General features: G+C 46.3%; 3 protein-coding genes and 2 long non-coding RNA genes across 8 annotated transcripts; 3 read left to right on the top strand and 2 right to left on the bottom strand.

Moving 5' to 3' along the window:
• Positions 1–1,272: 1,272 nt before the first annotated feature.
• LOC123578619 (V-set and transmembrane domain-containing protein 1-like) lies at positions 1,273–18,893 on the bottom strand. 3 transcript variants are annotated; one of them, XM_045441612.1, is made up of 9 exons: positions 17,854–18,870; positions 12,968–13,003; positions 12,557–12,841; positions 9,572–9,610; positions 4,851–4,943; positions 4,689–4,716; positions 4,467–4,516; positions 4,342–4,373; positions 1,273–1,516 (listed from the first exon to the last, which is right to left on the bottom strand). In XM_045441612.1, exons 1-7 carry the CDS (start codon positions 17,885–17,887, stop codon positions 4,471–4,473), a joined length of 561 nt encoding a protein of 186 aa, XP_045297568.1. In that variant the 5' UTR covers positions 17,888–18,870; the 3' UTR covers positions 1,273–1,516; positions 4,342–4,373; positions 4,467–4,470. The 3 variants fall into 3 exon arrangements, with proteins under 3 accessions (XP_045297568.1, XP_045297566.1, XP_045297567.1); XM_045441610.1 differs by having other exon boundaries at positions 12,557–13,003; positions 17,854–18,884; XM_045441611.1 differs by lacking the exon at positions 4,342–4,373 and having other exon boundaries at positions 4,479–4,516; positions 12,557–13,003; positions 17,854–18,893.
• LOC123578621 lies at positions 3,251–5,356 on the top strand. 2 transcript variants are annotated; one of them, XR_006702437.1, is made up of 3 exons: positions 3,251–3,301; positions 4,033–4,157; positions 4,821–5,356. It is a non-coding gene; the product is annotated as an uncharacterized LOC123578621 (long non-coding RNA). The 2 variants fall into 2 exon arrangements; XR_006702438.1 differs by having other exon boundaries at positions 4,030–4,157.
• A 7,602-nt stretch (positions 18,894–26,495) lies between the features above and the next one.
• LOC123578369 (T-cell-interacting, activating receptor on myeloid cells protein 1-like) lies at positions 26,496–28,435 on the top strand. Its single transcript, XM_045441303.1, has 3 exons — positions 26,496–26,795; positions 26,927–27,217; positions 27,473–28,435. The coding sequence occupies exons 1-3, from the start codon at positions 26,669–26,671 to the stop codon at positions 27,907–27,909; spliced, it is 855 nt and encodes a 284-aa protein (XP_045297259.1). The 5' UTR covers positions 26,496–26,668; the 3' UTR covers positions 27,910–28,435.
• Positions 28,436–31,120: 2,685 nt separating this feature from the next.
• LOC123578618 lies at positions 31,121–62,909 on the top strand. The gene is made up of 3 exons (XR_006702436.1): positions 31,121–31,215; positions 45,379–45,439; positions 62,802–62,909. It is a non-coding gene; the product is annotated as an uncharacterized LOC123578618 (long non-coding RNA).
• Positions 53,986–62,928, bottom strand: LOC123578617 (T-cell-interacting, activating receptor on myeloid cells protein 1-like). Its single transcript, XM_045441609.1, has 6 exons — positions 62,822–62,928; positions 57,067–57,102; positions 56,645–56,935; positions 56,093–56,389; positions 54,706–54,876; positions 53,986–54,369 (listed from the first exon to the last, which is right to left on the bottom strand). The coding sequence occupies exons 1-5, from the start codon at positions 62,853–62,855 to the stop codon at positions 54,734–54,736; spliced, it is 801 nt and encodes a 266-aa protein (XP_045297565.1). The 5' UTR covers positions 62,856–62,928; the 3' UTR covers positions 53,986–54,369; positions 54,706–54,733.
• Positions 62,929–69,898: the final 6,970 nt, after the last annotated feature.

Raw genomic sequence — 69,898 nt, 5'->3', positions numbered from 1 at the left:
TCTGACCCTCCCCCATTCATGCTCTGTCTCTCTCTGTCTCAAAAATAAATAAACATTAAAGAAAAAAATTAAAAAATAAATAACATATAGCAGCTTGGATAATGTTCACCTCTGGGGAGAGAGGAAGGACAAGAGATTGGATGTGGTAGTGGTGAAACACAGCAAAATGTTAATGTCTAGGAAGTAAGGTCAGTGTGCCTGTTTCCATTTATACTATTTGGTGTTTTCCATTATGGTTGAATCACTTCATAATTAAAAACCTAACCTAGAAAGAGAAGAGTTACCCTGTATATGCTTGTGAGCTAAGAATATTTACATGTGCATCCTGAATGCTTACACTTTGGTTCATTCACATATTAAACAGTGACTTCCAAACCTGATTGGCTGACATAACTTTGGAATCAGAGCTCGTGTATTTGTGTTGATACGTAACTGGCCATTCGGTGTCATTGTCACACAAAAGAGCCCACCCTCAGAAAAATCCTTACAACGACATAATACGTAAATTAATGAAGTGACGGGTGCCAAATAACAACACCAACATATACTTGGCAAGTCTAGCTTCGTCGTATCCTTCGATTTCAAAGAAATAATGTAGGTAGAAGCACGACGGCACTGAGAAAACTCTCCCATTCGCATCAGAAAGGAAACTGGTCTTTTTTTTTTTTTAATTTTTTTTAACGTTTATTTATTTTTGAGATAGAGAGACAGAGCATGAATGAGGGAGGGTCAGAGAGAGGGAGACACAGAATCCAAAACAGGCTCCAGGCTCTGAGCTGTCAGCACAGAGCCCGACGCGGGGCTCGAACTCACGGACCGCGAGATCGTGACCTGAGCCGAAGTCGGCCGCCCAACCGACTGAGCCACCCAGGCGCCCCAGGAAACTGGTCTTAACGTTAAGACTGGATGGCTCTGCCCAGCACAGCTTGGAAGGATCATGAACCAAATACGTTTAGTGACTTACCCTGGTGCATGCGACTTAGGGTTGTGTTTGATAGGTCGTAGTTGGGTGTCTACATTTGTGGCTTGTATCTTGTGCTCCTTTTCAAAATCACTTGGTTTATGGGATGCCTCACCCAACAGCAATCAATGGAGTTTTCTGGGGGAACAGTTTTCTATGTATGGGGTGCCATCTAGAATTCCCTAAGTGGCTATCCTGGTACTATCAGCCCATACACATGGTATGTGTTCTTAGCCTATGTTTTAAGCCAAACCGTACTAAAGTCACACTCCAAATTTTGGGGAAATCCAGCCAGTAATTCTTGAGAGGTGTGGAAGCAAAAAAGCAGAAACTTCATTTTATTACTGTGGATTATGAGCCAAGGACACACAGTGACCTGGTTTCCATGTGTTCAGTCACCTCCACCATCTTAAATGGTGTTCTCCTCCTTCCAGGGATCCTACAGCACTGTACGTTCACAGGATCCTGGGGGCTCCTCGGCGGGGGACAGAAGCTGCCGCAGGTGGTGCCTTGGGGTTTCGATCAGCATAGCTCACTCCCTGGGGGTCTTTCAGCCTTTGGGGAAAAGAGATGGGCATTTAGAGCTTAGCTGTCTCATATGGTACCTACAAGCCACATATGGCTATTTACATTTAAGTGAATTAAAGTTAAATCGAACTCAAAACTCAGGTCCTCAGTCACACCAGATGCATCTCAAATGTGCACAAGCCACATGCAGCCAGTGGCTGTTGTATGAGCACAGCTTTGGGACACTTCCATCATGGCGGGAAGTCCTACTGGACAGAGCCATTCTAGGAATGGCCATGTTTCACGGACGATGAGGGTTTTGACTCTGATGCTAATGAGTATAACTGGTACTAATAACAGTCATTGCAAACGCATGGTTTTGAGAATAAGAACTACTATCCTTCAAGAATTCCTACTGGTTATGTAATATTACACTGTTTTTTTTTTTTTGTTTGTTTGTTTAATTTTTTTTTTCAACGTTTATTTATTTTTGGGACAGAGAGAGACAGAGCATGAACGGGGGAGGGTCAGAGAGAGAGGGAGACACAGAATCGGAAACAGGCTCCAGGCTCCGAGCCATCAGCCCAGAGCCCGACGCGGGGCTCGAACTCACGGACCGCGAGATCGTGACCTGGCTGAAGTCGGACACTTAACTGACTGCGCCACCCAGGCGCCCCTATATTACATTGTTTTTAAAACAGTATTATTGGGGCGCCTGGGTGGCTCAGTCGGTTAAGTGTCCGACTTTGGCTCAGGTCCGACATGAGCTCACGGTCCATGAGTTCGAGCCCCGCGTCAGGCTCTGTGCTGACAGCTCAGAGCCTGGGGCCTGTTTCGGATTCTGTGTGTCCCTCTCTCTCTGACCCTCCCCCGTTCATGCTTTGTCTCTCTCTGTCTCAAAAATAAATAAACGTTAAAAAAAATTAAAACAGTGTTATTAAGATATAATTTATGTACCATGTGTGCAATTTGATGACATTTAGTGAATCGGTAGAATGATGTGGCTGGCCATCGCCACAATAAGTTTTAGAACATTCGTCACCCAAAAAAGTTCCCTCGTGCCTATGTGCAGTTACACCTGCTCTCCCCACCCCAGCCATAGGCCACCACTGATGTGCTTGTTCTGGAGATGTTACACAATGGAACACCACCATGGACAGTCTTCTGTATCTGGCTTTTTTTCCACTTAGCAAAATGGTTTTTGCAATACATCCTTGTACCAAAGGTACCTATCACTAGTTTCTTTCTTTTTTATTGCTGAATAGAATTTCACTGTATGGAGGTAGCACATCGTAATATTATATTATTTTAATATTATGATCAACAATTTGCTAATCAATGTCATTAATCCAACGCTTAAAATAGGCCAGATTTGTTCATTGAGGCTTCATTTGTGAATCTGTGAACTGTTTTTCCATACCTTAAAAAATTATATGCATATCTAAGTGAATGCCATGTGCATAAATATTTTTTAAACACAACATTGAACCATTTGTACTTTTTGCTAATGCCTCTTTTTACTTGCTTTGACATAAAGAATAAACCAGTGGACCTCTGTGTCCTATGGAAAAAATGTATAAACGTTATCTGTTATTGCTCTTAGAGGTAATGCTAATTAAAAAAAATTTTTTTAATGTTTATTCATTTCTGACAGAGACAGGACGTGAGTGGGGGAGGGGCAGAGAGAGAGGGAGACACAGAATCCGAAGCTGGCTCCAGACTCCGAGCTGTCATCACAGAGCCGGATGCGGGGCTTGAACTCACAGACCCACGAGATCATGACCTGAGCTGAAGTCAGACACTTAACGAACTGAGCCACCCAGGCGCCCCAAGGTAATTCTAATTCATGTTGAATCACAAGTAAACAGTATTTTATTTCAACGTTTATTTATTTTTGGGACAGAGAGAGACAGAGCATGAACGGGGGAGGGGCAGAGAGAGAGGGAGACACAGAATCGGAAACAGGCTCCAGGCCCTGAGCCATCAGCCCAAAGCCTGACGCGGGGCTCGAACTCACGGACCGCGAGATCGTGACCTGGCTGAAGTCGGACGCTTAACCGACTGCGCCACCCAGGCGCCCCAACAGTATTTTAAATAGAAAGAAATGATGTACATTGGTTAACATTTGTTAATTGATGCTTTTATGCCATCTGACGTTTAAAATTTGCTGGAAACTCCAGCAAACCCTTTATGATTAGCACATCAGCGGATTCACACAGGCCTTCTCATGGGGGATTTTGATTCCCACTCGATATGGGAGGCAATGAAGGGTCCAGATCACAGGGGTTTCATGATTTGTCTCAGACCATATTGGTAATAAATAGTAGCCATGGGCAGTTGGAGTCTAGCTACTCGGGAACAAAAAGCTCATGTATCTTTGTTGATTGAGATATAACTGACATATAACATTGTACAGGTTTTACCACTATGGTGGTAATCGTGTTGCAATATATAAATGTACCAAGTGTTTATTTGATACATTTATATATTGCAACACGATTACCACCATAGTGCTAGCTAACACATGAATCCCATCACATAATTATCCTGTCTTTTCCAAGCAGTGAGAACAATTAAGATGTAATCTCTTAGCAACTCTGAAGTTCGAATACATCGTTATGGACCATGATCACAATGCTGTGCATTTCATTTCCAGAACTTACTTATCTACCAACTTTCTCACCTCCTGGTAACCACCATTCTGCCCTCAGTTTATATGAGTTTGGCCGAAGCATATGTTTTTAAACACAATGTTCATTGTCCTCCGGTCAATTGTGTGAGCTGGGGGCAGTCATATAACCAGAGTGTGGGTTAAACCAGGGGGTGAACAGGGTTGGCCTATGGAGATAAGTGAGCTCTTGGGGAGAACTCACCGAGACAGATGGCCTTTCCAGGTCGGATGAATCTGCATGTGAGAGAAAGGGAAAAGAAATCAATCCTCAGATTGCAGGAGTCAGACTTACCCTTCCTATCCCACCATGCCCATGTGGTTTCTTCCCTTATCACTCACCCATAGCCTCCTGCTGGGGAAGTTTGGAATGGCTGGTTCTGAGAGACAGAAACACATTAAAGTGTGGGATCTGGAGACTCGGGGAGAGGATAGGGTTTTGGAGAGAAGAAGAGAGTCACAGCACGGGTTGGACGGGAGTGGGAATCACAGCCACGCAAACAGGGTCTGTGAAAGGTGGGAGGGGGCACGAGATACGTTGAGTTTATCTACCTCTCGGTGGATTCTTCATGTGACAAATCTACAAAAAAACACAATAATAATAATAATAATAATAATAATAATAATAATATAGGGAGGAATTTATCTAATGAGAAAATCGTTCACTTCACTCCCCTTCCCCAGTGTTTTCAATCGGTGCATCCCTGAACTCACCATGCTGGGTGCATCTGTTGATGAGGAAGACGGAGAGGAAGAGGAGCAAAATGGAGAGACAGCTGCAGGTGGCAGCAATGGTGGAGATGGTGACTGGTGGGAGACGAGCAGGTCAGACAATCAGTTTGGCTGCCCAGACACCCTGATCTGCATGCGGCAGGGCAGTCGTCAGCAGCTAGACAAGCCGGCTTCTAAAGCCTCCAGCTGCTGCTTCCGAGCTGGAACTTCCGATGTCTTAGGGGAGTGAATCTGACTTTCCCTTTCCCCATTCAAAGCGAGGATGGGAATAGTAGCTACTGACTGCACTGCATGGTGGGGGGCTGGGGGGGGGTGGTAACCAGGTGGGCACTCCCAGAGAGGGCCTCGCCCAAGGGAAATTCCCAATCAGTGTGTCAGCCATATCAATAATAATGAAGATTTATGGGGCGCCCGGGTGGCTCAATTGGTTGAGCATCCGACTTCGGCGCAGGTCATGATCTCACAGTTCGTGGGTTCAAGCCCCGCGTCAGGCTCTGTGCTGACATCTCACCGCCTGGATCCTGCTTCAGATTCTGTGTCTCCCCCTCTCTCTGCCCCTCCTCTGCTCATGCTCTGTCTCTTTCTGTCTCTCAAAAATAAATACATGTTTAAAAAAAATAAAAAATTAAAAAGTCACACAGCCGGGTTGGGCTTCAAGTCCTGGGATGTCTAACCCTTCAGGCCAGGCGGCCCCGGGTCCGGGCAGCTCTGTGCTGGCCACTGGGTGTGGAAACCCCAGAGAAGTGAGCTCACAGTCTGGGCAGATACGCGTTTCCCCACATAACGGCGATGCTGGCAGAGGCAAGTCCCATCAGACATGAATGGAAGTCCCAACTCTCTCCCAGTTCAAGGGTTGTTTAAATGTTATACACCCCTGGGATATTATGCAGAAAATCCTACCATCTGCAACAAAGCCTATGAACCTGGAGGGCATTATGCTAAGGGGCATGAACCAAAGGCAAACACTACATGATTGGATTCCACTTACACTTGGAATCTAAAAAATTAAAAAAAAAAAATTTTTTTTTTAATTGAACTCATAGAAGCAGAGAGTAGATGGTTGCCAGGGGCTGAGGGCGGGGTAAGTGAGGAGAAGCTTCCAGTTAAAAGATGAATAAGGGTGCCTGGGTGGCTCAGTCAGTTAAGCATCTGACTTCAGCTTAGGTCATGGGTTCGAACCCCGTGTCGGGCTCTCTGCTGACAGCTCGGAGCCTGGAGCCTGCTTCGGATTCTGTGTCTCCTTCTCTCTCTGCCCCTCCCCCGCTCATACTTTGTCTCTCTCTCTCTCTTTCTCAAAAATGAATAAACTTAAAAAAAAAAACTTTAAAAAAAAAAAAGGAGAAAGAGTACAACAAGTTTTGAGAGAAATCCAGAGGTGATCCAGGATGTGTATAGTGATTATTCAAGTTCATAAAATACATTACTTTCCTTGGTATTCACTTTTTGGGGCAACGGGAACGCCAATCAGGAGAAATATGTTCATGCAAATTCATAACTGTTTAAATCTAATATCTAACATATACCCGTTTTAAGTTAAAATGGCACATAATAAGCAATTTTATTGCCAATCACATGAAGTTTTCCCTTTACGTGAGATCTTGAATTTACAATCAACATTTCCTGGCTACCAGGAACATTATTTTTGAATTATCTAGATATGTCTTATTTCTAAACAGAACCACACCAGTTAGTGAGTATTTTCACAGGAGGGTTCTCTTGCTGACTGAGGCTTACTAGAACCATCTTTCGTGTGGAATTTTTCTTCCAAAATGCCTACTATACAGAAGACCATAAGAACTGAATTTTTTTGTTTGATAGTACTTTTTTTCAGTCTTTTAAATTTGGACAGAATTTGAACACATCGACTCTGTTTGCATTCAAAAGAAGCGAATAAAAAGTACTTATAAAAGACAACATGGGGTGCCTGGGTGGCGCAGTTGGTTGGGCGTCTGCCTTCGGCTCAGGTCATGATCTCACAGTCCGTGAGTTCGAGCCCCACATCGGGCTCTGTGCTGACCGCTCAGAGCCTGGAGCCTGCTTCGGATTCTGTGTCTCCCTCTCTCTCTGCCCCTCCCTGTCTCACACTCTGTCTCTCGCTCTCACAAAAATAAATAAATATTAAAATTTTTTAAAAAGGTGAATAAATTCTGCACATGTAATGTATCGTATGGTGAAAGCAGTTGATACTCTATTGTATAATTGAAATTTGCTTAAAGAGATCTTAAGCATTCTTACTAAAAAAAAAAAGTGAGTACGTGAGGGGCAGGTTCATTCATTCACTTGATGGGGGGATTCCTTTCACGGCGTACTTGTACTCCCAGCCATCACGGAGCACACTTTAAATACCTTATTTTATTTCCCGATTACAGCTCCATAAAGATGGGGCCGGAAGGAGAGGGGTGGGGTGAGAATACCTGACTCACAGAGCTGGATAATGATGGAAGGTGCGAGTACTGGCTTTACAACGCTCAGTCTAGAATCTGACTCACCATGTAGGATAATGAGATCGCAGTGATAATGATTATTTTCTCCCCCGATATCCCGCCCACACCTGTCTCCCTCTGTAGCAGATGATGCTGATACTCCTCCTTCCCTGCTCCCCCAGATCCCTTTGCCGTTTTTATGCACTCTGGATCGTGGTTTCCTGCCTTAAGCCCTGGCTGCCCGTGTGTGCCACCTTCTCTATCTCCTGCACTTTCCCGTGGCATTGAGCAAGACACTCGTGTTCTTGTCCTTTTCTTCTCATGCCTTCTTCCCCTGTGCCCTCTACAATATCGTTTCCACGCTCATACTTATGTGAGAGGCTGCTTCTAGCAGCCCTGAATCCAACACACCCTCAAACACAGCAATCTATCAGCGCATCACCAGGGATGTGAGACACAGGGCAGGAGCAGCTCTTCCCGGACTAGCGAGGCCCCGAATGGACGCAGAGAAGCTTCAACCTTCCTCTAGCCTAGATTTCTCTCCCACAGCAGCTCACTAGAAATGAGAAGTAAACTATTACAAGACTTTCCTCTTCCTATGGCCCCACACCCATCGATCTGAGCTCACCCTGAGATGTCCACATATCCTGGCCAAATTTCACATCCCTGTTTACGAGTTGCCAGAATAAACTACAAAGCGTCTCTGGTGTTGGTGTGAAGGAATCAGACGAGCAAAGGGATACAGCTTGACATGGGGCGTAAATAAAGTCACAGGCACAGAAGAGAAGACTGGCCTCGTGTGCGGGCTGGGGACATCCTGTCCGAGCTTAAAGGCTTTATTCTGTTTAGAATCGCGGCGGTATAAATTTGAACTCAGAAAGCACATCTTAAGAAGACACCCACTAAGGTGTCTATAATAAAAGGAAAATAAGGGTTGGCAAGGATATGGAGATATTGGAACCCACATGCATTACTGGTGGGAATGTAAAATGGGGCGGCCACGTTAGGAAATAACTTGGCCGTTCCTCAAAAAGTTAAATGTAGAGTTAACATATGCCCTTCCAATTCTACCCATGGGTAGATACCGAAGAAAAATTGGGAGCGGGGACTCAAACAGGTACGTGCACACCAATGCTCAGGGTAGAATTATTGCGATACCCAAAAGGTATGAACAACCCAAATGTCCACCATGGGGATGGGGAGAGACCGCTTAACAGGCTGGCGATTTCATTTGGGGGTGATGAGAATGTTCTGGAATTGTACAGTGGCTGTGGCTGCACAGCCTTGCGAACATACTAAAATGCCACTGAGTCATATACTTCAAAAGGGTGAATTTAGGGAGTGTGAGTTATGTACCAACCAAAAAGAAAGAAAACTCAAGAGCCGAAATCACCGTTTCTCTTCCTCTTTCCCCTCTGACACCATCCCTGGCACTTCCTGCTCTATTTCTGACCCTTTCACGCTCCTGGATGCTATCAGATTTCAGATCTCTCCAAGAAAACATTCCTGGCATGCATTACGGTCTTAAAGCTGGAGTAGAAATCATTTCCCAAGTCTGCTAATCCTGAATAAACACATTTTCAAAGACTATTACTTATTTTGCGAGGACATTTTGGGAGATACCTTAAAAAAAAAAAAAAAAAGCTGGTTATGTCAATGTCAACTCTAATGACAGCCCTGAACAATTTTGGCTCTTTGGAGTAGCTTATAGGGAGGTTACAAGTTGCAGAAATTAAAGACGAGTAAGCACCTAGTTGCCAATTTACATTATATATTTGGCCATTAAAATCTGGATGAGCTCCCTTTTCATCCAAAGATGTCAAAAGCCCTTTTACGGGCATCTCTGAGGATAGAATCTTAGCCAATTCTTCATGGCAAAGCAGCATCAGGGAAAAGTAACTGAATGTTCAGCTGTGTTTGAGAATTTAGAAGTTTTAGCAAGTCCTTTGGTCAAACATATTCCCAAAGCACGTGGACTCCACAGCATAGGGATCGTGCTGCCCAAACCAGACACACAAGCTCATCCCCATTCTTCCCAAAACTTCACCATAGTGTTTTCATTATGTAAAATGACAAACGATGCACCTTGTGCTGCCCTACTCATCAGATTTTTATGAACCCAGGAGGAGCTCAGGAGTCATTGCCCAAGAGAGGCAATCATCCTCCCAATCGCATTGAGAAATCATGCATCGAGATGCTTCTTGTGCCTTTTACTCAAAAAGGATCCCCTGTCTCATGAGGTGGGTATAATTTGGAAAAGCATTCTTCAATTTATCTTACCTTTTCCCCCTGGAGGGGCTCTGCGTTTATTGCGGTCATCTAGAAAACAGGAGGTAAGAAAAAAAATCACAATGATTGTGTGGGAATCTTGGGGTCCTATGTCCTCATGTCCCACTTATGGACTCTATGCCTTCTTTGGGAAGCAGAGAATGTCTTCCCCACTCTTGGGATGCTCACTGGGTTCGCAAACCAGGGTCAGAATATGAGATTGCTCTTTCTAGTATTCTTGGAGTTTTGATATTATTTCTAATAACAAAAATATTTACATGACCCCACTAATTCCCCCCTCCCCTTCCAATCCTATTCCTTGCCAGTCTTCCCTATCTCAGGCAAGAGCACGGCCATTTTGCAAATATTCTCTCCCGTTTGGTTAAGTTGTCTTCTCGTCTTGTTGACTGTTTCTTCAGCCACGCAGAAGCTTTTTAGCTTGATGCCTTCCCACTTGTTTATTTTTGCCTTTTTAATGCTTTTTGTGTCATATCCGAAAACCTCATTGCCAAGATTAAGCAAAGGAGTTTTCCCCTGTTTTCTTCGAGGAGTTTTATGGTGCGGGGTCTTATGTTTAAGTCTCTCCTACGTTTTGAATTGATTTTTGTGAGTGGTGTGAGATAGGGGTCCAATTTCATTCTTCTGCATATGGGTATCCAGTTTTCCCAACACCATTTATTGAAGAGACTACCCTCTCCCCACTGCGTATTTTTGGCTCCCCTACCAAATGTTAGTTGATTGTATACGTGAGGCTTGAATTCTGGGCTCTTGGTTTTGTTTTGCTGGTCTATGTGTCTATTTTTATGCCAGTACCATACCGTTTGGATTACTATAGCTTTCTAGTATAGTTTGAAATTAGGATGTGTGATACCCCCAACTTTGTTCTTTCTCCGTATTGCTTTGACCATTCAGGATCCAGCATTTTTTTGGTTGAGTCGTTAGGATTTTCCATATGTAAGATTACATCACCTGCAAACAAAGACAGTTGTACTTCATCCTTTCCAGTTTGGATGCCTCTTACTTCTTTGTCTTGCTTGATTGCTCTATTGCTACGTTGAATGGAAGTGGTGAGAGCGGACATCCTTGCCTTGTTTCTGATGTTAGAGGAAAAGCTTTCGACCTTTCCCCTTCGAGTACGATGCCAACTGTGGACTTGCGTATGTCCTTTGTTATGTTGAGATGTATGCCTTCTATACCCCATTTGTGGATAGTTTTTAATTTTGAAGGTATGTTGTATTTTGTCAAACACCTTTTCTGCATCTACTGAGATGATCGTATGACTTCTGTCCTTCATTCACTAATGTGGTCTATCGCATTTATTGATTGTATATGTTGAACCATCCTTATGCCACAGGGACAAATCCCACTTGACCATGACGTGTAGCCTTCATGTGCTGTTGAACTTGGTTGCTAATGTTTTGTTGGGAATGTCTGCATCTATGTCCATCAGGGATATTATATTGCTCCGTAGTTTTCTTTTAGTGTTGCTGTCTGGCTTTGGTATTGGTGATGCCGGCCTCATGAAATGAGAGTAGGAGTGTTCTCTCCTCTTCCATCTTTGGGAAGACTCTGAGAAGGATTTGCACTATTTTTTCTTTAAATGTCTGGTGGAATTCATAAGTGAAACCTTCTGGTTGGTCCTGGGCTCTTCTTCATTGGGAGGTTTTTGATTTTTGAGGCACTCTCCTTATCTGTTATTGATCTGTTCAGATTTTCCATTTCTTCATGATTCAGTCTTGGTTTGTAGATGTCCACACAGGTTCCCTTGTCCATAAGTTATTGATCACACCTCCAGGTGCTTCCAGACCATGGCCAATAGGACCTGGAAATAATTTACAGTCTCCTGCAGGTTCCACAGCTGGTACTGAGGTCTGTCTGCCTACTACTCAACTCACGGGTGGGTGAGACTCCTCTTGGGTCCCTTGGTGTGTGGTGCCAGATCCCACAACTCCCACAAAAGCACTTTTGTTTGTGCATGGATGCCACATTTCTGTTGTTGGCATGGAAGGTTGGTACAAAAATGAGGGATGTCTTATGCTGCCATGATGCTCAGTTTGGATTTTCTTATTTTCTCAACTTGTAGTGGCTCTGCCATCACCGTTTTCAGCAGAACAATATCCATACATTTGGTTCTGCTGTATGGAATCAGAGTCTCACACTGTGACCTGGAATTGTCTCAGGATCTATGCTGAGTAAGAGGGAAGGTTTTAGGATTGATCCTGAAGAGTACAAAGCAACGGGGGTAAAGGGGAGGACCGGGGTTTCCCTGGGGACATTCTTACCCATCTCTGTATTAACCATGTCTTTTATTTTCTGTATTTGATTCTTTGACATTTTGGGACCTTGCTGACCCTGGAGATATTCTCCTCCCAGGGTATCTACTTCCTAGAGATAGGAGACAGCTCCCCCTCAAGCACGCCTCTCAAATGCAACCCAAGCAATCCAGAACTCACACTCTCGACCACCTCCTCTATGGCTCCCACACTCTGGACCACTATTCCCCTGCCCTAATGACTCCAGGGTCAGATACGAGACACTCAGGGACAGCCTCTATACCCCAGAGCCAATCCTAAGCCTGTTCCTTCCCACAGAAACCACAGTAAAGGTTTCTGCCCCATCTTCTCCCTCCCTCTGCTTCCTGACTAGCCCTGGTGCTTCTCTGTGTGGTCCTGCATGGCATCCCCCTCTTGGAAACTCTAACAAACACTTTTTTTTTTTCCCCAGTGACAATCACATCTCCATCTTTGGTCATACTTCAAATTTTCTGTTAATACCTATATTCTAAAACACCCTCCACACCCACCTCATTGATACCCATTCGGAATCTCTGATGAGAACTGGTCACCAAATTCAGTTCCCATTCCCGCCTTCCCCTAATTCTCTACACTCAAGCGGTCACAGCTGTCTTTTTGTTTCCTGGACTCTTCTCTCCGCCATGTTCCATCACAGGAAAAGGAATATGTGCCTCAAGGGCAAACCTGAAGCTGCCTTTCTCACCTGTGACCTCCAGCTGCAGGTGTTCACTCTCCTCTGACCACTCCTGGGAGTCCATTGTCTTGTAGGCACAAAAGTACGTCCCAGCATCCTTTGGCTCCAGGTGAGTGAGGAGGAATTCAGCCTCATATCCTGCAGATCTCTGCTCCTGTCTGTACCCAGAGTCCTGCAGCTTCCCCAGCATGAATGTCACATTGTGGCGGTGACCCAGGCACCTCAAGGTCACGTTATGTCCCTGTTCAACCACTGGGCTGGGCAAGGCACTGAGGTAGGGTTTGGTAAGTGTCTCTGGAAAGAATTCAGAGTTAGTCTGAATCTTCCAAGTGATGACTGCCAATGCCCTCCCAGAATTCAGAGGATCAGACAGAAAACTTGGGATGCAGGAACAGATCAAGTGTATGCAAGAAAACTCACCATTCTTTTTCTCATCTTCAAAGCCCAGGGAAAGCCCTGGAAGAGAAATCCTCATTAGACATGAGTTTATATACTCATCTTGGAGTACAAATCAGGCAGATGATGCGTGACTAATTTGTTAAAGATCCATCCCATTTCTTGAAGGTACTTCCTTGGGTTGATTTAAAAAAAATTTTTTTAAATGTTTATTTATCTTTGAGAGAGAGATAGTGACAGAACACGAGCGGGGGAGGGGCTGAGAGAGAGAGGGAGACACAGAATCCGAAGCAGGCTCCAGGCTCTGAGCTGTCAGCACAGAGCCCGATGCGGGGCTCAAACTCACAGACTGCAAGATCATGACCCGAGCCAAAGTCAGACGCTTAACCAACTGAGCCACCCAGGTGCCCCTCCTTGGGTTTATTTTTTACCTTTTGCTTATGTCCCATTGTTTCTCATTCAGGAGTTATGTTTATGTACAAAATTCCAGTAACCTTTCCTGATTTATTGTGTTGCTTTCCCAATTAGTCTTTTCTTTCACCATCTAGAAATCATTGCACACCTACCTATATTTTCCTCTCCTGTCTTGTATGACGGCAGTTTTCACCCTTACCACTTAAATGATGCAATGGTTATTTTATTGTGGAGTATGAGTGGAGGGTTTCCTCTCTGATTCAAATGGAGAGAAGTTGCTCTCTCTAACAAAGTTCTTCTTTTCACAAAGAATTCAAGACATTCGTGGTCCTAAATGCTTTCTTCACTCTTGGCTTTGATCTTGACAAACATCAGCCCCTCCCTCTCCTGTGTTCTGTTCTATTTATTTCATTCTGGGACAGGAACATCATCCCATGGATGAAAATATGGGAAACCAGTCTTGGGGTCTGCCAAGAGTTGAAGCTAGAATTTCTCAATGCAAGAGTATCTCAAGACATCTGGCCTTTGTTTAAACTCAGAGGTCAGCTCACAACAGGGACCCACAAGCTTCACCTAGAAGGAAGCAGGTGGAGTCTAGACAGTGTGCTGAGAGGGCACTTGCAGTGACAATGTCTGGGATTAGTAGGTAGGAAATCATCCTCTGGGTGGTCAGGGAGTCCTAGGTCTCATGGTCCCTTTTTAGTGCCCCGCCCCCACCAATCCTGCTTTCAGACTCATGTTATCTCAGCTCTGATATCAGCCAATATTCTGCTCAGTGATTCCCTTAAACACACACACGCACACACACACACACACAAACATACAGTTGCCTTTAGTTCATTTTACATTGTGAAACCCTACCAGAGAATAGAAAGTGAGGGAGGGGTCCTCTTTCTTTGTCAAATAAAATTGTGTATATTTAAGTTCTACAATATGATGATTTTATATCTATCTATCATCTATCTATCAATCAACGATTACCACTTTCAAGCTAGTTAACACCTCCATCACCTCAGATAGTTACCCTTTGTGAGTGTGTGTGTGTGTGTGTGTGTGTGTGTGTGGTGAGAATACAGAATCATTAACTTAAGTCCCCATACTGCGCACTGGATTCCTCAGAACTTGTCCATCTCTCCTAACAAGGGACGACAGCTGACTTAGACAAGGAAGACTGAAATGGAGAACGCTGTCATTAAGGGGAAGAAACCCACTGGCGTTCAGGATAACCTGAAAAAGCACATTTCCCAGGAAATAATTACAATAGAGAAACTACCAATGATCAAGTATCTGTCATTTGGCTGACGCTTTACAGACACTGACCATTTACATACTCGTACGACTTGGCAGGTCCTTTGCAGATGACTGTCACTTGCCATACAGCTACCGTATTTGCCCACCTCTACCACGTATCCTACATCTAACATTTAGAATGGCCTTTACATACATCAAATGGAGAGCTGTACAATGTCCAGCCTAGTTAGGGGCTATTACCTTTACTGAGATAGGAAGGAGTGGGGGCCCTAGAAACCACAGTTCCCTAAAAACTAATGTGATACTGTGATTTATGGTAAGAAACATACATTTGGTTTCTGTCCTGGTTCCTGGCACAGAGGTCCTGAAACCCTTGGAATTTTCTAAGTGTTGAAAGCGATAAACATTCTTTCATTATGTAAATGAAGGGACCTTTGGACCACACCTAAGGATGGGGACTGGTTGCCAAGGGAATCAACCCTAGGAGGACAAGGCTGGAACTTTCAGTCCCACCTCACTGACCTCTGGGGAGGGGAGAGGGGCTGGAGATGGAATCAATCACCAATGGCCAATGATTTCATCAACCATGCCTATGGAATGAAACCTCTATAAAAGCTCTAAAGGACGAGTTCAGAGAGCTCCCAGGTTGGTGAACATATGGAGGTGAAGGGGAGAATGGTGCACCTGGAGAAGACATGGAAACTCTGTGCTCTTTCCCCATACCTGGCCCTCCACACCTCTTCCATCTGGCTGTTCCAGAGCCATATATATTTATATTTTTATATTTATAATATTCTAGTAATATAGTAAGTAAAATATTTCTGTGAATTCTATGAGCTTCTCTAGCAAACTAATTGGACCAAAAGAGGGGGTCATGGGAACTCCTGATATATAGACAGTTGATCAGAAGCCCAGGTGACCACCTGAACTTGTGACTGGCATCTGAAATGGAGAGGAGGCGTTCTTGTAGAACTGACACCTTACCTATAGGATCTGATGCTACCTCCAGCTAGATAGTATCACAATTGAGTGAAATTATAGTATACCCAACTGGTGTTCAAGACTTGCTTGGTAGTGTCAGGGTCCCACCCTCACACATTAGAACTGGGTGCCAAACTTGGGTCTCCCAGTTATCGTTAAATTACAACTTAACAGATCCTTTGAACTCATCATCTGGAAAGCTTGAAAATTTTTATGTAAAAGATTATTCAGATTATAGTATATTATATAAAATATTATCTTATTCCATTATAGAAATAAATGTCACAGAGATACATGCTGCACCATGGGTGGACCTTACAAATATACCAAGAAAAAGAAGCCAGACATGAAAGGTCACATGTCATATGATTCCATTTACATGATATGTCCAGAATAGCTAAATCTAGAGAGACAGAGAGTAGATTGGTGACTGTCAGGGTCTAGGGGAAGGATTAGGGTTAGGGTTAGGGTTAGGGTTAGGGTTAGGATGATGAGTGACTGCCTTGTAGGTATAGTATTTCCTTTAAGGGTGATGAAGTCATTTTGTGATGGTTACATAACATTGTGAATGTCTACCATGCCACTAAATTGAATACTTTAAAATGGTTACTCTTCTGTGAACTGTACCTCAATACATTTAAACATTTTTATGTAAGTTGGGTACTTTTGCCCTAAAGATGCACAAAGATTCAGGTATCAAAAGTCCACCTGAAATAAGATTAAGTGTAAATGCCTAGTTGTATCGCAAGCAACCTCCATCAAGTGCAATGGTGGATCTGGCTGGCCTCTAGAGCCATCTGATCCAGGGATTCAGTGCTGTTAGGGCCTTTTCTCTTCACTGGCATGCATCACTCCCTCTGAATATGGTCAGGATAGGACCAAGAGCCTGGGAGCGGGGCTGAGGGCAACTACAGTCTGGCATCTTTGGAAGGTCACTTCATAGAGGACCAAAATTTATCTGTGTCCTGATGCCAGTTTGAGAAACTTCCCGACAGAACTGGACTGGCTTGCTTTGCATCATCCCTGGAATAATGATTATGGTCAAAGAGAAGGACAGTCTTATGGGTTGATTTGTGTCCCCCTCAAAAGATATGTTCAAGTCCTAATATGTTATTTGGAAATAGTGTTATTGGGGAGTAGGATGGCCCCCTTATCCAGTATGACTGGTGTCTGCATAAGAAGAGGTGGAGAGACATGGAGACAGGCACAGAGGGAAGACGGCCATTTGAAGATATGAGAGATCCCAGCAAAGTATCTACAGACAAGGAGCCCAAGGACTGCCTGCCATCCCCAGAAGCGAGGAGAGCTGGGAACAGATTCTCCCTTCGAGCCTCAGAGCCCTCACAAGGAACCAGCTCTGCACCTTGATCTTGGACTTCTGGCCTCCAGAACTGTGAGAGAATACATTTTTATGGTTTTAAGCCACTTGGCTTGTGGCACTTTGTGACAGTAGCCCCAGGAAATGAATATGGGCAGGAAAAGGTCACTCTCTTGACTTCCCAGATTATTCTGCCCTACAGCGGGAGGTTTGGGATACAGTGACTGACAGCCACCCCAGAAGCTCAAATGTGTGTGTGGGAGGAACAATCCCCCAAAGGGAAGGTCTATACCCCAGAAGAAGGAGGAAGGAACTGGGGCAGATGAGAAGTCCTGCTGTCCTCCACACACACCCTTCACCTCCCACTCACGAAAGAGGGAGGAAGTGGGGGCTTGGTCAGTGGAGCTGCTGGTTCAAAGTCTAGAGCTCCTGTGTGACCAAGCCACAGTTATAATCAAGGCGTTCCTTTCTACAGGCTCAGATCCATCTGATTACATCACGTTCAAGTTGAGGACAGTTAAAATCAGGCTGAGGATAGGACTGGCCAGAAAATTTTCATGTCATCCATTATCTGCAGCATAACTTTTCACCGAATTCCTGATTTGTACCCAAACTCACCACTCCACACTGTGCATACCCCACCCTCCTATATGCCTACAAGCATTCATGGCAAGACTGGTATTTAGACAAAACAGGTTTGGGGACCCCATGGGAGCTCTGCATTTCACAGCTGAGTAAACCAGGGTGTCACTACACATCTCTGGACCTTGGTTCCTCATTCCTTATGTGCAAGCACCAGTACAGAGGCATGTTGTACCACAGCCCACCAAAGTCTGACAGGTGGCATGTGTCTAAGACACAGAAGCCATCAATTCACATCAACCTCCACTTCATGGTAAATTTTCTCACCCACCCAAACCCATCCATCCCAGTCCTGGAGACTCACCGAGGCAAAGCAAGGACAGGAATTCTGTGATCATAGTGTCCCTTCCACCCAGACCAAGATCCTGTCTTCAGTTTTATAGTTCAAAGGAAGAAGGGGGACTGGGCCATCATGGCTCCCTCCTGCCACTTTGTGCCCAGGCTGTGTGGGTAGAGGTTTCACCCTGACACTTTGGTTCTCCACCACCTGGTGTAGAGTTTCCTTCTCACAACCAAGCCAGGAAATGATCAATGACAACATCTCCTTCATAAATCCGGTGTGTGTGGCTCCAGCTCCACCCACCCCGAGATCTGTCTTATCTCATCTAAAGTCCTGACCAAGATATTTTCTTTTACAAAAAAATAATAATTGTCTTGGAAAACGTTTTAGAGTTGCAAAAAAACAAACAAACAAACAAAAAAAAAAAAACAGGGTTCCCATGTGCCCATCAACCAGCTTTCCCTAATGGTAATAGAAGTACAGTACATTATCAAAACCAGAAATTTAGCATCAGCACAATACAGTGGCTGGGCAAGCACATGGTAATGTCTAAAATGCAGGAGTCTCTGGTAAAAGCTGGGCACCCGCTGCCCATGAGAGCAGGTTGGTCAACAAGAAAGCAGAAATGGATGTCTGCCTTTGAAGCTGAGTAAACTTGTCTCTTAGTAAACCTTGACAAATGGGTCACACATTGGATTTTTAGTGTGCTTTCTTTTACAGAAGAGAAAGTAATCAAGGGAAATTGGAAAGCTTCCATTCAATTTTTTTCCCCTCATGGGGAGAGTGTAATTCCATTTTCCAGGAACAAAGGAGGAAATATTGATGAATTAAGGGAGAAAATTCCTCTCTAGAAGTACAACACACATCTTTCTTTCCCAGCTACTCATTGCTTCCCAAGTTAGTTAAGACTCTTGTTAATTAATGATTGCCTCACATAACTGAAAACACTAGGGTTGTAATGGGTTCAAGCATGGGTAGATCCAAATGCTCAAATAATAGAACTCTGTCTTTCTCCATGTCTGGGCACCACTTCCCACTGTGTAGACTTCACTCTCAGGTTGTTTCTCATTATGTTCTGGGAAGATATCCACCAGCATATCCAGACAGAAATAATGTACTTGAAAAAAAAAATAGTATGCTTGCACTAACACTTGCAACAAAACTCATAAGGCAGACTCAACATTGCTTGATCTTGGTTTACATGTCTGTTCCTAAATTGATCAATGTAGCCAGTGTGATAGATTATGCTGATTGGCCTTTCTGGGGCAATGAGCACACCTGCAGCTAGAAAGTTGGATCAATCTCATTTAACCACAGAGAGTAAGTGATAGTTGACCAATGTCCCAGTCAAGATAGTCTTACCAGGCAGGATATACAGGATATGAGTAGTTAGGCATGCAAAAAGTCAATACTGTCCACTATGTGCCTTCGTCTGCCCATGTAAGGCTGTGCCCATGCAAGATTTTGCCTCCTTCCCAGAACTAATCTATGATTCTTCTCTCCCTTAACCATGAATATTTAACCATGAGATTGCTGAAATTGTGTGCAGGTGCCATAATGTTATAACAGCTATACTTAGCTTTCTAGAATTATTAGGTCCCTTGCCTGGAGGTAAGGAGAGTTGGGAGGAAACATGGTTGTTTGCAGATACACAAGGGTTGAAAAATCGTACACTACACCTCGAAGCAGATGCCAGCACTTCATTTTTTTAAATTTTCTAATATTTATTTATTTTTGAGAGAGAGAGAGAGCAGGGGAGGGGTAGAGAGATAGGGAGACACAGAATCTGAAGCAGACTCCAGGCTCTGAGCTGTCAGCACAGAGCCCGACATGGGGCTCAATCCCACAAATCCCACTTGGATTGAAAGTATTGGAGGAATTAAGATTGGAAGGGAAGACTTCGGAAATGGAGAAAAGCCCCAACCCTGGACCACTCCATGTCTACTAAAAACAGCTTGTTTGATACTTATATGCCCTCTGATTCAACCTCAACCTTGTCCTGCAACTATTTTTTAAGTACAATTTTTCAGAGGTTAAGTTTCCAACAAAACACCAGTGGAAAGTGAGTTCTGATTTTCATTAAGATTTGAAATCACCCAGGTTCAACCCCAACTAGTAATAAGAATGTGTGTGTGAATGCACATGTGCACACATGCTCTCCATATTTCCCAGATCTACTTATTTCTGTCCAGCCCTTTCTGCATTCAGATGGGGTGACTTGGCTCTGTCATCTTCCTGCTGAGAACAATGTGCTAGCCCTCACACATTCTTCTGGTGGAAATGGAAGATGTACTAGGGGCCGAATCAAAATATGCCATGCCCCTGAGGACCTGGGCTGGAGCTAAAATATTGCCACTTGCGCTTTATCCTCTTGACCAAAGCAAATAACATGGTGAACCCATAGTCAAAGGGCTTTAATAAAATCTGCACTATGACTTCTTGGCCACAGTTATTCATATCCATCCCATGTACAAAATATGCTCATCTCCATCCCAGGACCTGCTTCCCTAAATCTTCATCCAATAATGGCATTAGTCTTCAAATCTAGGATCTACTGATCATTATCAAGTCTATATGTGGCTCCTTTTGATCCAGGATACATGCACTAAAAAGACAAATTAGGGGCGCCTGGGTGGCTCAGTCGGTTGGGCATCCGACTTCGGCTCAGGTCACGATCTCACGGTCCGTGAGTTCGAGCCCCGCGTCAGGCTCTGGGCTGATGGCTCAGAGCCTGGAGCCTGCTTCTGATTCTGTGTCTCCCTCTCTCTCTGCCCCTCCCCCATTCATGCTTTGTCTCTCTCTGTCCAAAAAATAAATAAATGTTAAAAAAAAAATTAAAAAAAAAAAAGAAAGACAAATTAGCTGTCCCATACATCTTCCATATAATAGCAAAACAGAAGTGGGATAACCACAGCACTCCCATGTGAAAAGGCTTCTTCCCTGTGGGAAACACCAGCAGTCACTGGTTCATAGCAATTGCAAAATCACTCTGGGCAAACGCTGCAAGATGCCACAATTCTGGGGATGGAAATGTTCCTTCATAAAGTTTCAGTTCTATTCTCTGAGAAGGGCTTCTCAGCCCACTGTTCTTCACAGCTCTTGGTTCCTCCCTCTGAGTTATCTTTATTTTATCAACCCTCCTCTCCACTTCTGAAGAGGACCCTGGAGAATATGACCCTCTTGATGGATGGTACGATTTCTCAGCTCGCTTTCTGCCCAAAGAAAATTGAGCCTTTAAGTCTTTGTGTAGTTTCCTTTTTCTTTTTCTTTTTAATGTTTATTTATTTTTGAAAGAGAGAGAGAGAGTGCAAGCAAGGGAGGGCCAGAGAGAGAGGGAAACACAGAATCTGAAGCAGGCTCTAGGCTCTGAGCTGTCAGCACAGAGCTCAACATAGGGATCAAACTCACAAACCGTGAGATCCTGACTTTAGCCAAAGTTGGACGCTTAACCGACTGAGCCACCCAGGCGCCCCTTTGTGTAATTTCTTTAAGTAGTGCTGGGAGCAATTTTGCCAGCGTAGCTCTCAAAAATGTTGTGGCTTTCTATCCATCTGACACCAGCCCATCCCATATGGTAGAACATACAGCCACCATTCTTTTTGAGACACAATTCTCTCTGTACATTTAACGATAGTGTTTTGGGCAAACCAGGATCCTGCGGGTACACTTTGTTAAGCTTTCTCCAAGAAATCTTCTGTCCAACTAGACAATGTACTCGATATCACCTTAGTCTTCCTAAAGGCCTTAACAAAAAAAGTTTCAAGCCAACTTCTTCATTTTCCTGAAAGATTTCATGTACACAGAAATCATGAGTGGTCCGTGGAGATTTGTGTCTGCTATGTCACAGAGGAGCTAGAGAAGGAGTTTTATATCACACTCCCCACTGTTGATTTTCTCCCATTTTTTCCCCACTGCACACGTCCCTGGTTTCTATGATGTCATTCATCTAGATTCCATCTTTAGCCCCACTCTGAATTTGTTAACTCATTTTTATACAGAACAGTTCAGGTCATCTACCAATTGACCCCTTGCACCTTCATACCCAAACCCACCACTGCACTCAGCAAAGGTGTTAATTTTATTTATTTTTAAAACAATTTGTAGTGTTTATTTATTTTTGAGAGAGAGAGAGAGCTAGAGACAGAGAGACACAGCATGAGTGGGGTAGGGGCAGAGAGAGAGGCAGACACAGAATCTGAAACGGGCTCCAGGCTCCGAGCTGTTAGCACAGAGCCCAACACAGGGCTCGAACCCACGAACCATGAGATCATGACCTAGGCCAAAGTCAGATGCTTAACCGACTGAGCCACCCAGGTGCCCCGAAGATCTTCATTTTAAAAGGCTCACGTACTTTAGAAATGTTTGGGGGTAATATATATTTACGTGTGTGTACACACACACACACACACACACACACACGTGTATGTATATCGTATACTGTTATCTTGTTTTGTCACAAACCAATACATTTTAAAGAGTGTTCCATGCCAATGAGTACTTTCTCACAACATGACCATAAATCGCTTCCACAGTGTGATTTATTTATAGAAATTTTTTAGAATTTTGAGTCTTTTATTTGCTTATACATATTTGTATACATTATCATATCTTCCTGGAAAATTGAAATTTTATTTGTATACTCAACAATGTGACTCAAATTGATGCATAGTGTTCCCCTCTATGGAAGTAAGTACTTATTTGTACCTAACCAGTCTCCTACTTTTGCACATTTATATTGCTTCCAATTCACTTGCTAATATAAACATAGTTAAAATGAGCAACGTGTAAATCTTTTGGACAACTTTAATTATTCCTCAGGGCAAACTACTGGGATTTAAACTCCCAGGTGAAAGACTATAAGTGTTTTGTGTAGTGGTGGGGGAAGGCAGATAAGCTTCATAAGCTAGTTGCCATTTAGTAAAGAATATTGATTTATCATCCTAAAAACTGATTATGCACATGTATATTTTCCTAAGTTCTATTCAACATTACATGTTAGCATTAAAAACCTTTGGGGGCACCTGGGTGGCTCAGTTGGTTAAACGTCCAACTTCGGCTCAGGTCATGATCTCACAGTTTGTGAGTTCTAGCCCCGCATCGGGCTCTGTGCTGACAGCTCAGAGTCTGGAGCCTGCTTGGGATTCTGTCTCCTCCTCTCTCTGCCCCTCCCCCACTTGGGCCCTGTCTCTCAAAAAGAAATAAATGTAAAAAAATTTTTTTAAATATTTGTCAAAAAGATAGAGTGAAATGGCATCTTATTTACCTTCTCCTGGTTTGATTGCTTGGAATAGCAAATGGCTTTCTTTTCTTTCTTTCTTTGGGCTTGTGTGGGTTTTGTTTGTTTTGGTTTGTTTTTTTTTTTTTTTTCCATGTGGAATGCAGTTACTGAGAGAGATGTGTTACAAGATAAAGTGATTATATGTTTATTTCTTTATGGTATCCACAATTCTTTTATGGACTTTTGTGTCTATGTTAGTAGGTGCATACAAAGTTAGAATTATTATGTATTTCCCTTGAATTGACTATTTTATCATTAGGAAATATTCCTCTTCATATCTAATACTATTTCTTGCCAAAAAAAATCTACCAGTAGAGCCATTTCATCTTTCTTTTTCTGGTTATATGTTATATATTTCTGTGGGGGGTTTTTTGGGCTTTCAACTCATCTTTGCATATACTTAAAGTGTTTGTCTTTAAAAAACAGCATATATTTAGGTTTTTAAAAAACACCCAGTCTAATAGTCTTTCAATTGAATTTTTGGGCCCATTTACATTTAATGTAATTACTTATTCACAGAATATAAATTCATCATCTTGCTAGTCCTTCTATTTGTGCATCTCTTTTATGTTTCCTCATTTCTAAAGCCTTTGTTTTAAAAACAATTATGGTTATTTTTTAAAGTTTATTTATTTATTTTTGAGAGAGAGAGAGAGAGAGCACAAATAGGGGAGGGGCAGAGAGAGAAGGAGAGAGAGAATTGCAAGCAGGCTCTGTGCTCAGTGTGGAGCCCGACTTGGGACTTGATCTCATGAACCATGAGATCACGACCTGAGCCGAAATCAAGAGTCAGATGCTTAGCCAAGTGAGCCACCCAGACACCCCTATTGTTATTTTTTTCTTATTGTTATTTTTAATAGGCCATTTTTAACTCCCCCCACCTTATTTTTTTTTACCTCTATTTGTTTTTTATTCATTTCTTTTAGTGATTACCCTATGGCTGGCAACATGTATATTTGACTTACTAATAGCTATGTCATATTTTTCCACGTAAGACAAAAAAAAAATCTTTACACAGTATAACTCTCCAGACTAAATTTGTTTTCAAATGCACGAATCATGGTCTTTTTTGTTTTTTGTTTTTTGTTTTTATTTTTAAAAAAAAATTTTTTTTTTCAACGTTTATTTATTTTTGGGACAGAGAGAGACAGCATGAACGGGGAGGGGCAGAGAGAGAGGGAGACACAGAATCGGAAACAGGCTCCAGGCTCTGAGCCATCAGCCCAGAGCCTGACGCGGGGCTCGAACTCCCGGACCGCGAGATCGTGACCTGGCTGAAGTTGGACGCTTAACCAACTGCGCCACCCAGGCGCCCCGGTCTTTTTTGTTTTTTAAAGTAAGCTCTACACCCAATATGAGGCTCAAATTCACAACCTTGAGATCAAGAGTTGCAATGACCCACCACCTGAGCCAGCCAGACAGACACCCCCATGAACCATCGGTCTTGCTCCATTTCTGCACATTGACCTCAGAGAAACACCTCATCTGTTAACAGTCATTCAGAAATAGTCACTAACACCAATTCCTTCATTCACTTCCAAAGTCCAGTATCTTTCCTATAGGCCAGAGAAGCTCCAGTGGTCTCCGCACCAGCCTGTTTCCATCTCCTCAGGGGAATTGTTTGGGTCCTGGTTTCCAGCACCTCTTGCTCTGGTAAGTGGGTTTGAATTTGTGTACTGAATTCACCATGTTCACGTAAAGAGTTTGTGTGAATTATGATCTCATGGAGCATTTTATTCCGTCTTGTTTCCTGAATGTGGGTGGGACACAAAATGTGTAGGTCACATGAGGGGAAGGAAAGGAAGGGTTGGCCAAAGATGTCACCACCCACATGCAGCTTACCTCCCTGTCGTGGTTGAGACAGAAGAAGGGCCCTTAGAGCAGACTGCAGGGCCACTATGATCTCTGAATTCTTTTGCCTCCTCTGCCTTGGTAAGTTTCTTGGGCTTGTATACTGGGATTAGAGGTGGGGGCGGCTGGAAAGAAATGTGACCACCTGCTTGCCTTTATTGATTGCTTCATATGTGTTAGGTACCTTGCAGAGGCTTTAGGTACATCAAATGTTTTCCAGTATGCAAATCCTTGCATTCCACTTCCATGGTCTATCCTGTAGGCCTACCTCATCCCTATTTATTTAAAATCTTACTGGCTCAATATCTTTATTTTAAACAAGTACATTCATTTGAAGACAGAAACTTTATCCCAACTGCTTAAATAAAAAAATTTGAGGGGCGCCTGGGTGGCTCAGTCGGTTGGGCAGCCAACTTCGGCTCAGGTCATGATCTCGCGGTCCGTGAGTTCGAGCCCCGCGTCGGGCTCTGTGCTGACAGCTCAGAGCCTGGAGCCTGTTTCGGATTCTGTGTCTCCCTCTCTCTGACCCTCCCCTGTTCATGCTCTGTCTCTCTCTGTGTCAAAAATAAATTAAAACGTTAAAAAAAAATTAAAAAAAAATTTGAGGGTGCCTGGTGGCTCAGTCGGTTAAGCCTCTGACTTCGGCTCAGGTCATGATCTTGCGGTTCGTGGGTTCAAGCCCCATGTCGGGCTCTGTGCTAACAGCTCAGAGCCTGGAGCCTGCTTGGGATTCTGTGTTTCTTCCTCTCTCTGCCCCTCCCCTGCTCATGCTCTGTCTCTCTCTCTCTCTCTCTCAAAATTAAACAAGCATTAAACGTTTTTTTAAATAAATAAAATTTAAGAGAAAAACCAGGGTCACTACCAAAAATAGGTCAATGTAAACATATACACATTGCAAACAAGATGATCGGACATTCTAGCCATGCATTGTTGCCCATCACATTTCTGAACCCATGGCCAGCTCTTCCTTATTACAAAGGGCAACAAGGCAGGAAAGGTTGATCTCTAGCTTGAAAAATTCTTTGTTGTGATCAAAGCAGTGGAAGTGATTTAAAAGGGTAATGCCTTTCCTTTTCAATGCCTTTCCCAGGTATTCAATGCTATAGAATACCATGTCACTGCATTCCCTAAAGTCAGCTCCTAGAGCATCTGTGGTTCGTAATCCACCTTGTGGGAAATACCGTTTCGACCCTCACAAGCAGTCCTGCGTGGTGGGAATTAGGCCCACATTGAGAAATGAGGACTCTGAGATTGACAGCTCCAGGTTCCTGCTCAGGGCCATGCAGAGAATTAGCAGAAAGGTCAACATTCAAACCCAGGCCTGTCCGCCTCCAAAGTCACTGGTTTTTCCACCTGAAAAATCTCTCTGAGCCATGCTTCCATGGGGGCATCTCTTCAGTTGATCAACATGCATTTGTTGAGTCTCAGTACAGTACAGAATGTGTACAGACACTGGGGACGCTGAGGTGAACAGCCCAGAGCAGCTACCTTCCAGGTGTCCACAGAACAGTGACACTTTGTGTCTCCTGTGGCATGAAGTACATAAACTCTACAGTATTGAGGGTTTTGCGGATGTTTGTGGAACCAGCAGAAGTCCTGGGGCCATGGCAGGTGAGATTCACACAGGACACCTTCTGGGGGAAATGGGACAGGAGCTGAGGGCAGAGCGAAAGCCAGGGGCCAGTGTGGGGAAATGAGGACCCCAGATGCATGACCTCCAGGGTCCAGTCTCAGCAGCAACCCCCTGGGGAGGCCCCTCAGGATGGGGCTCAGTTTCCACGGACAGACGGTTCTCTTGCAGGGCTGTGCGCTGGCCAAGGAAGCAGGGGGACTGACGGTGAGTGTTCCTTCAGTTAAACCCTCCCTCTCCTTCGCTCCAAATTCCCCGCATCCCTTCTCTTTCCTTCAAGGGGTTTCCTGACAGCAGGCGAGGGCACCAAATCCTGTCCCCAATCTGCTTCCTTCCAGAGCCCCTTCCCAAGCCCACCCTCAGGGCCTGGCCCAGCTGGGTGGTGCCGCCCAGAAGCAGTGTAAGGCTGCAGTGCCAGACCCCGACCAAGGATGTCGACTTTGTTCTCAAAAAGGGTATTGTTGTTTTGGACTTTTCACGATCACCGGCTTCCAAGGAGGGCCTGGCTGAATTTCACCTCACTGACCTAAGAACCAGCGATGCTGGAGACTACACCTGTGAGTGCTACAGACCAGGGGCCCCGGACATCAGATCACCGCCCAGTGAGGTCATCCTGCTGCTGGTGACAGGTGAGGAGCAGGACGGGCCTGGGGGAGGGACCAGAGGACGGGACAGAGAAGGTGGAGACACACAGCAACAGAGTGACTTGGTCGGCCTCATCCAGGGCTCGTGGGAGCGGGGGGACCTCCTTCCCGCAGAGTCGAAAGAGGGTGACACCAGGGATCTGTGTCCCACCTTCAGCAGGAACACCCCGTGGGAGAACAAGGGTGAGTGGGGGACACCGGGCTTCTCCCCGTGACCTCGGAGCCCCCCTTCTCTTACAGGAGGTCTCCCTAAACCTTCCCTGCAAGCCCACCGAAGGGGTGTGGTGGCCGCAGGAGACGACGTGACCCTGCAGTGCCAGAGGCCAGACAATACTTTCGGGCCCATGAGGTTCGCCCTGCTGAAGGCGGGAGCGGCAGAGCCCATCCGGCTCCGGACCCCAGCCGGCCAGGAGGCGGACTTCCCCCTGCGGACTGTGACGGTCGGTGACGCCGGGAACTACAGCTGTGTCTACTTGCAGACCGGGACTCCTTTCTGGGCCTCACAGCCTAGCGATCGTCTTGAGATTCGGGTGAGAGGTGAGGTTTTGCACGATTTTTCAGAAGTTGGAGAAAGTCAATTCATTTCTTCATCAGCTTGTTTTTATTTTGGCTGTTCTGCTTGCTTTCCCAGTTGGGTGGACCCATCACTGACTTACAACACTATCAGTTTAAGGTGAACGACGTGCTCTTTTTTCTACCTGGAGAGCGTTGCTTCTGTTCCTTTCTGATTCTTCTCTCTCTTCTGACTTTACCGTCATCTCCTTCTCACACCTGCCCTTTCCTAACCTCTAGTCTTTGGCCTTTGTTGTTCTGTATTCCTGGAGAATTTCTCAAGTTGTTCTTGCAAACGATCCGTCCCGCCAACCGTCAGCGTCCCTTCCCCTACCCTTTGCGTCTCTTAGACTTGTGGGTCGTCCCGGTGATGGCAGCCTCATGGCTTGCGGTCTCGTTCTTAGTGCGCGCTGCTGCCCCGGCCGCCGGCTTCCGGGTCACCCGTGGAGGATCTTTCACAACCATCTTGTGTGTCTGGCCAGAACTTGGCTTCCTCGGATGCCACACCCCGTGCTTCTGTGGCACCGTAGACGTGTGCATGTGAGCCGTGGTGGCCCATCGCCCTCTGGTTGGAAAGCAGGGACCGTGCAGCCAGCGCAGACAGGTGCAGAGGGCGCCCTGGGCTCCGCGACGTCACCACGGGTTCCTCCCACGGACTCTGGGCACTGAGCCCAGGTCCTCATTAGCCGCCAGGGCCAACACTGAGCCCTAGCTCTTCTTGGGTGCGGTGGGAATGAAATGCACAGTGTTCTCGGTGCTTAGCTACTGGCCTTGAATTTTCTTGAGCTCACGGCTGCCTGAAGTCTTTGCCGTGAGGAGGGGGTGCACAGACACCCACCGAATCATTTCTGAGCTCGGGGCAGCATCTTTGGGTTTCGGTCTTGCTCCTAAGCCTGATTCCTAATATCAGGAGGGAGAGGGGAAAAGGGACACGTGGGAGGGTCAAATGATATGAAGAGCCAATAAATGAAGGAAGAGAGACCGAGCAGAGAGAAGACAAAGGACAGAAGACCAAGGAAGACCCACTAGAACCCTCACGAAATCCCACGTTGGGTTTTCAGTGATTACAACTTCAGGGCGGCCACAGCTGACCACTGGCCAGGGCACACAAGTGGGTGCAGGAGCGTCCCGTTGGGCAGATCCACGTGGGAAGGACGGACGCTCCTCTACTGGCTGGTGCTGACCCTCCCCTCTCTCCCAGTCCCCCCAGGTGCCATATCGAGGGACTACACCACGGGCAACCTCATCCGCCTGGGTCTGGCTGCCCTAGTTGTGGTTATTGTGGGCGCTCTCCTGCTGGAAGCCTGGTGCAGCCAGAAGGAGTCTCCACCTGGATCCATGTAGAACTGAGCACTTGTCTTGTTCACGGCTGGTATAGTGACGCGGGGTTCTCTGAACACCAAACTCCACCATGGGGACATGCTGTGTTTCTCACCATGGGCACAATTGATACTTTGGGTGGGGTATTTCTTCAGCACGTGGGACTGTCCTGTTCCTTGTGGGAACATTCAGCACCATTTCTTTTTCTCATTAAAGAGCAGCTGAAGCCCCAGTCATTGTGGGACAAGATAACGAGTGCTATCAGGACCTTTCCCAACATTCCTAGATACGGAGGATGGGAGGTGGGGTGGTGTTCCCCTGGTGGAGAACCTGTGTTAGGAGGCCAGGAGAAATATTTCCTCTCTTCCTTACTCCCTGTCCTCAGGTCTGTCCTTGCATGCATTGGCTCCACAGTTACCATGGGGAATGAGGAGTCCTTGATCAAGTTACCGGCTTGTGTGAGATTTTACTGGTTCTCTTCCCTCCTGGGACAGAAGGCACACCATGGGGGGAGGTCTGGGAAGTTTGCAGATGAGATGAGATCTCACTCATCTCCTGACAATATCAAAGACACAAAGTGGCCCCTATGTCTCCTAAGAGTGACACCTGGGATAAAGTGACCAGGAACTGTCCCCAATATTAAAGGCTTCTTGGTGCTTAGGATGAGATAAATTTAGAATCATTTGGTTGTAATTTTTTTATGTCAAAATCAAAATTAATAAAATGTATGGCACCAGCTGTCTTTCACTAGTACTAGGATATGGAAAAGGTAGACTTTAACCAAAAAAAATTCTACAATTAGTTAACTCTGATACAGCATTCAGCAACGTTCTAGTAAAAGCATCATGACTTCTAGGTGTTCATTAGCTGACAAACTGGAGAATAAATATCCTTTCCTTAACTGTGATCTTGTTTTCTGAAATCAAAAGCTAAGAGCAAGTGGTCTGGCAAGGGATTTTTTTTATGTTCATTTATTTTGGGGGGCGGGGTGGGGAAGGGCCGAGAGAGAGGGAGACACAGAATATGAAGAAGGGTCCAGGCTCTGAGCTGTAGCACAGAGCCTGAAACGGGGCTTGAACTCACGAACGGTGAAATCATGACCTGTGCCGAAGTCAGACACTTAGCCAACTGAGCCACCCAGGTGCCCCAAAGGATTTTCTGATGTGTGAGTTTATGTATAAGTCATTGAAAGACATCAAAACTGCTCTCAGAAATCATCCATTGCTCTCAGGACCAAGTCCTAAAGCATCAACGTGCTCCTTTAAGTCAAGAAAGATTTGGGTCCACTTCCCTTGGGATTTGGGGGGCATTAAAAATGCGATAAATGCCGAAACAGTTTACAAACACAGGCCACAAGGTCGAGAACCTGGAAACAAACGGGGAGATGCCGTCTTTTATTTAAGCCTCAAGACGCATCTCCCTGCCTGTACTGATAGTCTCCCCTGGAGGGAAACTCAAAGGAGGAGTGCAACCTTCAAACAGCACTTTTTTTTTTTTTTTTGGTCATTTTTTTTCCCCTTCCCTCCTACCTTCCAAGTTCATCTTCCTGCTTAAGCTCGAGTGGGCACGAGCTCACCTACCAATCCCAGCAAGGAGCTGAGCACAGAGCAAGCACTCAATGGTGCAGGTGAAGCAAACGGACTGGTCTCCTACCCTACAGATTCCCAGAGAGGATGACCGATCCGTAGGCCCCGCCCTGGGGACTACAAGTCCCCGCGGCCCCTGCGGGCCTGGCCCCGTGCCCGGGGTGGGGGTCAGGGGGCGCGCAGGGTTTTTCCTCCGAGCGGGCTCCAGCCGGACAACATGCCGGAGCCTCTCGCGGCGCAGGGTCGGGGCCCCACGTTGCCCGGGACGCACCGCGCACTGTTGCTAAGCGTGGGCGGGCCGGCGAGCAGGGCGCCGAGGGCACCTGCGGCCCGTCCGCTCCGCACCTGCGCTCCCTCCGCCGGGACGCCCGAGCGTGCGCGCCGCGTGCGCCTTCGGGAAGCTTCGGTGCGCGCCGTCCGCGCCCTGGCGCCGCCCGCGTCTGTGCTGGAGAGGCGTGGGAGCGGCGTGGGAGCGGCGTGGGTGCGCCCCTCGCGTCCTGGTGTGAAGGAGCGGTGGCCCCACGGGTGAGTAGCGGCCGCGAGCTCCCCGGCGCCGCCCGAGGAGCGCGCTTTCCCGAGGCCGGCCCTGGAGAGCGCTGCTCGCGGCCTAGGGGGCGCCCCGTAGCCCCAGGCGGGAGGGCCGGGGGCACCCGCGGAACCCTCCTCCGCCCCTGCCTCGCAGGGGAAGGGGGGTTCCGGGACTTCAGGCGCTCAGGGGGTGCATCCCAAAGAGCGCCCTAAGTATGTAAGTCGGACGCCCAACCCACTGAGCCACCCAGGCGCGCCCCTTAACACTTTAGATTCTTAAAGTGGGGCATGCCAGACCTTTTATTACTATTATTGGATAAATTTGACTTGTAGGGGTACCCGGGTGGCTCAGGCAGTTAAGCCTCCGACCTGACCTGGGCTCAGGTCATGATCTCACGGTTCGTGGGTTCGAGCCCTGCATGGGGCTCTGTGCTGACAGCTCAGAGCCTGGAGCCTGCTTTGTCCAGATTCTGTCTCCCTCTCTCTCTTGATCTCCCCTGCTCACGTCCTCTCTCTCTCTCTCTCTCTCTCTCTCTCTCTCTCTCTCTCTCTCTCCCCCCTCAAAAATAAACATTAAAAAAAATGACCTGTAGCATTGTGTAAAATTATAGTGTATAGCTATCATTTTGACATTTATATGTTGTTAACATGATTGTAGCGATATTTATCACATTGTGTAATTATAGTACAGTATTATCGTCTATATTCATTATGCCGAACATTAGATCTTTGGTTTATTCCCTGCTCGTTACAAGTTTGTACTCTGAACCAGCCTCGTCTAATCCCTGAATCCCCTGCTAATCACCATTTACTCTCTGGGTTTTTTTTTTTTTTATGGGTTTGACTTTTTTAAGATTCCCCATATGAGTGATAGCACAGTACCTGTCTTTCTGTCTGACTTATCTCACTTAGCGTGATGTGCTCAGTGTCTATCCACGTTGTTGTAAATGGCAAGGATATCTTCCCTTAATATTCCGTTGTGTATGCATACTCCACCTTTTTTTAAAAAAGATTTTATTTTCAATTAATCTCTATACCCAATGTGGGGCTAGAATTCACAACTCTGAGATCAACAGTCGCACACTTCACCAACTGAGCCAGCCAAGTGCCCGTATACTATATCTTTTTATCCGTCCATCCATTGATAGGCATTGGTTGTTTCCGTATCTTGGCTCTTGTGAATAATGCTTCGGTAAGCATGGGTGTGCAGAGGTCTCCTTGAAATCCTGTTTCATTTCATTTGGGGATCTTCCCAGAAGTGAAATTGCTGGGTCATACAGAGTTCTATTTTTAATTTTTTGAGGAATCTCCATATTATTTTCCATAGTGGTTGGACCAATTTACATCTCCACTGCAGTGAACAAGGGTTTGTTTTTGGTTTTACTTTTCACCACATCCTCACCAACACTTTTTGTCTCGTCTTTTTTTTTTTTAAGTTTATTTATTTTGAGAGAGAGAAAGAGCACGTGTGTGTGTGTGCATGCCCCAATAGGAGAGAGGCAGAGAGAGAATCCCAAGCAGGGTACGCACTGTCAGTGCAGAGCCTGATGCAGGACTTGATCCCACAAACGGGGAGATCATGACCTGAGCTGAAATTAAGAGTAGGACACGTAACCAACTGAGACACCCAGGCACCCCTCTTCTTCATGAGAGCCATTCTGACAGGTGTGAGGTGATATCTCATTGTGGTCTTAGTTTGCATTTTCCTGATGATTAGTGACATGGAACATCTTCTCATGTACCTGTTGGCCAAATGGATGTCCTCTTTGGAGAAATGTCAATTACTTTTTCGGCCCATGTTTTAATTGGATGGTTTTTGTTATTGTTGTTACTAGGTTGTGTGAATTCTTTATATATTTTGCGTATTAACCCCTTATCTGATATATGGCTTGCAAAAATTGTCTTCCATTTTGTAGGTTGTCCTTTCATTTTGTTGTTTCTTTTGCTCCGCAGAAGCTTTTGAGTTTGATATAGTCCCATTTATTGATTTTTGCTGAGAATTTTTGCATCTATATTCATCAGGGATATTGGTTTGTACTTTTCTTGTGGTGGTGTTCTTTTTCTAGTTCTTGAAGTGTAAAGTTAACTTGATTATTTGAGATCTTTCTAACGTCTTAATATATCCACTATTGCTATAACTTTTCTCTCAGAACTGGTTTTGCTGGGTCCCACAAGATTTGATAAATTGTATTTCCATTTTTGTGTGTTTCAAGATAATTTTTTTTTTAATTTTTTTTTTCAACGTTTTATTTATTTTTGGGACAGAGAGAGACAGAGCATGAATGGGGGAGGGGCAGAGAGAGAGGGAGACACAGAATCGGAAACAGGCTCCAGGCTCGGAGCCATCAGCCCAGAGCCCGACGCGGGGCTCGAACTCACGGACCGCGAGATCGTGACCTGGCTGAAGTCGGACGCTTAACCGACTGCGCCACCCAGGCGCCCCTCAAGATAATTTTTAATTTCCCTTTGATTTCTTCTTTGAGCCATTGTTTAGAAGTGGGTTAGTTTCCACATGTTTGTAGACCTTCTTTCTCATTTTCTTGTTGTTGTTGATTTACGTTTCACTGGTCATTCTGACCATTGTCGTCAGAAAAGATAGTTGGTGTGGTTTCAGTCTTCTTAAATTTGCCAAGATTTATTTCGTGGCCTGTCTCGATCTGTCCTGGAGAATGCTCCATGTGCACTCGAGAAGAATGTGGATTCTGTAAATGTCGATAGCATGTTCTGTATTAGTTCTCTTGTTCCAAAGTGTGGTTCAGTTCCAACATTTCCTTGTTGATTTTCTGCCTGGATGATCTATATGTTGCTGATATTGAAGTCCCTTATTATCATTGTATCATGGTCTGTTTCTCCCTTAAGATCTGTTAGTATTTGTTTCATATACTTTGTCGTTCAGGTGTTAGGAACATATATATTTATGATTGTTACTGTCTTCTTGATGTATTGACCCGTTCATCATTATATAATAACCTTCTTTGTCCCTTGTTACGCTTTTTGGCTGGAAGTGGGTTTTGTCTGATAGAAGTATGGTTTTGCCTGCCTTCTTTTGGTTTATGTTTGCTTGCGATTCCATCCTTTCAGCTCAGGCCTCTCTGTGTCTTGAGAGCAGAAATGAGTCTCCTGCAAGCAGCATAGAGTTGAGTGGGTTTTTTTTTTAATCCAGCCAGCCAGTCTGTGCCTTTTGATTGGCAAGTTCAACCACTTTACAGTTAGGGTGATTGTTGATATGTAAGGACTCACTACTCCCTTTTATCTTTTTACCTTCCGGTTATTTTGTCTCTCTGTTGTTTCTTTTTTCCTCTGTTTCTGTCTTTGTAAGTTGGTGGTTTTCCATTGTGATTTGCTCTGTCTGTCCTTTCTTTATGTTTCATGTCTTTGCTGTAGTTTTTTGCCCTGTGATTACCATGAGGTTTACACCAAACATCTGATAGATGAAATAGTGCCCTTGCTGCCGATAGTAGTTTATCTTCATTCACCTGTAAAGGCCCCATCCTTTTACTCCTCCTTCTTCTGTATATTTTTGATGTCATAAATTACCTCTTTGGATGCTGTGATTTCATCACCAAATTGCAGTGGCTATGGTTATGTTTAATGCTCTTTTTTTTTTAACCTTCATGCTGTATTTCAGTGTTTAATATACTATTCTTAAAAAGAGTTACACTTTTCTAATGCTATTTATCACCTTTATCAGATTTTTTTTGTATTTGTGTCCTGTTTCTGCTTGAAGAACTCCATTTGGCATTTCTTGTTAGGCAGGTTGAGTGGCAATGGGCTTCTTCAGCTTTTGTCTGAGAAAGTCTTTCCTCTCCTTATATCTGGAGAGTATTCTTGGCTGGCAGTTGCTGTCTTCTAGTATTTTGAAGAGGTCACGTTAGTCTCTCCTGACCTCTAGAATTTCTGCTGAGAAATCTGCTTATACCCTGAGGGAGGTTCCTTTATAGGTTACTACCTTCCCTTCCCCACCTCGGCTGCCTTTAAAATTGTTGTGATGTGTCTTAGAGAAGGTCTTTTTGCCTTGAGATTATAAGGTGTTCCGTTAGCTTCATGGACTTTCCACTTTCTTCCCTAGGTTTGGGGAGTTCCTAGCTATTGTTTCTTTAAATACAGTCTCTATTCCCCTCACCCTCTCTTCTCCATCTGGTATACCTGTTAATCTTGTGTTGTTTCCTCTGATGGAGTCTGATTGTTCTTGGAGGGTTTTTTTTTTTTTTTTTTGAGATTTTATTTATTTATTTTTTAAGTTTATTTATTTATTTTGAGAGAGAGAGAGAGAGCACGCACACATGAGCAGGGGAGGGGCAGAGAGATAAAGAAAGAGAGAGAATCACAAGCAGGCTCCTCACTGCCAGCACAAAGCCTGACATGGGGCTGGAACTCACAAACCATGAGATCATGACCTGAGCCAAAATCAACTCAGATCCTTAAAACTAACTGAGCCACCCAGGCTCCCCAGATATTTTATTTTTTTTAAGTAATCCCTACACTCAACATGGGCCTCAAACCCACAACCCCAAGATCAAGAGTTGTGCGCTCTACCCACTGAACCAGCTGGGCACCCCAGCTCTTTTGAATTCTTTGTTAGTCAGTTCACAGTATTGTGTCTTTGGGTTTGGTTGGTTGCTGGAAAATTGTCATTTGCTTTTTGTGAGGCCATGTGGCCGTGATTTTTCATGGTGTTTGATGAGAAGTATCCCTGACCCCACACTTGAAGTAGGGGACCCTCTTTTGGGTAAGGTTCTGTTTACTTTGAGTCTAATCTAATGGTTCAACCGATGGGCCCCATAGGAGCCTTTCTTTTGTTTTCCAGAAGGTGGTGCTAGGGCATAAGTCTTGGTTTCTCTTGCCAGTGCTGTCTTCCAGCTCAGGTTGGGAGCATGTGAAAAAGCAGGTTGAGGAAAAAGGTGGGGGTGGCACAAAGTGGGGAGAAGTATGTGCTTAGCGCTGTGGCTCTGGGTACGTCCCCACCTTGGAGAGGGGGTGTCCCAGAGCTCCTCCTGGGCAGACAGCACAGGCAGCAGGAGCCAGTTCCCTCAGTTTTGTGTGCACCCTCCCCCTGCCCAGCCTCACCCCAGCCTTCCCACTGGTCTTGGCACTCTCTCCTCCGAAATAGGGGTGTTGCTGAAGAGCGGGGGACCGTCCAGCCACAGCCGGGCATGCAGACTTCCACTGACCCCTTCGCTGCCCACCTCCTCCACTGCCAAAGCCACCACTACTGTCATGTTACAGCTACCTCCAGGCCCTGGCCACCTACCTTCCTTGCACAGAAGGATGAACCTCTGGTGTCCTAGTGGGCTGTGCAGAGGTGCTGTCGTTCAGTTACAGATGTGGATTCATTGTGCCCAAAAATGAGAGAGGAAAGGACCGACTCCTGTCACCATGATGCTAACATCGCTCTGGTTGTAAACTCTTTTTTTTTAACGTTTATTTATTTATTTATTTATTTTTGAGGCAGAGAGAGACAGAGCATGAACGGGGGAGGGGCAGAGAGAGAGGGAGACACAGAATCAGAAGCAGGCTCCAGGCTCTGAGCCATCAGCCCAGAGCCCGACGCGGGGCTCGAACTCACGGACCGTGAGATCGTGACCTGAGCTGAAGTCGGACACTTAACCGACTGAGCCACCCAGGCGCCCCTCTGGTTGTAAACTCTTGCGTGCGTTTATACAAGTGTATGTGCTTCACGCCATGGGAGGTACAAGATGTCACTCACCCAGAAAGCCCGGACTCTGTGCTATCCACCTTGGCATCCCTATGTCTGCATAGGTCCCGGCATGTAGTAGGACCTCAACAAATGCACAGTGGCAGACTGACAGGGTGCCCAGTGTAAGCACGACTCACAAAGATTTTTTCTAGGATGTGAAAAGATGCACACTCGCCATAACTCACCATCTTCCTCCCACCCGGTGAACCCCACTTCCAACAGCACGCCGTTGTCACCCACATCCAGTTGATGGGATGAAGGGCTGGCTCAGAGATGGAGAAAGCCCCATCATCGCAGGGAACAAGTGACAGCCTTAGCTCTGGCATCAGCAGGTTTTTGGACCAATCTTTTCCATCGTCGTTTTTCATTCCTTGATAAGTCCAGACGGGACGAGGCTCATTGCTCGGTGCCCTAAAACAAACCTCAGAATCCAAGTGGATATTCAAAAAGGAAAAAGGTCCATCCACCTCTGTCCCCCACCCAGGTGGATTTGTTGCGTCTTTGTCAGCTCCCGCTGCTCTAACAGAAGACCCTAGCCTGGGGGGGTCTTGGCTCTAGAGACTAAATTCTGAGACCAGGGTACGAGCGTGTTTGGATCCTTGTGAAGACATTCTTCCCGCTTTACAGACCGCTGCCTTTTCCTCTGTATCTTCCTGCAGTGAAGACAGATCATCTCTCTAGGGTCTCTCACAAGAAGAGACTAATCCCATGCACGAAGACTCCCCTTACAACCTGGTTAGCGCCCAAAGGCCCCGCCTCCCAACATCATCACCTCGGGGGTTATGGCTTCCATATGGGGACTTTCAGGAAACAAAGACATTCAGTCCATAGAAGTAGGATACTCCAACCCAGTTGTTCTTATTCCTGGCTACTTCTTGGCTCCCTTGGAATTAAAAATAATTAAGAAGGGGGCCCGGGTGGCCCAGTCATGATCTCCCGGTTCATGAGTTCGAGCCTCATGTTGGGCTCAGGGCTGACAGCTGAGAGCCTGGAGCCTGCTTCCAAATTCTGGGTCTCCCTCTCTCTCTCTGCCCCTCCCCTGCTCATGCTCTGTCTTTCTCTCTCTCTCTCTCTCCCTCCATTTCTCTCTCAAAAATAAATAAACATCAAAGAAAATTTTTTTTAACGTTTATTTATTTTTGAGACAGGGAGAGACAGAGCATGAACGGGGGAGGGTCAGAGAGAGAGGGAGACACAGAATCGGAAACAGGCTCCAGACTCTGAGCTGTCAGCACAGAGCCTGACGCGGGGCTTGAACTCACGAACCCGGAGATCATGACCTGAGACGAAGTCGGACACTTAACCGACTGAGCCACCCAGGCGCCCCAAAAAAATTTTTTTAAGAGGAAGAATATTGAAAGTGTCCATCCCCGAGTAACTACATTTAAATAAAAAATACTGAGTTGCTAGAAATAAATAAAGTGGAAGCCACGTAGGCATAGAGCACAGTCATGGATATGAAACGTAAGTTTTAAATATTGCCATCACTTTATAGGAAGCATGTCTAAAGCCGCCCATGAAGGCATACTGACGGTATTCCTTTCCAGCTTCATTACCTTAACGGCGTCTCTTACTCAGTCCACCCCTGTCCTGAATCCCAGTACAAGCGGTCCAAGGAACTTACCAAAGCGGAGGAGGCAAAGGAATTCAGAGATCACCCTGGCCCTGCAGACTGCCCGAAGGCCTTGCTTCAGTTTTGTAACCACGGGAAGGAGCGAGGTCCCCCGCGGCGGTATCTTTGGCCAGCCCTGCTCTTCCTTCCTCTCTCTTGACCCGTGAGTTTCATGACACACCCATGCTCCCACGGTGAGAACCAGGTGGCGTGCACAAACAGCCCCACAAGCAAGTACTTCTGGTGTCGCAGTCCTGCTCGGATTGCGTGCGAGCTCAGGTCTCAGTTCTGACTCCTCTTAGCCCCGAGCGCTGGGACCAAAGGATTCTGTTTCAGGATACGGAAACCGGTTGATGTGGAGAATATTGCTAATTCCCTGGCTAATGGAAAAGACGCTGGAGACTGGTATGAAATGAGGCCATCCACATTGCTGAGTGTTTGAACGGCTATAGCGAGACCCTTCATTAAGGTCGTTAAAAAGTGCGTGACACACCCCCACCCCTCCATCCAGGCACACGAGGGTTCTTCCATCATGGGAAAAAAACACATTTTTTTAAGTTGATTTATTTTGTGAGAGCAAGAACACAAGTGGGGGAGGAACAGAGAGAGAGGGAGAGAGAGGATCCCAAGCAGGCTCTGTGCCATCAGCACAGAGCCCGATGGGGGGCTTGAACCCATGAAGCTGTGAGATCGTGACCTTGAGATGAAATTAAGAGTCTGACACATAACCAGCTGAGCCACCCAGGCACACCTTTCATGGCAAAACTTTTTTAAAAAAGATTTCCCTGTTTTTTAATTAAGACTTTATTTCTTTATTTTTAGGGTTTTTCTTTTGTTTCTTGAGAGAGAGAGAGAGGAGAGGCAGCCTGAAATGGGGAGGGACAGATAGAGGGAGAGAGAGAATCATAGGCAGGTTCCACACTTCATGTGCAGCCCGACTCAGGGCTTGATCCCATGACTGAGATCATGACCTGAGCCAAAATCGAGAGTTGGACGCTTAACCAACTGAGCCACCCAGGCATCCCTTAAGATTTTATTTTTAAGCAATCCCTACACCCAACATGCACTTGAACTTACAACCTTGAGATCAAGGGTTGTGTGCTCCCCCGACTAAATCAGCCAGGTGCCACCCCCCCCCCCCCATCATGGAAAACTTTTATCTGCACACAGTTATTGATGAAACAAGCAAAAATATCAGGCTAAAGAAGATTAGAACAACAGGATTAACCAACTTGACCTAGTTAACGTTTTCAGAGCACCACTACCCCCAGCAGTTACAAAATGTACATTATTTTCAAGTACGCATGAAGCATTAACCAAAATAGGCCACATGCACTGTTAAAAACAAAAAAGGTGGGGCGCCTGGGTGGCTCAATCAATTAAGCATCTGACTCAGGTCATGATGTCTTGGTTCATGGGCTCAAGCCCTGAGTTAGGCTCTGTGCTGACAGTGCAGAGCCTGCTTGGGATTCTCTCTCTCCGCCTCTCTCTCTCTCAAAAATAATAATAATAGTTAATTCGCTTTTAAAAATAAAAATTAAAAGCAGGGCACCTGGATGGCTCAGTCGGCTAAGCGTCCAACTCTTGGTTTCAGCTCTCATGATCTCACAGTCTGTGTGAGACTGAGCCCAGTGTTAGGCTTTGTGCTAACAGCAAGGAGCCTGCTTGGGATATATTCATTCTCTCTCTCTCTCTCTCTCTCTCTCTCTCTCTCTCTCTCTGCCCCTCCCCTGCTTGCTCGTGCTCCCTCTCTCTTAAAAATTAATAAACTTAAAAATAAAAAGCAAGAAGGAAAAAAAGAAAAAGAAGAGAAGGTTTGTGTCTCTGGGAGTGAGGGCTCTAACTCCTAGTTTAATATGTATTTAGGAGATTGGAGCCTGCGGTGGTTACTTTGGACTTACGACGGTTTAAACCTGCCTATATATTCTTTTCTGTTCATCACACCAAAAGTTAGAGTCGAATTCTCCTCTTCTGGAACAGGGGCCATTTGTAGCGGCTTGCTTCTAACAACCAGAATACAGGCAAGTGTGCAGGGAAGGGTTAAGTCAGCAAGCCCGCCTTGCTCAGAACCTATGTGTTACTAAGAAAATCCTGTCTTCCCCTCAGGGCTCACCTTTGGCACCTCCTGAGGGATGGGCTCTGAGCCCTTGGAATGTTCTCCCTGGTCAGCCTAGCAGAGTGTGGTAGCCCCTCTGTAACCCTGCACCAAATCTCTGTAGAGAATTACATGCTCGGGGAGAAGTGGATTGTCTAGGAAATCTTTAGGGAAAGTAAAGAGATGTCAAACATCCATCAAACAAGACAAGTCAAAATGGTATACCACTTGCTGGGAGGCAAGATCATGTTTCTGAAGGTTCTGTTGACCTACAGATAACCTGAATCTGAATGTGAGTGGATACGAGACTAATCCAACTGAGGTCGTTCTGCAAAGTAACTAGCCTGTAATCTCAGCTCACGAAAATCAAGGGAAAACCATTCGAGAGGGAAGAAGATGAAGGAAGTGTGGCCGCTGAGTGCCACACATGACCCCGAACTGGATTCTCTCCTTGGGAAAGGAGGTCCTGGGACCATTGGCACAACTTGAATGATCTCTTGAGTACGAGAATGCAGCCGTGTATCCGTGTTGAGTTCTGACTCTAAGGGGTGTCCTGTGGTTGTAGAAAAGAACACCTATATCTGCAGGGATCACACACTGGAGTGTGCAGGTGATGAGTCACTGTGTCACGCTCTGGAATGGTTTGCAAGCCAGAAGGCTTTCCTCCTGTACTTGGACACCACGTAGTCTGGAAGTTGCTACAGATGAGATACCTGCAGATTGCACCTTTCTTGAAAAAGATGTTAATTTGTGGGGCGCCTGGGTGGCGCAGTCGGTTGAGCGTCCGACTTCAGCCAGGTCACGATCTCGCGGTCCGGGAGTTCGAGCCCCGCGTCGGGCTCTGGGCTGATGGCTCAGAGCCTGGAGCCTGTTTCCGATTCTGTGTCTCCCTCTCTCTCTGCCCCTCCCCCGTTCATGCTCTGTCTCTCTCTGTCCCAAAAAAAAAAAAAAAAAAGATGTTAATTTGTATGTTGTGAGATTATTTTCATCTTAATTTTCTGTGTTTCTAATTTAGTATGCGCTCCTTTTCACTGCAGTTTATAGATGCTATTTAGGTGTCCTTAATTGGACACTCCATTGGGTGGAAACATTCCCATTACTAATAGATTTCATGAAAGGTAAATATCAGAGAAGACTCAGTGCATTTTATATCTTTTGTAATGCTTGGTAATGGAGAATTGTTGTTCCATATTCATTTTTTTAATGTTTATTTTTGAGAGAGAGAGAGGGTGTGGGGGGTAGGGAGAGAGAAAGGGGGACAGAGGATCTGAAGCGAGCCCCATGTGGGGCTCAAACTCACAAACTGCGAGATCATGACCTGAGCCAAAGTCAGACGCTCAAGTGACCTAGCCACCCAGGCGCCCCTCCATAATGATTCTTTTTTTTTTTTTTTTTAATTTTTTTTTTTCAACGTTTATTTATTTTTGGGACAGAGAGAGACAGAGCATGAACGGGGGAGGGGCAGAGAGAGAGGGAGACACAGAATCGGAAACAGGCTCCAGGCTCTGAGCCATCAGCCCAGAGCCCGACGTGGGGCTCGAACTCACGGACCGCGAGATCGTGACCTGGCTGAAGTCGGACGCTTAACCGACTGCGCCACCCAGGCGCCCCCCATAATGATTCTTAATTCAAAAACTCACTAAAAGAAAATTCACTAATAAAGGTTAGGTAAAATTCACGCCGTAGTGTTTGGTCCTCTGACAACAAGAAAGAATAAGAGCCTTATTAAATGACCAGAAATCTCTCCCTTCTGCAGTATACGCTCCATATGCTGTGTTTTTAGGTATTTTTTCCAAAATCTGATAAATAGAGTCAAGTGGAGAAGTAGTTCTAACAATTCCAACCAAAGATACACAAACACTTAAATAATGGGGTAGACAGGCCATCAGCCATCTTTCAAATGGGTTGATTTGTGTCCCTCCAGAAGATGTTGAATTCCTAACCTCCAAGACCTATGAATGTGGCTTCATTTGGATAATCTATTTTTATTTCATTTTTATTTTAGAGAGAGCACGAGCAGGGGAGGGGGACAGAGGGAGAGGGAAACAGAACTTTAAGCAGGCTTCTTGCCCAGCATGGATCCCGACATGGGCTTGATCCCACAACCCTGGGATCATGACCTGAACCAAAACGAAGAGTCAGATGCTCGACTGACCGAGCCACCCAGGCGCCCCTGATTTCATTTTTATAAGGTGTGAGGTTTCAGCAAATCAGGACGCAGAAGGGAACGTCCTTATACTTATAAAGGGCTTCTGTGAAAAACCTACAAGTAATAGCATATTTAAAAAAATTTTTTTAACATTTATTCATTTTTGAGAGACAGAGTGTGAGCGGGGAATGCGCAAAGAGAGAGGGAGACACAGAATCCGAAGCAGGCTCCAGGCTCCGAGCTGTCAGCACAGAGCCCAACGTGGGGCTAGAACTCATGAACCACGAGATCATGACCTGAGCCAAAGTCAGACGCTTAACCGAATGAGCCATCCAGGCGCCCCAAGAAATTAGGCAATTTAAAGAAAGGCATGCAGAATAGAAATGGAACAAGTAACACTGTCTTTAGTCACAGAGAATATGATAAACTATGTAGAAGTTTCTAAGGAATCTACAAAAAGTTGTAAGAAATAATGTCTGAACTAGGAAGGTAGCAGCATTTGTCAGTAACAAAAACAATAATTGTATTCATATGCCCACTCAGGGAACCACTGCAAGCGATAATTCAGAAAGCAGCAACATTTATGTCACATCAATGAACATGAAAAACTTAAGGATAAAATTAAAGTGGACATATGTCAGAGCTGAACAGTGAAAAAGGCAAAACACTGATGAGAGAAAATCAAAATAGATAAACCATGCCCCTGGATCAGAACACTCAATATTATTAAGGTTCACATTCTCTCCAAGTTGATGTGTGGTGTAAACGCAAGCCCATTCAGTATCCCAGTAGCCTTTGGGAGAAATTGACAATTTGATTCTAAAATGCATTTGATGGGGCACCTAGGTAGCTCAGTCCGTTAAGCGTCCAACTTGATTTTCTCTCAGGACATGTTATCGAGGTTCATGAGATCAGACCCCTCACTGGGCTCTGTGCCGACGCCGTGGAGTCTGTTTGGGATTCTCTCTCTCCCTCTCTCTCTGCCCCTCCCCTGCTCACACGCACATTTTCTTTCTCTCTATAAATAAATAAACTTAAAAATATAATTAAAGGGGTGCCTGGGTGGCTCAGTCAGTTGAGCGTCGGAGTCTTGATCTTGGCTCAGGTCGCGATCTCACAGTTTGTCAATTTGAGCCCCGTGTAGGACTCCGCTGACATGTGGAGTCTACTTGGGATTCTGTCTCTGCCTCTCCCCCACTTGTGCTCACTTACTCTCTCCCTCTCTCTCTCTCTCTTTGTCAAAATAAATAAACTTAAAAGTTTTTTAAATATATATACTTAAAACATTTTTGTACACGTACATGAAAATTAAAAAGATCTAGAATAGCCAGGATCATTTAAAAATCTGATAAACCAATAGCCTCTGTTTTCAAGACTTTTAAAAAGCTACAGTAATCGATATAGTGTGGTATAAGCCAAAGTATAGAAAAATGGATTATGGGAACAAGAGTTCAGAAATCAACTCATGAATCTATGACAAACTGGTTTGACATAGATTGACAAACATGCCAAGGTAATTGAGTGGAAAAAGAAGAATCCTTTCAAGAAATGGTGCAGGAACAACTGAGTTAATCTATATGTGAAAAGAATGAACACTGAGTCTTAGCTGATACCATCTATAAGGGTGCATAGTATATGTGTGGCAAGACTTCCTGGTTAGAATACAAAAGTTTTAGCTGTAAAAGAACTTTCGTCAAAACTCCGACTTTTAAGAAGATGCCAAGTTTCATTTAAAAATGCAAAGAGGGGCGCCTGGGTGGCGCAGTTGGTTAAGCGTCCGACTTCAGCCAGGTCACGATCTCGCGGTCCGGGAGTTCGAGCCCCGCGTCGGGCTCTGGGCTGATGGCTCAGAGCCTGGAGCCTGTTTCCGATTCTGTGTCTCTCTCTCTCTCTGCCCCTCCCCCATTCATGCTCTGTCTCTCTCTGTCCCAAAAATAAATAAACGTTGAAAAAAAAATTAAAAATAAAAAAAAATTAAAAAATAAATAAAAATGCAAAGAGAAGTAACAGACTGAGGTAAATATTTGCAAGATGTGTCTGTTAATAATGGACATATGCCCAGATTATATATATTCTTACCACACAGTATCGGGAAGATTAACAACCAAATTAAAAAATGGACAAAGTAGGGGCACCTGGGTGGCTCAGTCGGTTGAGCGTCCGACTTCAGCTCAGGTCATGATCTCACGGTTTGTGAATTTGAGCCCTGCGTCAGGCTCTGTGCTGACAGCTCGGAGCCTGGAGCCTGCCTCAGATTCCGTGTCGCCCTCTCTGCCTCTCCCCTGCTCGTTCTCTGTCTCTCTCTCAAAAATAAACATTAAAGTTTTTTTTAAGAAAGGGCAAAGTATTTAATCATATACTTCATGAGGAATATATACGTATTTCCAGTAGTACCTGAGAAAGTGTTCACAACATAGGAGGTCAGGAAAAGGCACAGTACAAGCCACACTGACCAAATAAATAATGATCCCAGAAACAGACCCACACACGTATGGAACTATGGTTCATGACAGAAATGGTAGATCAGTAGGAGAAAGATTAATTGTTATGTGTTGCATAAATTCATATTTTGTGGGATTAACCTTTATGCCTGTCCTCTGCCCCAGGTGAATAGTACAGAAGAGGAAGCTGCCATCTTGTCCTGGAGCGGCAACATTCTCAACAGAGGTGAGAATGCGCGTTCCATGAGAAACTGTTCAGGGTCAGTGGGTCTGATTTGATCAACACCCATCATTCCCCTGGGCAGCTGTGGGGTCTGTGGGGAGAAGGACAGAAAGAGATCACAGTGGGGGGGCGGAAGGAAAAGGAAGAATATGATTTCTCCTGGCCTCTAAACACAGGTTCTCCACCAGAGGAATACCACCCCATTCCCCAACATCTGTATCCAGGGATGTTTGAAAAAGTACTGTAGTATGTGCTTTTTTTCTTCTCCCGTGCTTATTGGGGGCTTTAACTGGTATTGAACGGGGAAAGCAGATGCTAAGTGTTTCTGTAATCAATAGGACAGTCACACATAGTAAAGAAATATCTCACCTAAAAGGCCATTGGCCCTCCTACTGAGAAACAGGAAGTGTTAATGATAGGGTTTGGGGTTTAAGGAACCGTATATCGCTACAAAAGTCCAGCTGCTTTATGTGGTTCCTTGTGGAGACTCCTTCTGGCTATGCCAGGCTTCAGTCCTGGTGATAATCAGAAACATGACAGGAAGACCCAGTCGGATGAGGCTAACTTTGGTGTAATCCCCCAGTGTGGTACCTGAGAAAACTGAAAGAGAGAATGAGATCATGACTGGTATCCCTTCTGCTCAAATGGATCTACCAAATGTGACTCTCACACACCCGCTTGTGTTTCCTGGCCAGTGGTCTTGTACCTTCACTCAAGTTTTATTGAAAACATAATGTAGGGGGCGCCTGGGTGGCGCAGTCGGTTGAGCGTCCGACTTCAGCCGGGTCACGATCTCGCGGTCCGTGAGTTCGAGCCCCGCGTCGGGCTCTGGGCTGATGGCTCAGAGCCTGGAGCCTGTTTCCGATTCTGTGTCTCCCTCTCTCTCTGCCCCTCCCCCGTTCATGCTCTGTCTCTCCCTGTCCTAAAAATAAATAAACGTTGGAAAAAAAAAAAAAAGAAAACGTAATGTAGAATTTCATGAGGTCTATAATGGCCCTTCTTTTTGTCTTCTTTCTTTTATATTCTCTGTGCCCTCTCTCTCTTCCTTCGTTTATTTGGTCTTTATCTCATTTCCACTTTCCCACATTTCCTTTCTCCTTTCTCCCTCCAGGGATTAGGGATTAGGAGCAACACAAAAGACTCAGAGCACTTTTATTGCCTTCTTCAGGCTGTCATAACAAAGTGCCACAAACTGGGTGACATAAAGCAACAGAAATGTATTCTCTCACAGTCTGAAGGTTCGAAGTCTGTTGCGACCGGCGCAACAAACACCGAGATCAGGGTCCTGAGGGTAGGGGAATGTAAGAAAAAAAAGAGAGAAGAGAAGCCAGTTTGGGAACAGGAGGGTCCCCTGGGCTGATGGCCCGAGTGACGGCTTTATTGTTGCTCTACACAATCTTTTCTATCCAGACTCTTATGGGTCAGGCCATTCTAAGAATAAACAGGTTTCACATAATCGCTGCCAACCAAAACATTTAGTTCTGTGTTTCTTGTGCATTTTCTAGACGGGTCACAACAAGACCTTGTTGATAAGATTGCTAGCAAAACACAATTCCCATGTTTGTTTCTATCCGACTCGGGGTACAAAAAGGGAGGTAGCATTACTGCCAACACCTGCAGACCACAGGCTTCAGGAATTAACTTTCTCAGCCTTGACAAGGCTTTCGTATGCCCTTGAAAGTGGGGGAATGGGAGGGGGAACCATCGGGTTGGCTGAGTCAACAGGGAACCGTTGCTCGACCCAGTCTCAGCCTGGCACCGGGGCCCGGCCTCCCACAGAAGTCTGAAGTCAAGGTGTTGACAGAGCAATACTTTCTCCAAAGATTCTAGGCAAAGATCCTTCCCTCTTTCCTCTTCTAGCTCCTGGAAGCTCCAAGCACTCTTTGGCCTGTGGCCACATCCCTCCAATCTCAGCCTCTGTTTTCACATGGCCGTCTTCCTTCAGTATGTCTCAGTGTCATTACTTACTCCTCATCTTTTAAGGACACCAGTCACATTGAGTAAGAGTATTCCCTAATCCAGTGTAATCTCATGGGAAGTTAACAAACGATTATCTGCAAAGACCAGATAATGCTATTTCCAAATAAGGTTGCATTCACAGGTACTGGGAGTTAGGACTCAAACATACCTTTTGGGGGACAAAAATCAACCCATTACGGCTCCAGCAGAGTGCCAAAATCTCGTAGCTGGCCCAGTATCCTCATAGCACAAAACTTAAACTTCATATAGGCAGTGAGCCCAGGAATTTTGGAATTCAGAAGCTAAGCATCTGGGTCATGGTGCATATCAGCTGCAACCAAGTAGGGCTTGGGGTTGGCTGTGGACCTGGTTCCTAAGGAGGAGCCTGTATGTGCATCATCCCTCTCAGAACTGGGAATAGCTATGGCCTATAAACAGGGAATTTCTCAACGTCACACATCCCAATTACTGCCGAGTCTATCTGTAAACTCAGCGGTAAACACGTTCCCTGAGGTGAGGTCCATGGAGAGTAATTTCTAATGATGCCACCATATTTTTAAAAATGTTTTATTGTTTATTGTTGAGAGAGAGGGAGAGAATGGGAAGGGGAGGGGCAGACAGAGAAGGAGACAGAATCTGAAGCAGGCTCCAAGTTCTGGGCTGTCAGCACAGAGCCCGACGCGGGGCTCAAACTCAGAAGCCGTGAGATCGTGACCTGAGCCGAAGTCAGATGCTTAACTGACTGAGCCACCCAGGCCCCGATGATGCCACCATATTTAGAAAGTCCCCTCCCCCTCTCATTACTGACCATACAGGCCTTCATTTCTAATTATAAAACGTTTATTGCCTGTGGGAAGAATCAGGAAGACACAAAATTATAAACCAAGAAATTCATTTGTAGCATCCAGTGAAGTAGAATTATAGTAGAAACAAAGGTAATTTTCAACGATGTAGTACGGGCCTGGTGACCCAAGTGGATACCACAAACATGACACAAAAGCAGAGTGCTGTGGAAACCCTGCATCTGGAGAACAAGACAGAGTCATCGAAAATTAAATTGTTAACGCCAAGATAAACCAAAATGGTAACAGCTGCAGACAGTAGTAGAAGGAATTCTGCTGGTGACCAGCTTAATGATTTTAAAGACTGACAGGAGAGATCATCCAAGAACACAAAATAAAAAAGGTGAAACAAATGGAAACGATGAAAGACTTCAAAGGAACATAATGGACGCAATGGAGAAATGAGAAAGACAAACAGAACAGTCTTTGGTTAAAAATAATATATTTCTGGGGCGCCTGGGTGGCTCAGCCGGTTGAGCGTCTGACTTCGGCTCAGGTCATGATCTCGCGGTCTGCGGGTTCGAGCCTCACGTCGGGCTCTGTGCTGACAGCTCGGAGCCTGGAGCCTGCTTCATATTCTGTGTCTCCCTCTCTCTGACCCTCCCCTGTTCATGCTCTGTCTCTCCCTGTCTCAAAAATAAATAAAACGTTAAAAAAAAGAAAAAAAGAAAAGAAGAAAATGTATCAGGGGCTGTAGAAGAAATGGCTAGATTAAGTGCAGTTTGGGATAGAGAACGGTCATAGTGTGATTTGTGGAGTGTCTGTGTGGGTACGTACTTTTGCCTGAGTGCTAAGAGCTCCTGGAAATTGACATCATGCCGGTACATGAATATTACTGTAATGAAGATTTTACGTTCACAAGGAGTTTAGTTAGACATGCATTTGTAAGAAGAGAAATTTCCTTCTCCCGTATGGAAAAACGGTTTGGTGTTTCTGGGGGAAAGTGAGAAGTTGATAGGACTTTTAGGTGCAAACACATGCACGCATCAAGAAAAGCAGGGGTGCCTGGGTGGCTCAGTCGGTTAAGCCGACTTGGGCTCAGGTCATGAGTTTGAGTTTGAACTCGCAGTTTGTGAGTTCAAGCCCCGCGTCAGGCACTGTGCTGACAGCTCAGGGCCTGGAGTGTGCTTCAGATTCTGTCTCTCTCTCTCTCTCTTTCTCTGCCCCTCCCTCCCCCGCTTGCGCCTTCTCTCTCTCTCTCTCTCCCTCAAAAATAAACATTAAAAACGTTTTTTTATTAAAGAAAGAAGAGAAAAGTCTGAGAAAGTGGAAGATAGTGGGCGTATGCCAAGGCACGCTGAGGACTGCTGTTGCAAAGTCAGAGGAACACAAAAAATGGAGGAAAGAAGCAGGTAGAGAGAGCAGAGACCTGTGGACGCCTCAGAAGTTGCACATGGGAAGCAGCATGACCCCCACGTCTAGACAGAGCCTGGTCCCTGTGCATCAAAGCGCCAGGGGGCCTGGATCCTTGTCCCTCCTGCCCAGTCCCTGCAGAGAGGGCAGAGCCCCAGAACAGATCCGTCCCCATTGGGATGGGCCGTACTGTGGCAGGAGGGCATGTGCCACTTCTGATGTTGCTGAAACTGGGCAGAAGGCAGAAGACCATGGTCAGACCGCACACAGTGTGAGCGGATTTAGTGGTGAAGATGAGATTTCCCATGGGAGCGAGTGGGATGTCTGGAGTCACAGAATGTGAAAGGCCCTTAAGCTGCCCATAGCTGTTGGAAGATCAGAGTAGAGGGAGGCACTCGAGTGGGAGAGTCCAGCTTACCCTGTGAATTAAACTTAGTTAAGAAAAAATATTAGCAGGCATTGTGTAGTCACTTCAAGTGAATTCCTGCTAGAACTCAGTGCCCTCCACCTGCCGTCTCTGGACTGAGGACCACGCAGGTTCTGAAACCTTCAGAGCTCTTCAGTTCCTGCCTCCCCAACGCCTGCCCTCACTCACTGCCCCGGATGCTGCTGGTAGGGACGGGGACCCTCTCCCTGCTTCCCGACTGGGGTATATCTCTCTCTCAGACTCCAGGGTTTCACCCAGTATGATTAGGAGGAACATGTTGGTTGGACACAGGCTTGACCACCTGGCTTCTCATCACACTGGCCCAGGCCACAGAACTCGGGTGCACTCTGCACAGCACCTCCACGGTGATCAGAGGGGACCGTTGTAGAAGTCTTTTGTAGACTTTTGTAGTCTTTTGTAGACCATTGTAGAATCTCACTGGGGCTGCCTCGAAGCCTGATCACAGGGGCACACGTTCTCTCAAGGACAGAAGACAGGAGGGACATGCTTTCTTCGCTGACAGACGACGGGCAGTCCTATGTGATGGGTTTCCAGTAGAAATAGCTCCTGAGCCAGGGGGAGGGGACGATAGGATTCATTCCCCCATGGAAATGGCAGTAATCTTCCTATGAGCACGCAGTCTCTAATCACTGTGACAGCCCTGCAGACGGGCATAACTGTCCTCGTTGTATGGATAAGGAAACCGGGCCCAGGCACCACAACCCGCGTGCGCAGGAGAGGAGGCTCCAAAACATGAGTTGAATTCACTTCTTTCCTGGAAACACAATTAGAAGGCCTAAGAAGGACATTCTTTTCATTTTCCCACGGTGAGGGTCTGATGTAAAGAGAGCGCATAGACTATCCTAGAATCTAGGGATCAGAGAGATGTGGTAAGAACTTGGATCCAGTCAGGGTGCCCAAAACCAAGCCGAGAACCACATGCCATCCTTGCCCGATGAAACCAGGGTTTTGGCACCTGTAGACACACATCCTGAGCTGTACCCTGTTCCACACCCAGGAAGCTTTAAAACAACTTTATCGAGATGTAATTCACATGCCATACAGTTTACCCATGTAATACGTGCAGTCCAGCGGCTTTCCTTTATTCACAGATGCGTGCAAATACCACACAAATTCAAAATGACCCCCCATTACTCTAAAGCTTTTGCTGTATTTCCCTACCCCCACCACCTGCAGCCCTAAACACTACCCTGCTTTCTCTGTGGGTTTCCCTACTCTGGACTTTCCTATGAGTGGAATCGTGTATTATATGGTCTTTGTGACTAGACTTTCACTTAGCATCATGAGCTCCTCCCTTTTGTGTCTTTGGAATGTCCCCCCCCCCCAGCATCTGGTCAGGTACCCCAAGGACATTTCTGTTTTGAAGAGACCCCATACTTGTATCTGTCTTAATTTCCCATTGTAACCCAGTGGAAACAGAAATGCCTTTAGAAGCAGACGGACTTGGGCTTTGACTTCTCTGCTCATTCTCCCTGGGGCCCTGAGCAGGAACCCTCAGCCGTCGTTCCCAAGGTCCTCATTTATCCAAGTGGGCCTAATTCCCACCACACAGGAGTGTTTGCAAGGGTCAGAGTGACATGTCCCACAGAATGCTCTAGGAGATGATTTTGGACAATGCAGTGACGTGGTATTCTATAGCTTTGATCATGGCGTTAGAAAGTTATTACCCTTTCAATCACGTTATGCCCTTCTGATCACATCAAGGAGAGAAGATGCATTTCAAGCCGACTTTAGAACACCTTTATCTCTGGCTCGTCACTCTTTGTAACTAGGGAGTGGTTGGCCGTGGGCTCAGAAGCCTGACCATCAACAGTGTCAGGCTAGCACGTCCTAACATTTTTTGCCTTTCCATCGTATTCTATATTTATATTTACCCTCCTTTACCAGGTAGGTGACACTGCATTTTTAAATTATTGCTGTTTCCATTTTCAAATAAAAACGTGTATTTAAAGAACAAACGTAGGGGCGCCTGGGTGGCGCAGTCGGTTAAGCGTCCGACTTCAGCCAGGTCACGATCTCGCGGTCCGGGAGTTCGAGCCCCGCGTCGGGCTCTGGGCTGATGGCTCAGAGCCTGGAGCCTGTTTCCGATTCTGTGTCTCCCTCTCTCTCTGCCCCTCCCCCGTTCATGCTCTGTCTCTCTCTGTCCCAAAAATAAATAAACGTTGAAAAAAAAAAATTTAAAAAAAAAGAACAAACGTTGACTCCTATTAGTAAATTACTAAATGAGTAACAGTGGTGCAGGCATAGCACACACTCATGAATGTGGAATGTACATATTTGAATATTGGAAAAAACTTGAGTGGTGAATGGATGTAAAGCTTGCAGCGTGGGCCCTGACATGTGTGAAGCGATCTGTAAATACAACCAGTGTTGTGTCTTTTGTATTCTCCGCGTCTCTCAACCTGTCCATCCACCCTTATCTTGAACCCCCCAGCATACCATCCTAAGGAACGTACCAAAGCAAAGGAAGGAAGGAAGGAGTTCCACGGTCATACTGGCCATGCAGCCTGATCCAAGGACCCCTCTTCAGCTTTGCAACCCCTGGACGGAGGACAGCTCCATGTGGGCAATGACCTCTTTCCTCCAGCCTTTCCCTTCCTTCCTCTCACGTGACCCACAGGTCAGGAAAAGAAAGTCAGGTGATGTCACATAAAACATTCTGAAAATGACACAGTGGTAAAGATGAAGAACAAACCGGTGGTTGCCCAGGTTGGAGGGTGATGCTGGGGAGAGCGGTGGGTGTGACAGTAAGGCACAGCATGAGGTGATAGATGGATCGCTATGTTGGTTGTGCTGGTGGCTCCATGAATCTACACGTGACAAAACAACATCAAACCCTACCCTCGCATTGTGCTAGTGTTGGCTTCTTGGTTTGGATCTTGTAATGGACATATCATGGAACCATTGGAGAAATTGGGTGCAGGGTACAAGTATCTGTCCTGAGTTTGCAACTTCCTGTGAATTGAATGACTTCAAAATAAAAGTAAGATAGGATTGAAGAGGAAAGGCAGTCTAAAAGAGACATGGGCAGTCACACGTTAGGGAGTGGAAACATCACAAAGTCTGTTGCATGCACGGCCAAGGCAGAGACTGAAGCAAGACGTGGTTGTCCAGTGAACAACTGGTGTCTCTGTGATGTGCCACACTCATACTGGGCATAAATCCAAAGTTCTGTCCATTTGGCCACTCTTGGCCAAACACCAGCCAAGGGGGTCTGTTCTCAGTAGGAACCATGAGTTTTACTCATTGGGTAGAAGGAACAGAAAAATTCTCCTGGTGCCTGAGGCTACCAGAGTGTCCACATTGAGAAAGTCTGCCAAAAGATTTGCAGCCTGGGAGAAGCTCCTGTCTGCCCCCAGCACCCCGAAGCAAGACTCGTCCATGATGTGATGAAAGCCAGTGCAACAAAACGAAGCAGATGAAACAAAGAATTACATCTGCAAGAATCATCTCTACTCCAAACAGGACTTTTTTTTTTTTCTTTTTGAGAGAAAAAGAGAGAAAGCACGTGGGGGAGATGGGGAGAGGGGGACAAAGAGAGAAACTTAAGCAGGCTACGCACTCAGTGCAGAGCCCGGTGTGGGACTTGATCTCATGAACCTGATATCATGACCTGAACCGCAGTCAACAGTCACGATGCCTGCCGGAGCCACCCAGGCGACCCCAGAACTGGATTTTTATAAGCGTATCTCCCGGGTTTTAAGAGAGGAGACAATAGTTCTAAAATAAGAATGAGTATTTGTGACAAAGAACAGGATTATGAACAAACAGCAACAGATCGTGAAGGTGAAGATATTGTGGATAACCTTTTTACACCTGCACCAGACGATGAAGAAATCCTGGGTACAACTCAGAAGCAACTTGATGCTATGAAGTTGAGAGGGAGCCTCCCCAAATTAGGCAAAATGTGGAGACTCTATGAAATAAAATTGAAAAGACACATAGGATGAAGAAAGTTTCACACTTGACTAATTGCTGGTCCCGAAGTACAAAATAGAGAATGGAGGGGGGTCGATAATATGCAGGAAGCAGTGTTTTCCCTAAATATCAATGGCATCACGGTTCCTATGGAGGTAACTGCACGTGCTACCCAGCCAGACTCTGAAGTTTTAAGTATTTATTTCAAATCATCCAAATTTTTTGAGTGTGTCTTTAAGATCCATTCTGTGCTCTGACCCAGGCAGAGCTATGGCAAGAGGTAAGCCTCGTCCTTGAGTAGTTCTTCATAGAGCTAAGAATGTAGGTTCCACAGGACTGTTAAGGATCGGCAGGTCTCTCCATCTGCACTCGTCATTCCCTGGGAAGCCCTGGGGCATGTGGGTAGTACAGACCTAAGGACAGGGGAGGAAGGAAGAGGAAGAATATTATTTCCCTGGCCTCCTAACACAGGTTCTCCACCAGGGGAACACCACCCCACCTCCCATCCTCCGTATCTAGGAATGTTGGGAAAGGTCCTGATAGCACTCGTTATCTTGTCCCACAATGACTGGGGCTTCAGCTGCTCTTTAATGAGAAAAAGAAATGGTGCTGAATGTTCCCACAAGGAACAGGACAGTCCCACGTGCTGAAGAAATACCCCACCCAAAGTATCAATTGTGCCCATGGTGAGAAACACAGCATGTCCCCATGGTGGAGTTTGGTGTTCAGAGAACCCCGCGTCACTATACCAGCCGTGAACAAGACAAGTGCTCAGTTCTACATGGATCCAGGTGGAGACTCCTTCTGGCTGCACCAGGCTTCCAGCAGGAGAGCGCCCACAATAACCACAACTAGGGCAGCCAGACCCAGGCGGATGAGGTTGCCCGTGGTGTAGTCCCTCGATATGGCACCTGGGGGGACTGGGAGAGAGGGGAGGGTCAGCACCAGCCAGTAGAGGAGCGTCCGTCCTTCCCACGTGGATCTGCCCAACGGGACGCTCCTGCACCCACTTGTGTGCCCTGGCCAGTGGTCAGCTGTGGCCGCCCTGAAGTTGTAATCACTGAAAACCCAACGTGGGATTTCGTGAGGGTTCTAGTGGGTCTTCCTTGGTCTTCTGTCCTTTGTCTTCTCTCTGCTCGGTCTCTCTTCCTTCATTTATTGGCTCTTCATATCATTTGACCCTCCCACGTGTCCCTTTTCCCCTCTCCCTCCTGATATTAGGAATCAGGCTTAGGAGCAAGACCAAAACCCAAAGATGCTGCCCCGAGCTCGGAAATGATTCGGTGGGTGTCTGTGCACCCCCTCCTCACGGCAAAGACTTCAGGCAGCCGTGAGCTCAAGAAAATTCAAGCCCAGTAGCTAAGCACCGAGAGCACTGTGCATTTCATTCCCACCGCACCCAAGAAGAGCTAGGGCTCAGTGTTGGCCCTGGCGGCTAATGAGGACCTGGGCTCAGTGCCCAGAGTCCATGGGAGGAACCCGTGGTGACGTCGCGGAGCCCAGGGCGCCCTCTGCACCTGTCTGCGCTGGCTGCACGGTCCCTGCTTTCCAACCAGAGGGCGATGGGCCACCACGGCTCACATGCACACGTCTACGGTGCCACAGAAGCACGGGGTGTGGCATCCGAGGAAGCCAAGTTCTGGCCAGACACACAAGATGGTTGTGAAAGATCCTCCACGGGTGACCCGGAAGCCGGCGGCCGGGGCAGCAGCGCGCACTAAGAACGAGACCGCAAGCCATGAGGCTGCCATCACCGGGACGACCCACAAGTCTAAGAGACGCAAAGGGTAGGGGAAGGGACGCTGACGGTTGGCGGGACGGATCGTTTGCAAGAACAACTTGAGAAATTCTCCAGGAATACAGAACAACAAAGGCCAAAGACTAGAGGTTAGGAAAGGGCAGGTGTGAGAAGGAGATGACGGTAAAGTCAGAAGAGAGAGAAGAATCAGAAAGGAACAGAAGCAACGCTCTCCAGGTAGAAAAAAGAGCACGTCGTTCACCTTAAACTGATAGTGTTGTAAGTCAGTGATGGGTCCACCCAACTGGGAAAGCAAGCAGAACAGCCAAAATAAAAACAAGCTGATGAAGAAATGAGTTGACTTTCTCCAACTTCTGAAAAATCGTGCAAAACCTCACCTCTCACCCGGATCTCAAGACGATCGCTAGGCTGTGAGGCCCAGAAAGGAGTCCTGGTCTGGAAGTAGACACAGCTGTAGTTCCCGGCGTCACCGACTGTCACAATCTGCAGGGAGAAGTCCGCCTCCTTGCCGGCTGGGGTCCGGAGCCGGATGGGCTCTGCCGCTCCCGCCTTCATCAGGGCGAACCTCATGGGCCCGAAAGTATTGTCTGGCCTCTGGCACTGCAGGGTCACGTCGTCTCCTGCGGTCACCACACCCCTTTGGTGGGCTTGCAGGGAAGGTTTAGGGAGACCTCCTGTAAGAGAAGGGGGACTCCGAGGTCACGGGGAGAAGCCCGGTGTCCCCCACTCACCCTTGTTCTCCCACGGGGTGTTCCTGCTGAAGGTGGGACACAGATCCCTGGTGTCACCCTCTTTCGACTCTGCGGGAAGGAGGTCCCCCCGCCCCCACGAGCCCTGGATGAGGCCGACCAAGTCATTCTGTTGCTGTGTGTCTCCACCTTCTCTGTCCCCTCCTCTGGTCCCTCCCCCAGGCCCGTCCTGCTCCTCACCTGTCACCAGCAGCAGGATGACCTCACTGGGGGGTGATCTGATGTCCGGGGCCCCTGGTCTGTAGCACTCACAGGTGTAGTCTCCAGCGTGGCTGGTTCTTAGGTCAGTGAGGTGAAATTCAGCCAGGCCCTCCTTGGAAGCCGGTGATCGTGAAAAGTCCAAAACAACATTACCCTTTTTGAGAACAAAGTCGACATCCTTGGTCGGGGTCTGGCACTGCAGCCTTACACTGCTTCTGGGCGGCACCACCCAGCTGGGCCAGGCCCTGAGGGTGGGCTTGGGAAGGGGCTCTGGAAGGAAGCAGATTGGGGACAGGATTTGGTGCCCTCGCCTGCTGTCAGGAAACCCCTTGAAGGAAAGAGAAGGGATGCGGGCAATTTGGAGCGAAGGAGAGGGAGGGTTTAACTGAAGGAACACTCACCGTCAGTCCCCCTGCTTCCTTGGCCAGCGCACAGCCCTGCAAGAGAACCGTCTGTCCGTGAGACCTGAGCCCGGTCTCAAGGGGACCTCCCCGGGGCGGGGGTGCTGCCACTGAGACCAGACCCTGGAGGTCACGCATCTGGGAGTGTTCTCATTTCCCCATGCTGGACCCAGGCTTCCACTCCGCCCTCAGCTCCTGCCCCATTTCCCACAGAAGGTCTCCTCTTTGGATGCCACCTGCCACTCCAGGGGCTCTCCTGGCTTCACAAACGTCCACAGTCCCCTGGATTCTCAGCCTCTCTCATGGACAGGTTCTTGCATTTCTGTCAAGCTGGTGTTACAGTTCCTGAACATCCCCCCCAGTGGCCCCCGCCAATTCACCCTGGATGTAGAAGGCAGGAACCCTGAAAAAGATCAGGAAGCATGGGACTTGAATGTGACCCTGGGCCACCTCTGATCTTGTCTGAGACCCTGAGTGGGCCTGACAGTCTGCAGACAGCCTCACCTGTGCCGGAAGAACCCCTCCCCACCCCATGCTGAAGGCTGCTCTATGCCAGGGGCACCTGGGTGGCTCAGTCCATTAAGCGTCCAACTTTGGCTGCAGTCATGATCTCCTGGTCCATGAGTCGGAACCCCACGTCGGGCTCTGTGCTGACAGCTCAGAGCCTGGAGCCCGCTTCAGATTCCGTGACTCCCTCTCTCTCTTCCCCTCCCCCACTCGCACTGTGTCTGTCTCTCTCAAAAATAAAAACTTAAAAAAAAAATCCGTTGACTTAGAAAGAAATTTGCAATTGACAGTTATTATGTGTATCTCCGAGCACCCACAGACATCCTGCTGTTAATGCCCAAATGTGGTAGACACGTTTTATCTGAGTTCTAAGATCTCCCGAAAAATAACATCAAGCCTGTTTACAGAATTTATTGGAAGAGAGTGATTGCTCTAAGTCAACAGATACTTAAGAGATTTCCCCTTCCTTCCTTCCTTCCTTCCTTCCTTCCTTCCTTCCTTCCTTCCTTCCTTCCTTTTTTCTTTCTTCTTTCTTTCTTTCTTTCTTTCTTTCTTTCTTTCTTTCTTTCTTTCTTTCTTTCTTTCTTTCTTTTTCTTTCCCTGTGTGAACCAGTTTTGTGTCTTAGTCATGAAAAGGGGGAAGTTACCAGGCCTTTGTGCTAAAATTGTCTGGGGAAATCAAAAATACTACATCCCATGTTTTGAAAAAAAAAGAAAAAAGAAAAAGTGATAAATAGCCAAAACATGAAAAGACCCAAGCATCCAGTGAAGGATAAGTGGATAAAGGAAAGGTCTGTGGTCTGTACAGACAGTGGAATACTCTTCTGCCATTTGAAAGGAATGAAATGCTGGGGCGCCTGGGTGGTTCAGTCGGTTAAGCATCTGACTTCATCTCAGGTCATGCTCTTGCAGTTCGCGGGTTCGAGCCCCACGGCGGGCTCTGTGCTGACAGCTCAGAGCCTGGAGCTGCTTCTGTTTCTGTGTCTCCCTCTCTCTCTCTGCTCCTCCCCTGCTCTCACTCTGTCTCTCTCTCTCTCAAAAATAAATAAACATTAAAAGCAATGAAATGCTGATAGACGCTACATCATGAGTGGACTTGGATGACACTTTGCTGTGAAATTAGCCCAACACCCAAGAACAATTACTGTGTGATTCCACTGACACAAAGTACCTAGCTAGAATGGGCAAATTCATGGTTATCAGGGGGCTGGGGAGGAAGCAGAAAGGAGTATTGATGAACGAGTACAGCGTTTATGTTGGGGATGACAAACGTTTTGGGTGAAGGTTGCACATCGTTGTGAATGCACTGAAATGCCACCGAACTGTATACTTACAGAGAGTTAAGAGGATCAATATTATTTACATATATTTAACGTAATAAAAAGCAGAACATAATGCGTGTGTTTATGGTATTGAAAAGAAAATTCTCACCGATGCCAGACAAAGTGGGAGTCTGAAAAAATAAATTCTAGATGGCATGGGACAGCTCACAAGGGGATTGCGATTAGGACAGAGAAGTCAGCATGTGCTCTGTCTTGCCTCACGGGACATTTAGGGGCCTGTGAAAATTCAGAGCCTTTGCAGTCCCAGCCCTGTGTCCCTCAGCCCCCTCCTGCACTCCTCAAGATGCTCGGTCCCAAACACCTTTGAGGGAGGTAAGGAGGTGATGTAAGGATTACTCTGTGGGGCTGCCTGACGTCTTGGGATCAGAGAACTATGGAGGGAGGGAGGCAGTTTTAGCATAAATATCTGGTAGTTTCGGGGCGCCTGGGTGGCTCGGTCGGTTAAGCATCTGACTTCGGCTCAGGTCATGATCTCACGGTCCGTGAGTTCAAGCCCCGCGTCGGGCTCTGTGCTGACAGCTCAGAGCCCGGAGCCTGTTTCAGATTCTGTGTCTCCCTCTCTCTGACCCTCCCCTGTTCATGCTCTGTCTCTCTCTGTCTCAAAAATAAATAAACGTTAAAAAAAATTAAAAAAAAAAAAAGCTGGTAGTTTCCCCCTTCTCACTGCTGAGACACAAAACTGGTGGTCCACACAGGGTTAAAAAAAAAAAAATGGAGATCTGTTAGAAACATGGGCCTAATCGCTTCAGTGGCCTCCTGTGCTCTGTTAGCAAGAAGGAGATGGAACTTGGTAGATGGTGGTTGGACACACCTTCAGGCCACGTGGGGTTTATCATTTGGCCCCAGGCCCCGGCACATCTCATCTGATCTCACCCCTGTCTTGAGCAGGACACTTGCTTAGAGGCCTCATTGCTTATGGAGGCAAGAGGAAGTCCTCTTAGGAGAGACTCACTCACTCTCAAAGCCAAACATGGAAAAAGGTTTATCTCATTGCAGTGAGGCAGAGAATGAATAGTCAAAAGGTGGGAACAACCCAGGCACCCACCAACAGGCGGATGGAGAAACAAAATGAGATCCATATATAAGTGGAATAGTACTCAGCCGTCAAAAGGAGTGAAGATTTCAGACATGTGTCCGGAGACGATCTCTGGAAGGCATTGCTAGTGGAACCTGTGCCTAACCCAGCCAGAGGAGAATGAACGATAAAAGGAATAGTAGACATATTTTTTTGGACACAGACGGGCGTGTCTTCCTACGACGAGCCTCTGACATAAGGGGCCCTCTGCAAGCAAGCCTGAAGTCTTGGGATCAGAGATCCGTGGCGATGGCAGGAAGCCAAGTGCAAAGAGCCACGCTGACGTGAGTCCTCCCTTCCTGTTTGTGGATATCAAGCTTTGTTGGTTTCTGGAGACCAGTTCTGGTCTCTGGTCCATCACTGGGGACATTCTGAATCACGCGTCTCTGCCTCCTCAGGGGTTTCCAACCCCGAAACCCTTTCGGACACTCCTAGAGTGCTCCATACCAAGGACCCCATGTGTGTGTCCCTCTTACTTCAACATCTTGGCTGAGCGGAAACGTTTTTAGAACCCGGCGGTTCTGGGTTGAGATCTGGCTTCCCTGCATGCCACCCGTGCGATCCGAGACCAGGCGCTTGACTCTGCAGACTCAGATTGGATTCCTAATCTGCAGACGTGGACCTCATTCTCTCTTGCAGGGTTTGTGTTGTGGGGAGTGTTGTTTTTATTTTTTGACGGGTGGAGACCAGCGTGGTATTTCCCAAATGTGGAATACGTCCCATCAGTGTTAGACGTGATGAGTTCGAGGTGGAAGGAAGGACAGTCCAAGCGCTGCGTGATTGTATGCAGTAAGCACCAAGAGAGCCTCCTTGAAGCTAGCCTCTGACATGCCTGGATGGGGGCTAATTGCCTCCATAGCAGAGAACTAGCAGCTCTCAGGCCCAGAAGCTTGACGAGGACCAGCGTATAGTTAGAGAATGCTAATACTGTTTCCTTCTCGCTGCATTTACTTTATAGTTTCTGTATTTGACCTGGATTTTTTTAGTTTATTTATTTGAGAGAGAGAGAGAGAGAGAGAGAGTCTGTGTGTTCTTGAGTGGGGAAGAGGCAGAGAGAGGGAGAGAGAGAGAACCCCAAGCAGGCTCCATGCTGTCGGTGCAGAGCCTGATGCGCAGCTCAAATCCCATAAACCATGAGGTCCATGACCTGAGCCAAAACCAAGAGCCGATGCTCAACCAACCGAACCACCTGGGTGCCCCGACCTGGATTTTCATTCATAGTATCAAAAGTTTCTTTCCTAAGCACAAAAGGCTAAGTCAGTATTAAAAACAAAACACATTAAGCCGGGGCGCCTGGGTGGTTCAGTCGGTTAAGCGTCCAAGTTCGGCTCAGGTCATGATCTCACGGTTCGTGAGTTCGAGCCCCGCGTCGGGCTCTGTGCTGACAGCTCAGAGCCTGGAGCCTGCTTCGGATTCTGTGACTCCCTCTCTTTCTGCCCCTCCCCCACTTGTGCTCTGTCTTTCTCTCAAAAATAAATAAACAATTAAAAGCAAAAGTGAATTACTGGGACCTTATGAAGATAAAAAGCTTCTGCACAGCAAAGGAAACAACAAACAAAACTAAAAGGCAACCAACGGAATGGGAAAAGATATTTGCAAATGACATATCGGACAAAGGGCTAGTATCCAGAATCTATAAAGAGCTCACCAAACTCCACACCCGAAAAACAAATAATCCAGTGAAGAAATGGGCAGAAAACATGAATAGACACTTCTCTAAAGACATCCGGATGGCCAACAGGAACATGAAAAGATGTTCAACGTCGCTCCTCATCAGGGAAATACAAATCAAAACCACACTCAGGTATCACCTCACGCCAGTCAGAGTGGCCAAAATGAACAAATCAGGAGACTATAGATGCTGGCGAGGATGTGGAGAAACGGGAACCCTCTTGCACTGTTGGTGGGAATGCAAATTGGTGCAGCCGCTCTGGAAAGCAGTGTGGAGGTTCTTCAGAAAATTAAAAATAGACCTACCCTATGACCCAGCAATAGCACTGCTAGGAATTTATCCAAGGGATACAGGAGTACTGATGCATAGGGGCACTTGTACCCCAATGTTTATAGCACCGCTCTCAACAATAGCCAAAGTATGGAAAGAGCCTAAATGTCCATCAACTGATGAATGGATAAAGAAATTGTGGTTTATGTACACAATGGAATACTACGTGGCAATGAGAAAAAATGAAATATGGCCTTTTGTAGCAACATGGATGGAACTGGAGAGTGTGATGCTAAGTGAAATAAGCCATACAGAGAAAGACAGATACCATATGGTTTCACTCTTATGTGGATCCTGAGAAACGTAACAGGAACCCATGGGGGAGGGGGAGGAAAAAAGAAAAAAAAAAAAAAAAGAGGTTAGAGTGGGAGAGAGCCAAAGCATAAGAGACTGTTAAAAACTGAGAACAAACTGAGGGTTGATGGGGGGTGGGAGGGAGGAGAGGGTGGGTGATGGGTATTGAGGAGGGCACCTTTTGGGATGAGCACTGGGTGTTTTATGGAAGCCAATTTGACAATAAATTTCATATATTATAAAAAAAATAATAAATAAATAAACATTATTTTTAAATTAAAAAAAAAACACGTTAAGCCAATAAAGTACAGGTAGCAAAGGCTTTTCTGCAGAAATCATGAACTTGGAACATTCATTGAAATTTGTAAAGCACCAGTTTAGAAGTAATGTGTGCATTGATTGCACTCGGCAAGATTTCTGATACATAGTATGTTCTCAGTAAACCAAGGCTGATGTTTTTGTTTTCTCTTTCAATCCCCAGCCCAAACCTCTTACCGAGTCTGTTGTTTTCTAGGGTCGCCCCGTGAGACTTACTGAGACAGAGCAGTGGGAGTAGCCTAGGGATCATGGCAGCAAACCAGCCTGTCCAGAGCCGCGTCTTCAGCTGTGCAGCCCGTGGGAGGGAGCGGAGCTGGGACGGCCACAACCTCACTCACGACTCCAGAGTGTGGGCAGGAACAAGGTTTCTCTAACTGTTAAGTTCCTCCTTTCACAGCTACGTTCTGGAAACGTTCTCAGTGCTGCTGATTGCAACATGTTCCTCACATGCCCAGCTTCAAGGATTTGACTCACGGAAGTCCTCAGTCCTTGTCTGTCTTCAGATTTCACACATCAGACATGCGACCCCCCACGTACCTGGGGCGTGAGCCTGAAGGATTCCTAAGAGAAGATGAAGATATTTCACTGTTGAGAATACTGGAAAATGCTGGACAAACACTCAGGTTGCTGGACATTGTCCACTGTCTTAAGAGCTGAGGACTAGGGTCGCCTGAGTGGCTCAGTCAGTTAAGTGTCCGACCCTGGCTCAGGTCACGATCTCACGGTCCGTGAGTTCAAGCCCCTCGTCGGGCTCTGGGCTGATGGCTCAGAGCCTGGAGCCTGCTTGGGATTCTGTGTCTCCCTCTCTCTCTGCCCCTCCCCTGCTCACACTTTGTCTCTCTCTTCCAAAAATAAATAAACATTAAAAAAAAATAAAAATAAATAAACTTAAAAATAAAAAATAATAAAATGAGAGTATGTATCCCAGGCAAAAAGGAATTCTGTCCTTCCTCACAGCTGCATAGATGGGCTTTCTCCCTTGGGTCAGGACCCACCAGTACGTTCACAAAGCACCTCAGAACCAGGAGACCCAAAACGGGTCCTGGGCTTGGGTTTCTTCTTCCATCATGGGCATGTTGCCAGCCCCAGGGGCAGAGCCCTCTGGATGGGTCTCATGGGACCCGATATAAATCATTGTTCTCACGTTTACCAATAAGTAATTAATTGTGAGAAGCTGGCACAAACCTCCCCGGGACTCCTTGGACCTCTGGTCACAGAGCAACACTAGGAGTGAGTAGGTTTCCTCCCGTGACCAGAAGTCAGTGTCATGGGGTACCTCGTCATGCCAGCCAAATAGCTCAGACCAGCTCCTGCTGGAACGACCCTCACAGCACAGTGCTCCAGTAACCTTCCTGTGTGGCCACTGAGCCACGTTCCTCAGGATGCGCAGTGGTTCAGGGGACGCCGTGCTCTCTGCACCCAAGATCGCTTTCGTCTCCTGGAAAAGCTGTGTGGGACTCACAGGCTGTTACTTAGCCAAGAAATGAAATTATCAGGAGGTCCGAAACAGCACCTTTCCATTTCTTGTTGCTTCCTTCACTGATTTTGTCTCTAGGTAGGAAAATGCACTGCTGCAACTTAAAAATGTAAATCCTCAGGGGCACCTGGGTGGCCCCGTCGGTTAAGCGTCCAACTCTTGATCTCAGCTCAGGTCTTGATCTCAGGTTATGAGTTCAAGCCTGCGCTGGGCTCCACACTGGGCGTGAGGCCTACTTCAAAGCATCCTGACTAGCTTTTACTTCTTTTATCTCCACAGAAAGGGTTTCTAATCTATTTTCAACCCCAGCTAGTGTTCTTATTATCGTGATTCTAAATTCTGGTTCAGACATCTTGCTTATATCTGTGTTGATTATGTCCCTGGCTGTCATTTCTTCCTGCTCTTTCTTTTGAGGCAGGGATTCCTCATTTTGTCATTTTGAGAGAATAAAAGGAATTAATAAGGTAAAAAAATTAAAATTAAAAAATTAAAAACAATACACAAAAAAATCGAATAAATGATGCTAGATCCTAGGTGTATTTTGGTCTGGTTGTTGAAAGGAGCTTGATAGATTAGAGAAAAAAGGGAAAGCTAAGAAAAAAAAGGGAAAAGTTTGAAAATTTGAAAAAATGAATACAATGAAATACAATAAGATGAAATGATGGAAGTAAAATAGAATTTGAAAAATTTACAAAAATAAAAAATACGGTAGAAAAAAATTTAAAATATTTTTAATAAAATTGAAAATAAAAATAAAGTTTTTCGGGGCGCCTGGGTGGCGCAGTCGGTTAAGCGTCCGACTTCAGCCAGGTCACGATCTTGCGGTCCGTGAGTTCGAGCCCCGCGTCAGGCTCTGGGCTGATGGCTCAGAGCCTGGAGCCTGTTTCCGATTCTGTGTCTCCCTCTCTCTCTGCCCCTCCCCCGTTCATGCTCTGTCTCTCTCTGTCCCAAAAATAAATAAATGTTGAAAAAAAAAATTTAAAAAAAAATAAATAAATAAAGTTTTTCTCTTTCTGTATCCAAGAAAAAGAAAAAAATATGAATAGATGGACCAGCAAACTGAAATACAATTGAAATTGTATTGTTTTCCCCTAGAAATCAAACTATGAAGCACTTTACGGTCCATAAACTAAGCAGGCAGAGAGACGCATGGTGTTCCTAAAGAGTGAGGTTGGCCCCGTTGGGCGGGGCTTAAAACAAAATTTTTAAGTTTATTTATTTGTTTTGAGTGGGAGAGAGAAAGTGTGAGTGGGGAGGGGCAGAGAGAGAGAATCCCAGGCAGGCTCCACACTGTCAGTGCAGATCCCAACAAGGGGTTCAAAGCCACAAACATGAGATTGCAGGGCTTGAACCCACGAATCATGAGATCACGACCTCAACCAAAGTCCAATGTTTAACTGACTGAGCCACCCACACACCCCTAATTTAAAAAAAAAAAATTTTTTTAATGTAAATCCCAGTTTACCCACACTTTGACCAATTTGCTGACTTCATGGTATAGGTGAACCATTACTTTTTACCAAATTGTATTTGACGAAATTCCAAATTGTACTTGGTAAAATTTGGCGGGTGGGGGCAAATTAACTGGGAATATGTAACCTGAGAGGCAGTGAGGCAGGTCCCCTTGCACAAAGACACAGAGGTAGGAGAGGCAGGTGCAGGAGTTGGAACCCAGCTCTGTCTCCAAAGCCCATTTCCTTTCCTGAAAATCACATGACGCTCCCCACCCCCGGCCCCCAGTGGTGAAGGTGTCTCTGTGTCCTGGGTCCATTCTGTGGAATGATGCCCACAATGGTGTGAGTGTTTCGCTTATCTATTGCTGTGTAACAGCATTACCCTGAAGGTAGCAGCTTAAGCAGCACACCTTCAGTATTTCATTGTTTCGGGGGCCAAGAGCCGAAGCATCGCTGAGCAGGGTTGTCTGTGAGCCAGTGAGCAGGGCTTGTCTGTGAGCAGTCGCCGAGTCAGCCAGGGCTGGGGTCTAATCCGGAAGCTCAGCTGGGGAAGGATCCACTTCCGTGCTGCAGTTCTGACACGCATCACCCAGAGTGAGCACAGACTTCACAGGCTAAGGGTGAGGGGCCCACAGGACTGTCCTCACTGCAGACACCAGCTGTGTGCTCAGCTGTTCCCGAGCCACCTGCACCCATGAACAGATGACCTAAATTTTTGTAGGTTCCCACTACTCCGTGAGGTTCAGTAACTTGCTACAACCACTCAAAGAATTCAAGAAAGCACTATATTTATGATTACAATTTCTATTATAAAGGATATAAATCAAGACCATCTAGATTTAGAGACACATAGGGTGAAGCCTGGGAGGGCCCCAAAAGCAAAGCTTCCTATGGTCTCAGGATGTGTCACCAGCCAGAAAACTCCCTGAGCCTCAGTGTGCACAGTTTTCTTGGGGATATCATCACATAGGCATGATTGATTGCAGCATTGCCCACATGATTGACTCTATCTGCCGCCTCTTCTCATCCCCAGAGGTCAAGGCTGTAACCTTGTAATCACATGGTCTTTCTGGCACCACCAGCCCCCATCCTGAGTCATCTCACTGCCATAAACTCAGGTGTGGTCCAAGGTGCCTGCTGTGAATAATAAAATGCTGTTGTTACCCAAGAGATCCAAGGGGTTCCCTGGGGGACTCAGTCGGTTGAGCGTCTGACTCTTGATTTCAGCTCAGGCCACCATCTCACAGTTTGTGAGTTTGAGCCCCACATCGGGCTCTGTGCTGACAGCACGAAACCTGCTTGAGATTCTCTCTCTCCCTCTCTCTCTGCGCCTCCCTACTTGCACTGCCTCTGTCTCTTCAAAATAAATAAATAAACTTCAAAAAAGGGTGAGAGATAGATTCCAAGCACTTAGAGATTAGCTCCCGGGAGCCAGGGACAACGACCAGCCAAATTCTTTATTATACAACACAAGCCCACATGCTTGTTGGCAGAAGCCAGTTCCTTGCTGGCTGGAGACGGTCCTCGGTTCTTTGCCAAGTGGGCTTTTCCCAAAACAGGGATTCCACATCATCATCCAAATGCACAAAGAAGGTAGAAAAAGCCCACTGTCAAGATGGCAGTTGTATTCTTCAGCAGCATAACCGCTGAAGTGACATCCTATCTCCTTTGCCATATTCTGTAGGTTAGAAGCAAGTTGACAAAACCAGGGGAGGGATGGCCCCGGGACACAAATACCAGGAGTGAGAATAGTTGGAGGTCACAGGTCACAGTGAAGGCTTTGCTCGCACCCACAAACCTGTGTAAGGTGATGGAGCAGCTTTGTGGCAAGAAGAGAGTGTGAACAGAACAGCTATCAAGAAAAACACTGAGCGCTTGTCAGGAAGGAAGCAGGAAGTAGTACAACCCCCTTAGAAAACTGTTCAGAAGTAGCAAATGAAATTAAGCATACACCTGTTCTTTGACCCAGCCATCCCACTATTTATATTCCAGGGGGAATGTGTGCACATGTGCCCATGTCTGCAAAGACATAGCTAAGAGTGTTCGTGCAAGCTGGCCCACAGAAGCCGCAGCCTGCAAACAACCCAATTGTCCATCCCCTGGAGACCGTTCTCCGTGACCGTGGCACGAATGTGCATTGGAGTGATGCTCAGCGGTAGATAGGGAAGAAAACACAACTACATGTAACGTCGGGGATAAACCTCAGGAACGACGTATTTGGGTGAAAGAAGCCAGACACAGAAGAGAACACACAGCGTGGCCGCGTGTATGTGAGGGCATATGAAGAACAGGCTTGAAAAGTGATGAAAAGGTGGTGAAAAGGCAGAAAAAGGAAGGGTCTCTGGGGCCGTGGTGGTTGACTGGAGGGTGTCACAGGGAAACCTTCTGGAGTTCTGGAAATACTGTGTTTATTTGGACGGTGGTTATACCAAAGGGGATAGGTAGAGATAGATTACTGGGATATCTATATATCTATATCTGTCTGTCAGTCATCTATCTGTAGTCACTTAGCTGTGCAAGATTTGTGCATTTCACTCTGCAAATGATACCTCTTATTTGTTTGTTTATTTATTTATTTATTTATTTAAAAATTTTTTTAATGTGTATTTATTTTTGAGAGAGAGAGCACGAGCAGGGGAGGGACAGAGAGAGGGAGTCACAGAATCTAAAGCAGGCTCCAGGCTCCAAGCTGTCAGCACAGAGCATGACGTGGGGCTCAAACTCATGAACTGTGAGATCATGATCATGACCTGGGCCGAAGTCAGACGCTCAACCGACTGAGCCACCCCAGAGCCCTGATACCTCTCATGTAAAAAATAAATTTTTAGAAGGCAACGAGTCTTCATTGCAGATTTGAGGAAAGGGATCCCCATTTGCCTGGCGCCCCAAGGGCTCTCCATCATCCATCGGAAGATCTTGTTTGCTGGGCTCCAGGCACTCTCCCAGCTATGTCTTGAGGGTCAAGTACACACAGGTTTCCAGGGGCTGTTCCATCTGGCTGGAAGGACCCTCACTTAGGGCTCTGATGTCCAGCTCAGCATAAGTCACTCCGTGGGGTTCCTCACCTCTTGAGACCTGGGATGCTTCATCCTGAAGGTAAGCAGGGAGAGAAGGATCAAGTCCCCCCGGGAAAGAGTGTTAGATTGTGGAGATTTAGCATTTGTGATGACAGTGTGGTAGACAGCTGTGTTAGGAAGAGCCTCCTGCCCTTCGAGTCTTCGTGCAGTCCCTTCCCCTCTCGAAGGTTGGCGGGACCTAGTGACCTGCATCTGTCAGTTGGAATAAGCAAGAAGGATGGGCTGTCATGTGTCGTGTCCAAGACTAGGTTATGAAAGACTAAGGTTATGACTTCCATCTTGTTCACACCTGTTTCCCTCACTCGTGCTGATCAAGCCAGCTGCTGTGTTAGGAGCTGCCGTATGGAAAGGTCCATATGGCCAACGTGGTCTCTGGCCAACAGCCAGCAAGGACCTGAGTCCCACCAACCGCCACCTGAGTGAGTGTGGAAGCAAATCCTCTCTTACTCAAGCCTGAACCAGCAGCCAATGCCTTCGTCCCAGCCTTGTGAGACCCAATGAGAGACCACATCGCTGAGCCACACCCAGACTCCCTCCCTGCAGACACTGAGATCCTAAGTGTTGCCTTGACCAACTGCATCTGGGGATGATTTGTTATGAAACTTCAGATAACTCAAATAGACAGCCATCACGTTAGTGTGAATGTGAGATGTCCAGAGTAGGCAAATCCTTAGGGACAGGAAGCTAGTGGTTGTCAGGGGCTTGGGGTGGCGGTGTGGGTGTGCAGAAAGACTGCTTATAGGGTGTGGGGTTTCCTTCGAGGCGATGAAAATGTTCTCGAACTGGATTCATGGGGTATTATTGGACAACGTTGTGAATATTCCGAAAGTTGTGAATATCCCGGGTTAAAATGGTGGATTTTAGGTTTATGTGCATTTCACCACAATTTTGTAAAAGAAACTGAATGTAAAGGATAAAATAAACGTTACTATTAATAAGTGTGCTGTGTGGGTACTTCGCGGTACGTGCTTTACAAAGAGCTCTCACCGTGTTTTCCTAAATTGCACCAATAGGTGGGGCATCTTACCCCCATTGTGCGCATGGAGACCCTGAGGCTCAGGGTGGGAGAGTCACTTACCCGCGATTACGATTACGATTACGACCAATGGTTTATAATAGCAGTAGCTTCAGGGTACTGAATGCTTACCGCGTGCCTGAGATCCCACTGATCCCTCTGTGTCTCTGAGCTCATTAAACCACCCTGTTAATCCCAGGGAGAAGGTGATGTGGGAGTGCCTGAAGCGTCCGACTTCAGCTCAGGTCATGATCTCACGGTCCACGAGTT

This window comes from Leopardus geoffroyi, chromosome E2 (assembly GCF_018350155.1).
Source record: "Leopardus geoffroyi isolate Oge1 chromosome E2, O.geoffroyi_Oge1_pat1.0, whole genome shotgun sequence".
NCBI classification, from domain to species: Eukaryota; Metazoa; Chordata; class Mammalia; order Carnivora; family Felidae; genus Leopardus; species Leopardus geoffroyi.
The sequence above is the reverse complement of the archived record's forward strand: the minus strand, read 5'-3'. Positions and strand labels throughout refer to the sequence as shown.

Coding starts and splice junctions, on each gene's coding strand:
- LOC123578619 (XM_045441610.1), bottom strand. CDS start 17,887: ATGATCACAGAATTCCTGTCCTTGCTTTGCCTCG. Junction 4,944..9,571: donor AGCCCCTCCAGGGGGAAAAG/GTAAGATAAATT, acceptor GTCTCCCACCAG/TCACCATCTCCACCATTGCT. Junction 4,717..4,850: donor CAACAGATGCACCCAGCATG/GTGAGTTCAGGG, acceptor GTTTTTTTGTAG/ATTTGTCACATGAAGAATCC.
- LOC123578369 (XM_045441303.1), top strand. CDS start 26,669: ATGACCTCCAGGGTCCAGTCTCAGCAGCAACCCCCTGGGGAGGCCCCT. Junction 26,796..26,926: donor AGGAAGCAGGGGGACTGACG/GTGAGTGTTCCT, acceptor GCTTCCTTCCAG/AGCCCCTTCCCAAGCCCACC. Junction 27,218..27,472: donor CATCCTGCTGCTGGTGACAG/GTGAGGAGCAGG, acceptor CTTCTCTTACAG/GAGGTCTCCCTAAACCTTCC.
- LOC123578617 (XM_045441609.1), bottom strand. CDS start 62,855: ATGATCCCTAGGCTACTCCCACTGCTCTGTCTCA. Junction 57,103..62,821: donor ACTCCCACTGCTCTGTCTCA/GTAAGTCTCACG, acceptor GTTCTCTTGCAG/GGCTGTGCGCTGGCCAAGGA. Junction 54,877..56,092: donor TCTTGAGATCCGGGTGAGAG/GTGAGGTTTTGC, acceptor CCTCTCTCCCAG/TCCCCCCAGGTGCCATATCG.